The sequence below is a fragment of the Malus domestica genome, chromosome 13 (genome assembly GCF_042453785.1).
Source record: "Malus domestica chromosome 13, GDT2T_hap1".
Classification (NCBI taxonomy): Eukaryota; Viridiplantae; Streptophyta; class Magnoliopsida; order Rosales; family Rosaceae; genus Malus; species Malus domestica.
Window position 1 is genome coordinate 40,828,133 of NC_091673.1, and position 72,089 is coordinate 40,900,221.

At 41.3% G+C, this 72,089-nt stretch overlaps 2 protein-coding genes and 1 pseudogene across 3 annotated transcripts; 2 read left to right on the forward strand and 1 right to left on the reverse strand.

The window, feature by feature from the left end:
• Positions 1 to 13,059: 13,059 nt before the first annotated feature.
• LOC103431570 (galacturonosyltransferase 8-like) lies at positions 13,060 to 14,651 on the reverse strand (annotated as a pseudogene).
• A 25,812-nt stretch (positions 14,652 to 40,463) lies between these two features.
• Positions 40,464 to 45,040, forward strand: LOC103433237 (probable magnesium transporter NIPA2). Of its 2 annotated transcripts, none has more exons than XM_017331984.3 (9): positions 40,464 to 40,916; positions 41,039 to 41,237; positions 41,398 to 41,454; positions 43,080 to 43,170; positions 43,333 to 43,493; positions 43,573 to 43,667; positions 43,788 to 43,925; positions 44,424 to 44,516; positions 44,630 to 45,040. In XM_017331984.3, exons 2-9 carry the CDS (start codon positions 41,111 to 41,113, stop codon positions 44,801 to 44,803), a joined length of 936 nt encoding a protein of 311 aa, XP_017187473.1. In that variant the 5' UTR covers positions 40,464 to 40,916; positions 41,039 to 41,110; the 3' UTR covers positions 44,804 to 45,040. The 2 variants fall into 2 exon arrangements, with proteins under 2 accessions (XP_017187473.1, XP_008369694.1); XM_008371472.4 differs by having other exon boundaries at positions 40,466 to 40,916; positions 43,573 to 43,700.
• A 1,215-nt stretch (positions 45,041 to 46,255) lies between these two features.
• LOC108174059 (U-box domain-containing protein 25-like) lies at positions 46,256 to 46,621 on the forward strand. Its single transcript, XM_017334357.1, has one exon. It carries the CDS (start codon positions 46,256 to 46,258, stop codon positions 46,619 to 46,621), a length of 366 nt encoding a protein of 121 aa, XP_017189846.1.
• Positions 46,622 to 72,089: the final 25,468 nt, after the last annotated feature.

Below are 72,089 nucleotides of genomic sequence, written 5' to 3' on the forward strand. Positions count from 1 at the left end.
TTGACCATATTTCAATTAAACCATTTTGTTGCTTATCCATTTCATTTATATTTCTTCACTTTCATCCTTACCTGGTGTACAATCCATTAGGTTCCAATTAGCGAGGCAGTGGGCGATTGTTACTCTTAAAGATCGATTGTGAATTGAAACTACATTTCAATTCTCCCTTTGATTAACTTTAGTGTTTGCTAATCTTCAGGGCTTCCATAAACTATGAGTGACACTTAGCAGCATGTCATGGCTACCCAAGCTAAATAGAATTGGTTGGAGAACCTATCTAGTTACAATTACAATGCAATACGGTCCTTCTTTAATACAATACTCTTAATCACATTGTTTGAGTGATAGTTTGTATCATGTCTACTATCCAATGTGATACTTCTCTATATGATTCAATTGAATATGATTTGGAACATACTTCCTAAGTCATAATCGTATGCTTTGGCCAAAGACTCCCGAATCATATCTTAGACTATTCTCCTTCCACCATGGAAGGTTAGAGATTCCTTGTTGTGCATTCATATGCCTACATGACTAGATAGCTTGACCCCAACAATGCCGTGGACACTCTCGATGGAATGCCTTTGACATGATCAAAGATCAAGGACCTAACCATTAGACATCTATGATGCCTCAGGTCAAAGGACTACTTTGCATATTGCAACTTATGAGGTCTTACATGACATGTATGTTCGAACTGTCTTTTGATCGTTGTTCAGTGTACTCGATTACTCATGTATGTTCGAACTCTCTTTTGATCGTTGTTCAGTGTACTCGACTACTCTTTCAAGTACGTATGTGTTTGTCTTAGTGTCCAACACTAAATGACTTGAGACTAGTCATACTCACGCTTGAGTTGACATAACACATACTAACCTTAGCGGATTGTCAATGCCCAATTGGCAATCCTATGGCTATGAACGTTTTAGGAATGAACATAAGAGAAAGGTCTCGTTGATCTAACTTATTTAAATCACTTCTCTCTTAGATCAAATACATTCCTTGGATTCCCTTATTGCTTAAACACATGATACAATAAATAGTGATTAACAATAAGCTTTGCCCTTCATTAAGCATATAATAGTTTAATACAATAAGTATTCCAAAAGCTATTACATCAAATGAGTGGCTTTGTGGGCATACTTCCAACACATTCGTCCAGAAGTGTCAGGACATTGGAGTATTTGTCGAAGAGGATGATTGGTAAGCACGATGATGGAGTGTGCTTGGAAGTAAGGGCGAAGTTTTCGAGCAGACATGACCAATGCTAGAGCCAATTTCTCAATGTTGGAGTATCGTGTCTCCGCATCTTGTGAGGCCTTGCTAGCGTAGTAGACAGGCCGTTTGACATTACCATCATTTCGAATAAGAACGGAACTTACTGTTGAAGCCGATACCGATAGATAGATAATGAGAGTATCACCAACCTCAGGTTTGGAGAGTAAAGGGGTTTTACTCATGTAGTCTTTGAGGTTCTTGAATGCCTCAGCACATTCATCAGTCCATGTAATGTACTTATTACTTCCATTAAGTGCTTTGAAGAAATGAGCACATCTGTCTGTGGCCTTAGAGATGAACCTAGTTAAGGCTGCCACCTTGCCAGTAAGGCTCTAAATGTCTTTTGAAGTTACCAGTTCCTTCATGTCGAGGATTGCTTTGATCTTCTCGGGATTAGCCTCAATGCCTCGTTGGCTTATCATGAAGCCTAAGAATTTGCCAGAGCCTACGCCGAAGGCACATTTGTTGGGGTTCAACCTCATTCGATACCTCTTCAGAATGGTGAAAGTTTCAGATAGGTTGGTAATGTGTTGGTCAGCATGTTTGCTCTTGACTAGCATATCATCAATGTAAACTTCTATGCTCTTCCCAATCTGTTCGGCGAACATTGAATTGACCAATCTCTGATAAGTCGCTCCTGCATTCTTTAGGCCGAAAGGCATGACTTTATAGCAATATAGTCCCCTGTCAGTAGTGAAGGTTGTGTGTTCTTGGTTCGGAGGGTTCATGAGCATTTGGTTATATCCTGAGTAAACATCAAGCTTAGGAGTTCACACCCTACCGTAGAGTCTATAAGTCTGTCTATGAGAGGAAGAGGAAAGTTATCCTTCGGGCATCCTTTGTTTAGGTCGGTGTAATCGACACACATTCTCCACAAAACCTTTTGGAGCAGGAGACTTTCCTTGGTCGGATTCTTCTTAACAAGGACAACATTTGCTACCCACGTTGGATAATTGACTTCGCAGACGAAGTCTATGCCTTTGAGTTTTTCAACTTCTACCTTCATTGCCTCGTACTGTTCAGCGTCATAAGATCTTCGCTTCTGTCTCACTGGCTTGGTCTTGGGGTCAATACTTAAGCGATGACAGATTATATCAGGAGAGATGCCTGGCATGTCCTCGTATGACCAGGCGAAGACCTCAGTGTTCTCTTGCAAAAAAGAGATCAATGCCAACCGAATAGGTGGTGACAAGGTGGTGCCAATCTTCACCATGCGATCAGGATAATCTTTGAGATAGAAACCTTATCCAACTCTTCAGCGGGTTGTGCTTGTTGGGTGAAATAATCATCTCGAGGATCATCGGGTTGATTGTTGACACCGTGAAGATCCAAGTTGGCTTCATCTGGGCTAGTCTTTATGACTTGGTCATGTATAGAAAAGGTTTCCTTGGGCACATGCATGTGCTGTTGCTTGACCGAAGTGTTGTAACATGATCGTGCACTAAGTTGATCTCCTCTGATGTAACCATTACCATAAGAGGTTGGAAATTTCATCAACAACATATGTGTGGATACCATGGCCTTGAGATCATTGATACCTGTGCGTCCGAAGATGACATTGTATGCCATTGGGCAATCAACCACCAGGAAGTTATTGGTAATGGCAGCTGTGTAAGGGCTTGTACCAATGGTGAAACGTAAGTGTATGCTCCCCAAAGGTTGCACGATATCACCAGAGAAGCTTATCAGGGGGAAATCAAGCGGTCGAGCAAGTGTTCAGTTACATTAAGTGCCCTGAAAGCTTCAGCAAACATGATATTAACCGAAGCCCCCGTGTCTTCCAGGATTCGTCGTACTTCAAAGTTGGCTATGGGAGCTTCCACGATCAGTGGGTCGTTGTGAAGGTAGATGATACCTCTTTCTTCCTTAAGGTAGAAACATATTGGATCCCAGTTAGGCTTTTGATACTTACCTCCCTGATGTCTTCCACGTGAATCACTTGGTGGCCAGACCTTAAAACTCGTTCACTATTTTTCATGGCCCTATTAGAAGATTTAGATATGGGTGTGCCACCACTTATGGAATATATCACATTTACCTGGCATTGGTTACGGTTACCCCTTGAAGGGTGAAGGAGGAATTGATAAGTTTTTCCTTCACGTGCCAAAGCTTCAATATGATCACGAAGGGTGATACACTTCTCACCGTCATGACCGTTATGCTCGTGGTAGCAGCAAAATGTGCCCGTGTTCTTCGTGGGCTTGTAATCCGGGTGCCTCGGCTTTGGCTTCGGTATCAAGTGTGCTATGCTGGGGTAAATGGCCACACATGTGGCATTCAAAGGTGTGTATGCCTCATACCTCGAGGTAAGGGCTGTCCTGACACGTGCTTAACCCACTGTGTTGACTGCCTGGGGTCGGGGATTATCATGGCGATACCCTAAGTTATCGCGGTAGAGTCTCTTACTCCTTTTACTAAAATGAGATTGGTGAGGATGGAAATCTTTCCTTTTGCCTTGAGGTTGATATGTCTGTTGACTTGGCAAAGTATTAAGTAAGGCAGGGGGAGGCACCGCTGCCGTTTGGAAGGTCGAGGTCTTCTCATTTGGTTGGATCTGGCTTCCATTCCCTACTTGCTGATAAAGGGTGGTTGTGGGGGGTTTCCCTTGATATGTTCTTGCCTCGGCGGAGGCATGGTTGTAAGCATGTGCCATCACCTCAGAGTAAGTCTTCCAAGTGTTGGCATTGATCATGTACTTGAAGAAACAATCACGTAGGCTTGCCGTGAAGACGTTGAGGGCGGTCTTGTCATCTGCCTCAGCGTAGCGGGAATACTCATGGCTGAAACGACCAGCATACTCTCGTAGTGACTCGTCCGGCTTCTGGCGAATAGTGTACAAGTCATCTGCAGAATCGGTCTGTAAGATGTGTTGAGAGACAAACAGTTTCCTCAGTTCCTCAAATGAGTCTACTGTCGCAGGTGGAAGATGGCAATACTAGTTTAGAGCTCTGCCAGAGAGGGTGGAAGGGAAGAGAAGACATCGCTCTTCGTCGGTATGCATCCGATATGCCATGGTGGACTCAAAGAGGTTAAGGTGTTCAATTGGGTCCTCATTTCCAGTATAGAGTTGTAAACCATGTTTTTGTTTTGTCTTCGCTTGAAGGGGGTGTCAAGGATCCTCCTTGTAAGAAGGCCAAGCCTGGGTTGGTTCCAGTCAGGTATCTCGGCCTGACGTTCAGCCTTCAACTTGTTTACCTCCTCAATGAGCTGTAGGACAAGGGGGTCTTGAGTGGAGTCATGTACCACTGGGATTTTCTTTCATAAGTCTCCATCGCCTCTTTGAAGTAGGAAAGTTTGAGCAAGGGCGTGTGATTTTTTCTTAGACTCGCCGTACTGACTTCTAGGGCGAGTCTATCGGAATACCTCAAAGTCCCCTGTACCTTCATGTTTCTTTAGGACATGTTGTTCCTTCCCTAGATTGACAGCTGGCCTGGGTCGTGAGAGGGGACCGAGTCTTTCAGAAACCCTTGGGTCATTGATCTTCGAGCATATGTGGAGGGGATTCTCTCAACATTGCTTTAGGAAGTCTCGGCGGTCACGATAAACAGCTTTCGATCCTTCCAACCCTTCTGCAAGGAGGTGTCTTCCTCCACTTCTCCTGGTTCGGGTCGAAGCAGCTGGGTTGAGAGAAGTCTCATGTTGATCAATGTTTTGATGATTAGCTCGCTCCTCATTAGGGATACCCGTGTCGAAGGAAGGTGACCCTCCGTGCTGGGGGGCACCCAGTTGATGGTTGATATCCACAGGGGCAACAAGTTCGCGTGTTTGAGTACGCATAGTTTCGTGGAGCGTCTCAAAGAGCTTCTCATACTGCTCTTGGAGGACCTCATTCTTCATTGCTATCTTGTTGTTTTGAGCTTCTAGCTCATCGACTTTAGCTTGAAGAGCAACCCTCTTTCCTTCCTTCTTTCGTTGCTTCGCACTAAGTGCAAGATGGGTGTCATTATGTGTGTTATGTCTTCATTCGCTCCCCATGTTGGAGATGGATGCCTGGTCAATAGAAAGTGTACGAATGGTGAAAACCAGCTTGACAAAGCTGAAGAGAGTGGGAATTAGTGTCGTTCCCACAAATGGCGCCAAATGTTTATGCACAAAATCAATGAGGACTTTGGTACAACAGAAAATGTTAAGTTTGTGACCTTCGCTAGTTTGCTCTAGTCACTAGTGTGAATAAGTATGTAAATGGATAGGGACAGGGAAGCAAACACAAGATGTACGTGGTTCACCCAGATTGGCTACGCCCACGGAGTAGAGGAGTTCTCATTAATTGTGAAGGGTTTACACAAGTACATAGGTTTAAGCTCTCCTTTAGTGAGTACTAGTGAATGATTTAGTACAAATGACATTAGGAAATATTGTGAGAGAATGATCTCTATTTATAGATGAGAGTTTCTAGTTTCATTCTGACATTGACACGTGTCGTGTTGTGATTGGCTTCTGATGTTGACACATGTCGCACTGTGATTGGCCTCCTGGTTGGAGGGAAACTCTTCTGGGTCCTTGACAGTATAACGTTGGCCAGTGCTCAGTAGTTTCAGGATTGGTCAAGTATGGTACAAACACCTTTAAAACAAATCAACACGATATCCTGAACCCTTGATTATGATAAACTTTGTTCTTCAATTCGTGTCAATAAATACAAACTAAAATTGACTTGGAAATACTAAATACAAATTCATATATACATCCTCAAAGCTGCAGTAGAGCGCATCAAATTCATCACCTAAAGGATAAACCGTAAAAAAAAACCTAAAAATTGAAAAGGTAAATTTAGATTGAGATTTACCCAAAGTTACTCAAACCTTTGAACTTTGGAGCCTAATAGAATCGTCTTAACCCTATAACAAAAAGGAGAGAGAAAGAATTAAGAAAACTAAAATAAAAAGCACCAAGATTTAACAGAAGATGGATATGAATGGTTGGGAAAAACCTTTTGAGTCAAGAATCTCACCAAATTAATTCAAATAACATCGCATGTCTCTCTCTGTGTTTCCAAATATCAGTTTGAAAACTGAACATGTTTGTGTCAATGGTTGTGGAGAAAACTGCTTGGAAAGTTAGTGGAGATGGTGTTGGTAGGTTGCAGAACGTGGAGACTGTTGAATCCCACGTTCTCGGAGCTTGTTGAACTCTCCGTTTGGATGCTTTTATCTCTATTTCAGTTAAAGTTATTTTTACCGGTTGTCCTAATTTTTTCCTTTTTTGGGATTTCAATTGTGAAGAAAACAAAAGGGCTTTCTTGGTATTTCCGAATGCTTCACCAAACTAGCCTTCTCCCTTTATATACATATATACACTGTTCTAAAAATCCCCGCCTAGCGCCGCCTAGGCGCTAGGCCCCAGCCCACCGCCCCGATTAATGCCTAGGCACCAGCCCACAACCTAGACCACCTAGGCACCCGCCTAGCCCGCCTAGACCCGCCTAGGTTGCAACTCACTTAGACAGAAAATACATAACTTTCATTTTGCATTTTGTTTTTTTCTAATAAATTGTAAGAGACTTGTTGCATACTTGAATGAACAAACATTATATCCTTATTTCACATGTTTTCATTATGTTCCAATACTTCATGATATATATGCATTCTATTTTGTAGTTTATGATGAAATTATATATATTTCAAGTAGAAGTAGACACTTATTTACATGAAATATGATATATTTACTTAAATCCGCCTAGACCGCCTAGGCGCCTGCCTAGGCCCCGCCTAGCCGTCTAGGCGCTAGGCCCCAGCCCGCCGCCCGACTAGCGCCTAGCGACTTTTAGAACCTTGCATATATATATATATATATATATATATATATATATATAGAATATATAGAATATAGATGATAGATATATTATTATGTGAATTAAAAATATTTAAATAATAAAAAGCTTTTTATATTAGTACCCCACAAAATGTTGAATGCACCCCACATTAAAATTTAATATTAATGACTTATTTACTCTACTATGTAATGACAATTTTGACCTTATTAGGTTTAAAAAATAATAACTTTTTTTTATAAATACACTACAAATCTCTTTTAACGTATTATTTATTTATTTCAACTATCAAAATTCCTCTCATTCTCCCTAAGCAATGAAACTATAAACATGTTGATTGAGAAAAATTATTTTTGACGAATGGAACACGAAATCGGTGTTTCGAAAGTTTTGAAATCATTATTATTGTTATTGAAAAATGTTTAAATGAGTCTAAACATTTTTTTTTTAAATCATTCAATTTGAAATCATTCGGCAAACTAAAGTTCATATAGTTTGAAATCATTCGGCAAACTTAAAAATGAGTGTTATAAGATTTGAGAAATATGGGATGTATAAAAAATGTGGGGTGTGTGTAGAAAATGTAAGATGTATATTAAGAATGTAAGGTGTCAGAGTATTATGGGGAATGAAGTTTAGTGTATTAAGATAATTTTTAATTGAAAAAATAAATATGGGGTGTATTAAGTACGTGAGGTTTATTCAACAATTTGTGGGGTGCTAATATAATAAGCCTAATAAAAAATCAAATTTTATTTTTTTTATAATTAAAAACTTTAAAAAGAAAAAAAGAAAAAAAAAAGATGATTGACTGTTCATCATCTTATTTCCCGTGAATTTGGGGCAATGGAGTCCACCATATTAAACACTGTTCATTGCTTTCCCTTTCCTCCTCCCTCACCGTCCCTCCTTTCTCCTCTCTGTTCGACAGCCACCAACTCTCTACTTCTTCTTCACTCTTCGAATTTAACCTCCTGTCAAAACCCAGAAGCCATAAAAGCGTGGCCATTTCTCTCCATTTTCCTTGGCGCCTCCATCCTCACGAAAACGCTGACTTCCGCCGCCGATTTCTCCGCCTTCGGAGATCCAATCCCAAGGCTTATCGCCCTCGCCTTCTTCTTCACCCAAGACTGGACTCCAATTTCGAATTGCGTACCAGGCTTATCGCATTATCAAGACCGGACGCCATAGGCCCATAAGACCGGACTCCGACTTCGAACCCAGCGACCAAACCTAGAAACGCTGTCCTTCTGAACCCAGATCTTCTTTTTCTTTTTCAAAGTTTTTAATTATAAAAACATAAAAAATGTTTTTTATTGTTTAAATTAAATGTGTGGGATCCATTTATATGCCACGTCAGCACATAATAAATTTTTTTATGGAATTGTAACGAAATGATCATATTATTTGCCACATCCATTTTCAGGGATTACTGTGAACACGGAAAATTCCTGAAACGAAAGAGACAAGAACAACGCGCACAAACAAATATTTGTATTTGATGATTTTGGGTTACAATCTCTCTCTATTTTGATCCTCTGATTCGATCTCCGTAAGGTATTGATTTGTGGATGTTTCGTTGATCCAAGGGGCCGTCGAGGCTTGATCTTGGATGAACTGTTGGAAGTTTCTTCAAAGAGCCGTGGGCTTGATCTTTGAAGGTGGATTTGAGCGGATCTTCAAGGGCTTTTGGGCTTGATCTTGAAGAAACAGTGATGAACAGATCTTCAAGGGCTTTTGGGCTTAATCTTGAAGAACGGTTGGATGTGTGGATTTGTCGACGTTCGTTGATCCAAATGGCCGTTGGGGCTTGATCCTGGAAGAACGATGAACGAAGAACACTTTCTTCAAGGGCCGTCGGGGCTTGATCTTGAAGGTGGATGATTGTTGATCCAAAGGGTCGTTGGGGCTTGATCTTGGATGAACGGATGATGAACGATGATGCTTTCTTCAAGGGTCGTCGGGGCTTGATCTTGAAGGTGGATGATTGTTGATCCAAAAGGCCGTTGGGGCTTGATCTTGGATGAACGATGAACGAACGATGGTGCTTTCTTCAAGGGTCGTCGGGGCTTGATCTTGAAGGTGGATGATTGTTGATCCAAAGGGCCGTTGGGGCTTGATCTTGGATGAACGATGAACGAAGAACGAATAGAGCTTTCTTGATTCTTCGGGAGCCTGGATGCTTGAGAGCTTCGGAGTTTCAGAGCTTCAAAGCTTCAAGGTGTAATATGAATTGGTCCCCTTAAAATGAATGAAATAGGCTTGTATTTATAGAATTTTCTAAGGCCTAATTTTGAATATAATATCCCAGATGAAATAAGTCGTTTCTGCCAGGTGTTGACACGTGTCCTATTTGATGACTTTTCCAACTCATTTCAATTTTCGTTGAGTCACACGCTACGTGTAAAATTTATGTAATACATGAGCGTTGACACTTTGATTTACCGGTCAACATTTATTTACGAAATTTCGATGTCTACAAATGCCCCCACTTCAAGGCACGTCGTATACATGTGCTTGTCACGTGTAGGAGATGCGTTTTGAAGTCCCTTACTGTAGATGTCGATCCAAGGGCCATCGAGGCTTGATCTTGAATTGGGCTGGAGATTGTTTCAAGGGCCGTTGAGGCTTGATCTTGAATTGGGCTTGAGATTTCTTCAAGGGCCGTTGAGGCTTGTTCTTGAACTTTTGTTTGAAATTTCTTCAAGGGCCGTCGAGGCTTGATCTTGAAGGTTGAAATTGGACCACAAGGAGCTTCATGTGGTAGATGATCTTTGGCTTTGGTAGTGGGTGAATCGACACGTATTTTGTTGCGCTTTGTTGACTTTCCACAGCTTTGATCTTGAACTGGGTTGAAGGATTTTCTAGATTCCTCCAATTGTTGATTTTCCACAGCTTATTCTTGAACTAGGTTTTGATTCAAGGGTGGTAGACACTTAATCTTGAATCGGACTTGTGATTTCTTCCAGGGCCGTCGAGGCTTGATTTTGAATTTGGCTGGAAGCTTCTTCAAGGGCCGTTGAGGCTTGATTTTTGAAGGCTGACTCGAACACACGGCAAGCAGGCACGAGGTGAAGGTGACGACTTGTTGCTTTGTTCAATCTTTCTAATTCACACCTGAGTAGTTTGGTCAACGGTATGATCTTCGAGATTGATGGGCTCCTCTTCCAATTGGTGACTTGGTCTTTAAGGATTTGATTCAAGGGTGGTGAATCGGCACGTGCAGCCCACAACGCCTAGTAAGTCGACCCAAGAATTTGAGGGTCAAAACAAGTTCACTGTCCTCAGGCAGATGCGACATCTTCTCGAGTTCTTCATCTCGGACTCTTTCTGCTGAGTTGACTGTGCATGCTGCATTCTTCTCTGCTTGTTTCTTCAGGTAGATATGGCAGCTTCTCGAGTTCCTCAGTTCGGACTCCTTCTGCTGAGTTGACCGTGCAGACCGCATTCTTCTCTGCTTGTTCCTTCTGCACCTTGTCTCCACATGCTGCAAGGTATCATTTTCGCTTGCCTTATCTGTTCTCCGGGCAGATGTGGCAGCTTCTTTGAAAGTACAGCAGCAGTGGGGGGCGAGTACTCGAGAGCAGTGCCAGGTAGGCAATCAGGGAAGGGTTCCCAGCAGTCGGTTCCTTACCTGAGTTTAAGTGGAAGTTCCGGCATATTGTTTTCTTTATCCTTGTCTTTGTAGGTAAGAACAAGGACAAAGGAAAGGACAGGGAGAACACATGATATGAGATACTCTTGCTTTTTACCCTGGTGATATGAGATACTTTTGCTTTGGAGTCATTGGCTTGCAGAGGTACCCCAAGGAATAAGGAACACTGAATGACTCGAGAGGCTTCATTGGGAAAGCATCTTTGGAGATGAAGAAAGACTCTGTGTGTCTGCCTTGCTGTGGAAGGTGAAGGTGGACAGTTATAGGAGGTCCCTTAATACCTGTAGAGGTACTATTCTTTCACTCGTGTCGGCAACTAACGCGTGATTGAACAGTAAACTTCACGTGCTTTCTCCTTCACCGAAAATCTTCGACAAATTGTCCGTGATTTGCGCAAAGTTGAGTGTGCATATGACAGGTGATGACGCGGCTGAAAAAGACTGGCGCCTCTTCGATATCTGGGATTGGCGCTTCGACGAATTACCCGTGATTTCCGCAAAGCTGAGTTTGCGTGTGACGGGTGCCGACGCGTCTGGAAAAGCAAGATGCTTCTCCGATTTCTGAGCTTGCCTCTTCGATTTTTGAATGGCCTCTTCGAATTCTGAGCTCGCCTCTTCGATCTCTGAAATCTCGTCGAGTCCTGATTTTTATAGAGGCACGCAGTTCGTTTCAAAGCACACTTGAATTTTCGCTTGCAAAAACTCCCTTCTTGCACTTCTAAGATCTTGATCTGTCCGACCTCTTCTTTCTTCAACACCTTTGAAAATGTCTGGACCCTCCGACCGTCGTTTTGATTTGAACCTTGGTGAAGAGGCAGTCCCGCCTTCCCCCGACAACATATGGCGCCCCTCATTCGTATCCCCTACTGGTCCTCTTACCGTTGGGGATTCGGTGATGAAGAATGATATGACCGCTGCGGTGGTGGCCCGGAACCTTGTCACTCCCAAAGATAGTAGACTGCTTTCCAAACGGTCTGATGAGTTGGCTGTTAAGGAATCTCTAGCCCTTAGTGTGCAGTGTGCGGGTTCTGTGTCCAACATGGCCCAACGCCTATTTGCTCGAACCCGTCAAGTTGAATCGTTGGCGGCTGAAGTGATGAGTCTCAAACAGGAGATCAGAGGGCTCAAGCATGAGAATAAACAGTTGCACAAGCTTGCACACAACTATGCCACAAACATGAAAAGGAAAATTGACCAGATGCAGGAATCTGATGGTCAGATTTTACTTGATCATCAGAGGTTTGTGGGTTTGTTTCAGCAGCATTTACCTTCGTCTTCTGGGGCTGTACCGACTGCTGAGGCTTCAAACAGCCAACCTCCGACGCCTTCTCTTCCTGGAGCTCTGCCGAGTTGTGAGGCGGCACCTGATCGTCCTTGAATATCCCCTCTTGTAAATTTGTAAAATTTCCAGAAAAATAAATAAAATGGACCTTCTATTTCTCTCTATGCATTTGTTTTTTTATTTTTTTTTTATTTTTTATTTTTTATTTTATTTTTTTGTTTTGTTTTGTTTTGTTTTTTTTTTAATTATTATTATTTTTTTTTTTTTATTTTTTGTTTTTTATTATTATTTTTTTTATTTTTTTACAATTTTTTTCTTTCTGCACATGGTGCCCATGCACCACCAGAAACTTTTGATCTGCCATGGGGCTGTACCCCATCTTTGATCCACCGTTCCTTTTTTTCACGTGGTGCCAGATGCACCACCACCTTTTTTTTTTTTTTTTTTTTTTTTTAAATTATATTTTATTATTATTATTTTTTTTCTGTATAAATTTGGACGATGGGTAGATGAATCTGCAGGGAGCGGAGCAAGAGTGCAGAAGGAGCAGCCATGGCGTCGTCGGTGCCCTTTATGACAGTTCTGGCGCAGAGGTTGGTGTCCAGGATCAGCAGCGCAGCCGATGAGGAAGACGGCGATAACTGGGTGGCCATGGATTCATGGAGCACGCAGGAGGAAGGCGAAGACTGAGGCCGTTGCGGCAGAGACGGCGAGGATGGTTGCTGCTGCGATCGGGGGAGGTGTTGACGGGGGAGGTGCAGTTTAAGGAAGAGCTTCTCGGCCGGCTAGTCGTTTGACAGCGGTCTTTGAAGTTGGTGGCAGCTGCGAGGCAAGGATGAAGACGACAGAGATGGAGCATGCACCAGTGAGGTTGTGGCTGTCTACTGCAAAGGAGGCTGCCTTGCTACGCTCCGTTGCACTCTCGCCGTCCGCTGCACTACTGGACCGACATGCAGCATCATTTTTTTTATTTTTTATTTTTATTTTTTTATTGAAATTTGATTTGCAGGGGGAGGGTGAGCAGAAGGAGCAGCCATGGCAGAGGAAGACAGTATCCAACTCCCAAAGTCGCATTTTAAATCGTCAAGTGAAGTTGCAGCTGCAGTGAAGGAGACAGAGCCTTTGGTGGCACCATCACCGTCGGAATCTTCAGAAGTGACGGCGTTTGACGGGGACGAAGGTTTGGAACTGAAATAATGCACGGCGAAGAGCGAGGCTCAAGGTAGTTCAAAGAAACACCTTCCTCCTGTGCTGCTTGCTGCTCCGCTGCTGCGGCTGCAAAGACATCGGAGAAGTAACACTGGCCGTCATCGCTACCGTCATCTTCTTCTGAGTGGACTCTGCTACGATGATGTTCTACATGATCATGTGGCGCCGTGTATTGATGATGATGATGATAAGTGTGATGATCATGAGGGTGGTAATTGTTGACGGCACTGGGCTGGCCCGTGGCATATGGTGAGTTGCAAGTTGAAGGCACGATGAAGGAGAAAACGCCAATTGGGCTTCCTGGGCCTGTAGGAGCTTCGCCGTGAGAAATTCGAAGACGAACCGACCGATTTCTTGCTTACTGATCTTTGCTTACTAAGGATATACGGGTCGGTTTCCAATTTCCGAAACAGAGACTCGCGCTCGAAGAAATTGGATAGATCCAAGCCGCAACAGAAGATCCGATTCTCGCCGACGTAGAAGATGGGGTTCCTGCACTTCATGTTTGTTGCGTCTTTGGTTGCATTCTCGAGCTTATTTTCAAAGTAAAACGATTGCAACTTTGCATTCTCTAATTGCTTTAGCACCGGCACATATGAAGAATTCAAAAACTTGTAATCCTCCACAGCCTTCACTTCAACATGTGACCCATTATAGTCCTTGCTCTTAAACATAACCTGCATTGCTCCGAGGTTCATCTTATCAGTCACGACATGGGACACATGTATGGCTTATTGGCGTTCTTCACGGCCGAATTCACCACCACTGATGCTGTAATCACATTATCCGAAAATATAGCACAATGATATAGATTGGGATCCTCAATTTCCGGTGGGATCGGCTTCCCTTCATCAGTGTACTTATCCGGATGCATAATTCGCTCCTCCATTAGCCGCATTGCCACATAATGCAAGCTCTCGGGGATTGATTTCGCGGCAATCAAGCTCGAGAAAGCCCCTTGCTTCTTAGCCTTCGTCAGCTGCTCATTCACTTGGAAAATGGTGTCCTTCAACTTCTGAATCTTGAGCTGGTTATCGAAAGACTCTTTCGCTTCAGCAATTATTTGTCTAGTTACTTTGATTCGCTCATTTACTTCCTTCTCGAACTGCCGCAACACCGATTCGTCGATGTTGGGAGCGTCGGATTCGAACAGAGCGCAATAGGCAGGCTTGTTCATGAGATCCGAGTAGTTCCGTGAGAGATCGGCGAAGACCCGAACCAGCTTTGATTTCTCGAGCTTCAGCTTCCGCGCACAGCTCGCGTACGCTAGGGCTAGGGTCCGATGATCGTCCGCCTGCTTCCGGATATGGTCCAGTCGGGGCTTCAGTGGATCCGATTTCAGAGCCAGCACGGTCCTTCTCGTCGATCCAAATCCACCAAATGAACCGGAATCGAAACCCGAGTCGCCGAGATCGGAGGAGAATGAGGGTTTTGATAGGCGGGTTAGGGCCGCCATGGACGAGAAGTAGGAAGATTGCCAAGAAGTAGGAAGATCGCCAGGACTACCGGGGATCTACGAGACGCCATGGCCTCCAACTGAGGGGGAGAGAGAGAGCAGATGAGAGGGTGTGTAGATCTGGACATCGGTTGAGAACATGATTTCGATCAGGTAAGGGCGGGTGTATTTTAGCTTCTTCTTGTGGAACTGTTGCCACCAGAACTCGCCCTGCCCATCAATTGTGCCATTGTCACCTGTAACAACGACATCAGTGAGATTTGTTCCCCATATGAGACTGGTGTACCTTCCAGCTGCCGTGTTTTTTCCTCAACCGTAAGATGGGAGTGCTTTGAGCACAGGCCATTTTCATTAATGTCTTGGGAAGCGAGGAGAACAGCACCCTTGTGGAGATAGAGAGTGAAGTGGCTCCGGGGATCTGTACTGGTAGAGGTTGATGGATTTGAGCCTCTGCAGCATAGACGGAGATCTGGCGAGGCCTCCGTCTTGGTGGTGGTTCTGGCGTCGCGGTCCAAGCAATGAAAGGGTTGGAGTGAATTTGGACCGGCTTGGAGTCGAGTGAACTGGAGCTGGGCCCTGATTTGTAGGTGGGCTTGCTAGGGAGAAAGAGCTGCGAGAGATTTCGGCTTTGACAGCCGGGCCTGGGCCTGGAGTTTGGGCTGTTTTTTTTTTTTTTTTTTTGTAATAATGTTTGTAATAAAAATTGACTTTCATCAGTCAAACATTTAATACAACCCTTATTATTATTATTTTTTTTTTATTTTGATGTGACTGTACTTGAAGTTTTGAGGTTTCAAGTTGCCTACGTACTCTTCCAAAAAAAAAGAGATCAAGTCATAACGTAGTTCAAATACATACATAGATATATATATATATATATATATATATTTTTTTTTTTTTTTTTTTGACATTTGCTTTTTTGTGCCGTTTGCAATTTTAACTCGTGCAGACAAAGAGTGTTGGTGTCGTTTGCAGTTTCAACTCGTGCAGACAAAGAGTGTTGGTGTCGCCTTTTATGCTCGTGCAGACCAGGAGCGTTGGTTCGTGCAGTTTAGGCTCGTGCGAACAAGGAGCTTAGTGCCATGCAGTTTAGGCTCGTGCAGGCGATGAGCCTAGTGTCCTACAGTTTAGGCTCGTGCGGATAAGGAGCTTTGTGTCCTACAGTTTAGGCTCGTGCGGACAAGGAGCTTTGGTTCGTCAAGTGATCTGAGAGAGTCGTTCCTCGCAATCTTCATAGCAAGGAGCCTTGACTAAGTAGTTGAAGAAGTCTTCTGGGAAGATGTCACACATCGTGATGGGGATGGATGATCTTCGCGTCAAAGTTTCATTATCTCCAACACTTTCACATTGTTCTAGAGGTGAACATGAGCTGTTTTGCCCCCTTTCCCATTTGTGAGCTTGTGGAGAAGACATATGCTTTTTGTGCAATTTCTTCGGAGTGACATAAGTCCATCCTTCAACTTCACTCGGCTTGACTGGCATGTTTTTGGAGCATGTCCCCAGCGATTGAGGTGAAGATTTTGAGTTGACAGAGCCGGAAGTGACGTCTTCTTCCAAAATTTTGTCTTTTTTGTCTTCTCGGGCCTTCTCTTCAGTGCGGTCCTTTTGGGTTTGTTGCCGTGAAGATTGGCCGGTGTAGATGATGGTGCGCCTCCTTACCTTCAGTGATCCTTTTGTGTCGACTTCCAAAGTTGCTTGGCGCTTCATCCTTGAAGGAATCAAGCTTTGAACATCGTTTTTTCCTGCTAGACTGTCGAGCTTCTCTCCCTTTGGCGTTGTCTTCCTATTTCTAGAAGGCTTCTTAGTTTCTTCAAGTCTGTCCAAAGCCGACCGTTGCGGAGGAGATCTAGCTGTGCCGCTTTGTTTCTTGGGCTTTGATAACCTTTCAAAGACTGATCTTTGCGGTGTTGGCGTCTCAAGCCTTTTGAAGACAGAAGTTTGGTCTCGACCACTGATGCGATCAAGTGCTGCAATTCTAGGTTTTGAATAATTCAGTCTTTCGAAGACTGAAGTTCGAGGGGCGGGTTTAGGCTCTTCTTTTGGCCTTGTGGCTTGTGGTCTTGGCTTCCTCGTTTTTTTGTAGGTCACCGATGTCCGCCATTTCTTTTCACCAGTAGATGCATCTTGGTTGCTTGCCCCCGGTGATGGTTGTGTAGGAGGTGCCATGTGACTTGAACATTGACGGGAATGATCATGCATGCTTCGGAGATGCACAGGATCGAGTGATTCAAACACGATAGTAGTAGTGTGTGCCGCCACCGTGTCTTCGAGGTCAAGCTCGATTTCCCCTTGCTGTGCTAGCTTCAGGATGAGATCTTTCAGTACGAAGCACTTTTCCGTTGGATGACTGATGAAGCGGTGGAATTTACAGTATCTTGGGTTGTCGGTACGATTCATCTCTTCCGGCCGTCTGCACTCAGGCAAACTGATCACCTTCTTGTCCAACAGGTCATCCAGCATGGCAACTACATCAGAGTTGGGGAATGGATAAATCTTCTCCTCAAGCTCCTTCAAAGTGCGTCTACGCATCTCTTGATCACGAAAAGCTTCGGTTTGAATCGCCTTGCCTCGTGTGGAGATTTTGACGGGAGCTGTGTTGACCGTCATCGCTTCCTTGGTGGGTTTCCATGCGGCCTTTTCCACCTTTGTCCCAAGAACTTTGTCATTCTTGTAGTCGGCGATCGGTTCTTTCTTCCCATGATGGGCGATGCTCAACTCCATGTCATGGGCGCGAGTAGCCAATTCCTCGAAGGTCCGCGGTTTAATGCCTTGAAGGATGTATTGCAAACCCCATTGCATGCCTTGGATGCACATCTCGATTGAAGAAATCTCGGAGAGTCTGTCCTTACAGTCGAGGCTTAGATTACGCCATCGGTTGATGTAGTCCATGACTGGTTCTTCCTTCCATTGCTTCGTGCTCGTCAGCTCTAGCATGCTCACAGTGCGGCGGGTGCTATAGAAGCGGTTGAGGAATTCCCGCTCTAATTGCTCCCAGCTGTTGATGGACTCGGGCTCTAGGTCCGTGTACCACTCAAAGGCATTTCCTTTCAGCGAGCGCACAAACTGCTTGGCGAGGTAGTCTCCCTCCGTCCCCGCGTTGTTGCAAGTTTCAACGAAGTGGGCAACGTGCTGTTTCGGGTTTCCCTTTCCATCAAATTGCATGAATTTTGGTGGTTGATAACCCCTCGGCATCCTTAAGGCGTCGATCTTCTTTGAATACGGCTTTGAGTACAACCCGGAGGTATTTGAGCTCCCTTCGTACTGTGCCTTGATGGTGTTGGTGATCATCTCGTGCAGCTGCTGGATAGAAAGAGATCTCATGAGTGCCGCTGCTTGGTCTGGCTCCGGCTTCGCATCGTTTTTCTCCACCTGAGGCTCATCTTCTGGGTTAGGGTTCTCGTTGTCCTGTGGCTCCAGTCGGCTGACGAGTGCAGCGATTTGCAAGTCTTTTTCTTCCACAGTTCGGGTTAGCCTTGCGATTGCTTCATTCATCTGAGCCAGTTGTTCTTCAACGGAGGTAACGCCGATAGTCATGACTTGTGCGACCAATAGACGTGACTTTCCTTTAGACATCCAGGATGCTGATGAAGAACGTCGTTGGCTGCTTTGGGATGTCATCTTATGTGCCTCAGCATCATGCTTCGGTGCCCCCAGCGAGGTCAGGTTGATGACAGACTCACACCTTGGATGCTCCCCTTGCTCTTTTAGCGGCACCAATTTTGAAGTGGCATGTTGAGGAGCGGTCGTGGCGCCAATGGATTGTCCGTTTGCGGCAGAAGTGCTTAGGATCCTTCCTTCAGTGGTTGCAAGAACGGCTTGTCCGTTGCTTGATGCCATTGACTTTGAGGTGTGCTTGGATTCCTTGAACGGAGAAAGAGATGAGAGGTAGAGATTGTCCCACTGGGCGTGCCAATTTGTGAACACGGAAAATTCCTGAAACGAAAGAGACAAGAACAACGCGCACAAACAAATATTTGTATTTGATGATTTTGGGTTACAATCTCTCTCTATTTTGATCCTCTGATTCGATCTCCGTAAGGTATTGATTTGTGGATGTTTCGTTGATCCAAGGGGCCGTCGAGGCTTGATCTTGGATGAACTGTTGGAAGTTTCTTCAAAGAGCCGTGGGCTTGATCTTTGAAGGTGGATTTGAGCGGATCTTCAAGGGCTTTTGGGCTTGATCTTGAAGAAACAGTGATGAACAGATCTTCAAGGGCTTTTGGGCTTAATCTTGAAGAACGGTTGGATGTGTGGATTTGTCGACGTTCGTTGATCCAAAGGGCCGTTGGGGCTTGATCCTGGAAGAACGATGAACGAAGAACACTTTCTTCAAGGGCCGTCGGGGCTTGATCTTGAAGGTGGATGATTGTTGATCCAAAGGGCCGTTGGGGCTTGATCTTGGATGAACGGATGATGAACGATGATGCTTTCTTCAAGGGTCGTCGGGGCTTGATCTTGAAGGTGGATGATTGTTGATCCAAAAGGCCGTTGGGGCTTGATCTTGGATGAACGATGAACGAACGATGGTGCTTTCTTCAAGGGCCGTCGGGGCTTGATCTTGAAGGTGGATGATTGTTGATCCAAAGGGCCGTTGGGGCTTGATCTTGGATGAACGATGAACGAAGAACGAATAGAGCTTTCTTGATTCTTCGGGAGCCTGGATGCTTGAGAGCTTCGGAGTTTCAGAGCTTCAAAGCTTCAAGGTGTAATATGAATTGGTCCCCTTAAAATGAATGAAATAGGCTTGTATTTATAGAATTTTCCAAGGCCTAATTTTGAATATAATATCCCAGATGAAATAAGTCGTTTCTGCCAGGTGTTGACACGTGTCCTATTTGATGACTTTTCCAACTCATTTCAATTTTCGTTGAGTCACACGCTACGTGTAAAATTTATGTAATACATGAGCGTTGACACTTTGATTTACCGGTCAACATTTATTTACGAAATTTCGATGTCTACAATTACATTAATCGATTTTTAATTTCAGATACCATCTTGATAAGATAGGTAAATTTTAAAACCATTTGTGATAAAAATTATTTTGTTTATTTACTATGGATTGGGGAGAAAATTAGAATCGAAAATGTTCAGAAAAAATAGAAAGGAAATGGAAAGTTTTATACTTGTGGAGTGGATATACATTGCAGGAGCGGGGTGAATTGTATATCAGTGTTTAAAATTTCTTGGATACGATTGATAGTTATATGAAAATATTTAAAAAATCAAAGAAAGAAATGAAACTAGGGTGTGAAGTTTAAACTTAATCTCATATCCGAAAACTCTTAAATTTAGGCTAAAATCAACACATATCATCGATATTTCTAACACATGGAGAAACTCTTATATTTCATCCAAAGTAATGTTTGAGAATCCTTATAATTTCATTTTAAATTTCTATAATTTTAATTGAAAGCAACCAATATTCAATATACCTATTTATAATCCACAAATTTACATATTAATAATTCCCCGTATCGATATTTATATTACTATGGGCTTCCGTTCCAATGGGCAATTTGATAATTTTGTTCTTGCGACATGACGTTTCGGTGCTTTAATATCCTTGTCTTTTTTGGTCAATTAATATCCTTTCTTAGAAACACAAGAGATGTTTGACAAAAAAAAATTAAAAAATAAAAAGAAATACAAGAGATGTATACTTTTTCTTAAAATAAGAGAGCTCCTATTTAATTCAAATTCCTACCAAATTAAATTTTTCTTTTTTTGGTAAAGACTACCAGAAATGATGTTACCAACTTGCAAGGAAGCCTCTATTTCCAACTTTCCTACTCGTCCAAAAACAAAATCTTTTCCTCTACTTGTGTATTAGGTTTTGGTCACACTTTTAAAGTGGATGTCACGTAGAAACTTACCTTAAAAGTTGTGTTTGGGCCTAAAATAATATTGTTTGTACCATACTTGACCAATCCCAAAACTACTGAGCACCGGTCAACGTTATATCGTCAAGGACACAGAAGAGTTTCCCTCCAACCAGGAGGCCAATCACAGCCCGATATATGTCGACATCAGAAACCAATCATAGCACGACACGTGTCAACATCAGAAGCCAATCACAACACGACACGTGTAAATGTCAGAATGAAACTAGAAATTCTCTTCTATAAATAGAGATCATTCTCTCACAATATTTCCTAATGTCATTTGTACTAAATCATTCACTTGTACTCACTAAAGGAGAGCTTGAACCTATGTACTTGTGTAAACCCTTCACAATTAATGAGAACTCCTCTACTCCGTAAACGTAGCCAATCTGGGTGAACGACGTACATCTTGTGTTTGCTTCCCTATATCTATCCATTTACATACTTATCCACACTAGTGATTGGAGTAATCTAGCGAAGATCACAAACTTAACAATTTATGTTGTACCAAAGTCCTCACTCATTTTGTGCATCAACATTTGGCGCCGTCTGTGGGAATGGCACTTATTCTCACTCTCTTCAGCTTTGTTAAGCTGGTTTCCACCATTCGTACACTCTCTTTTGACCATGCATCCCTCTCCAACATGGGGAGCGAAGGAAGCCACAGCACACAGAATGACACCCCTCTTGCACTTAGTGCGAAGCAACGAAAGAAGGAAGGAAAAAGGGTTGCTCTTCAAGCTAAAGTCGATGAGCTAGAATCTCAAAACAACAAGATAGCAATGAAGACTGAGGTCCTCCAGAAGTAGTATGAGAAGCTCTTTGAGATGCTCCATGAAACTAGGCGTACTCAAACACGCGAACTCGTTACCCTTGTGGACATCAACAATCATCTGGATGCCTCCCAACAAGGAGGGTCACCTTCCTTCGACATGGGTATCCCTGATGAGGAGCGAGCTAATCATCAAAACATTGATCAACATGAGACTTCTCTCAACCCAGCTGCTTCGACCTGAAGCAGGAGAAGTGGACGAAAACACCTATTTGCAGAAAGGTTGGAAGGATTGAAAGCCGTTTATCGTGACTGCCGAGACTTCCTAAAGCAATGTTGAGAGAATCCCTTTTACATAAGCTCGAAGAGCAATGAACCAAGGGTTTCTGAAAGACTCGGTCCCCTCCCACGTCCCAGGTCAGCTACCAATTTAGGGAAGGGGCAACAAGTCCTAGAGAAACACGAAGGTATAGAGGACTCAGAGATGTTTCGACAGACATACCTTGAAAGTCAGTACAGCGAGTTTAGGGAAAAATCACATGCTCTTAATCAAACCTTCCTACTTCTAAAAGGAGATGGAGATTTATGAAAAAAAGCTCCAGTGGTACATGACTGCACTCATGACCTTCTTCCTACAGCTTCTTAAGGAAGTAAACAAGTTGAAGGCTGAACGACAAGCTAAGATACCTGATTGGAACCAACCTAGGCCTGGCCCTCTTACAAGGAGGATCCTCGACACCCCTCCAAGCAAAGACAAAACAGAAGCTTGGCTTGCAACTCTATACTGGAAAGGAGGACCCGATTGAACACCTTAACCTCTTTGAGTCCACCATGGCATACCGGATGCACACCGACGAAGAGTGATGTCTTCTCTTCCCCTCCACCTGTTGGAAGTATGCCCACAAAGCCACTCATTTGATGTAATAGCTTTTTGGAATACTTAATGTATTAAACTTTTATATGTTTAATGGAGGGCAAATCTTATTGTTAATCACTATTTATTGTATCATGTGTTTAAGCAATAAGAGAATCCAAGGAATGTATTTGTTCTAAGAGATAAGTGATCTAAGTGAGTTAGATTATCGAGACCTTTCTCTTATGTTCATTCCTAAAACGTTCCTAGCCATAGGATTGCCAATTGGGCATTGACAATCCGCTAAGGTTAGTATGTGTTGTGTTGACTCAAGCGTGAGTATGACTAGTCTCAAGTCATTTGGTGTTGGACACTAAGACAAACACATAGGTGCTCGAAAGAGTAATCGAGTACACTGAACTACGATCAAAAGAGAGTTCGAACATACATGTCATGTATGAACTCTAAAGTTGCAATATGCAAAGTAGTCCTTTGACCTGAGGCATCATAGATGTCTAATGGTTAGGTCCTTGATCTTTGATCATGTCAAACGGCATTCCATCGGAATGTCCACAGCATTGTTGGGGTCAAGCTATCTAGTCATGTAGGCATATGAATGCACAACAAGGGATCTCTAACCTTCCAAGGTGGAAGGAGAATACTCTAAGATATGATTCTAAAGTCTTTGGCCAAAGCAAATGAATATGACTTAGGAAGTTTGTTCCAAATCATATTCAAGGGAATCATATAGGAAAGTATCACATTGGATAGTAGACATGAAACAAACTATCACTTAAATAATGTGATTAAGAGTATTGTATTAGAGAAGGACCGTATTGCATTGTAGTTGTAATTGGATAGGTTCTCCAACCAATTCTACTTAGCTTGGGTAACCATGATATTCTGCTAGGCGTTACTCATGGTTTGTGGAAGCCCTAATGATTAGCAAACACTAATCATCAAAGGGAGAATTGAAATGTGGTTTCAATTCACAATCGATCGTTAAGAGTAACATCGCCCACTGCCTCGCTAAATGGAACCTAATGGATCGTACACCGAGTAAGGATGTATGTGAAGAAATTAAACAAAATGGATAAGCAATTAAATGGTTTAATTGAAGAATGGTCAAGATTAATTAATTAGTTAATTAATTTTACGAAAGGTTCGTATTGGGCTTATATGTTGGTTTTGGGTTTCGGGGCCCAAAAGCGTTTTGGTCCAAAAGGCCCATTATGTTTAAGTTGTATGACAACTAAAACAAAATGAGCAACAAGCCCAACAACAATATGATGGCCGGCCATTAGGGTGGATGGTGAAAGCTTGCTTAATTGCAAGTTTGCCACTCACCAAAGAAAAGGTTATAAAAGCAACTTTATAGCTATTTTCTCTTTAAGGGTTTTTCTAGTTGAAATTGGGTGAAACATTTTCTCTCCATTTTCTTCCAAGAGGCCGGCCACTAAGGGAAGGGACATCTAGCAATCTCTTCTTCCCTAAGTCATCAATATCATCTTCACAAGATACATCCTTGGTGAAGAGACTTAGAGACATCAAACTTTTGGTGTTTTGGAGAACTTATCCTCATTTCCTCAAATCTTCAAAGGAGCACTAAAGGGAGGAAAACACAAGGAGGATTCAAGGAGCTTGGAGGTGACTTGAAGGCCCTCCACTTGGGTGAATCCCTTGTGTAAACAAGGATGAGCTTCAAGGGTAAAGAAACTCTAAATCTTTACTTCTCTTTAATGTTGTTAAAGAGTTTATTGGTTCACCATATACTAGGCTTTGAAAGTCATGGGTTTATGAATTGTTTTTTGAATGCATGTCTACTTTAAAGTGTTAATAGCTTGCCTATGTATTCAAATGTTCATACTTGTTCTTAGCTAGGACAAAATTTTTCCTTCACCACCCTCTCTGGCGGAGCTCTAAACTGGTATTACTATCTTCCACCTACGACAGTAGACTCATTTGAGGAATTGAGGAAACTTTTTGTTTCTCAAAACATTTTTCAGACCGATCGCTTGCATTCTGCAGATGACTTGTACACTATTCGCCAGAAGCCGAACGCGTCACTACGAGAGTATGCTAGTCGCTTCAACCATGAGTATTCTCGCTGCGTTGAGGTAGATGACAAGACTGCACTCAAGGCCTTCACAGCAGGCCTGCGTGATTGTTTCTTCAAGTACATGATCAATGCCAACACTTGGAAGACTTACTCTGAGGTGATGACACAGGCTTACAACCATGCCTCTGCCGAGGCAAGGACATATCAAGGGAAAACCCCCACACCCACCCTTTATCAGCAAGTAGGGAGTGGAAGCCAGATCCAACCAAATAAGAAGACCTCGACCTTCCAAACGGCAGCGGTGCCTCCCCCTACCTTACTTAATATTTTGCCAAGTCAACAGACATATCAAACTCAGGGCAAAAGGAAAGATTTCCAGCTTCACTAGTCTCATTTTAGTAAAAGGAGTAAGAAACACTACTGCGATAACCAAAGGTATCGCCACGATAATCCCCGACCCCAGACAGTCAACACAGTGGGTCCAACACGTGTCCGGACAGCCCCTACCCTGAGGTATGAGGCATACACACCTTTGAACGCCACATGCATGGCCATTTACCCCAGCATAGCATACCTGATACCGAAGCCAAAGCCAAGGTACCTGGATTACAAGTCCACGAAGAACATGGGCACGCTATCATGAGTATAACGGCCATGACGACGAGAAGTGTATCACCTTTCGTGAATATATTAAAGCTTTGGCACGTGAAGGAAAAATTGATCAATTCCTCCTTCACCCTCCAAGGGGTAACCGTAACCAACGCCAGGTGAATGTGATATATTCCATAAGTGGTGGCACACCCATATCTAAATCTTCCAACAGGGCCATGAAAAATAGTGAACGAGCTTTAAGGTCTGGCCACCAAGTGTTTCACGTGCAAGACATCAGGGGAGGCAAGTATCAAAAGCCTAATGAGGATCTAATATGTTTCTACCCTGAGAAAGAAAAGGTATCATCTACCTTTACAAGGACCCACTGCTCATGGAAGCTCACATAGCCAACTTTGAAGTACGATGAATCCTGGTAGACACGGGGGTTTCGGTCAATATCATGTTTGCTGAAGCTTTTAGGGCACTTAATGTAGCTGAACACTAGCTCGATCGCTCGATTTCCCCTCTGATAAGCTTCTCTGGTGATATCGTGCAACCTTTGGGGAGCATACACTTACCTTTCACCATTGGTACAGGCCCTTACACAGCTACCATTACCACTAACTTCCTGGTGGTTGATTGCCCAGCGGCATACAATGTCATCTTGGGACGGACATGCATCAATGATCTCAAGGCCATGGTATCCACACATATGTTTTTGACGAAATTTCTAACCCCTTATGGCAATGGTTACATCAGAGGAGATCAACTTAGTGCACGATCATGTTACAACACTTCGGTTCAGTAACAGCACCTGCCTGTGCCCAAGGAAACCCTTTCTTTCTATACATGACCAAGTCATAAAGACCAGCCCAGACGAAGCTAACTTGGATCTTCACGGTGGCAATAGTCAACCCGACGATCCTCGAGATGGCTCTTTCACCCAGCAAGCACAACCCGCTGAAGAGTTTAAGAAGGTCTCTATCTCAAAAGACTATCCGGATCGCATGGTGAAGATTGGCATCACCTTGTCACCACCCATTTGGTTAGCATTGATCTCTTTTTTGCAAGAGAACACTAAGGTCTTCGCCTGGTTATATGAGGACATGCCAGACATCTTTCCTAATATCATCTGTCATCGCTTAAGTATTGACCCCAAGACCAAGCCAGTGAGACAGAAGTGAAGATCCTATGACGCAGAACGGTATGATGCAATGAAGGTAGAAGTTAAAAAACTCAAAGGCATAGGCTTCGTCCACGAAGTCAATTATCTAACGTGGCTAGCAAATGTTATCCTTGTTAAGAAGAATCCGACCAAGGAAAGTCTCTTACTCCAAAAGGTCTTGTGGAGAATGTGTGTCGATTACACCGAATTAAACAAAGGATGCCCGAAGGATAGCTTTCCTCTTCCTCTCATAGACAAACTTATAGACTCTACAGCAGGGTGTGAACTCCTGAGCTTCATGGATGCTTACTTAGGATACAACCAAATCCTCATGAACCCTCCGGACCAATAACACATAGCCTTCACTACTGACAGGGGACTATATTGCTATAAAGTTATGCCCTTCGGCCTAAAGAATGCAAGATTGACTTATCAGAGACTGGTCAATTCAATGTTCGCTGAACAGATTGGGAAGAGCTTGGAAGTTTACGTTAATGATATGCTAGTCAAGAGCAAACATGCTGACCAACACATCACCAACCTATCTCAAACTTTCACCATTCTGAAGAGGTATCGAATGAGGTTGATCCCCGATAAATGTGCCTTCGGCGTAGGCTCTGGCAAATTCTTAGGCTTCATGATAAGCCAACAAGGCATTGAGGCTAATCCCGAGAAGATCAAAACAATCCTGGACATGAAGGAACCGGTAACTTCAAAAGACATCCAAAGCCTTACTGGCAAGGTGGCAGCCTTAACTAGGTTCATCTCTAAGGCCACAGACAAATGTGCTCGTTTCTTCAAAACACTTAAAGGAAGTAAGAAGTACATTACATGGACTGATGAATATGCTGAGGCATTCAAGAACCTCAAAGACTACATGAGTAAAGCTCCTCTGCTCTCCAAACCTGAGGTTGGTGACACTCTTATTATCTATATGTCGGTATCGGCTTCAGCAGTAAGTTTCGTTCTCATTCGAAAGGATGGTAATGTCGAACGGCCTGTCTACTACGCTAGCAAGGCTTTACAAGATGCGAAGACACGATACTCCAACATTGAGAAATTGGCTCTAGCATTGGTCATGTTTGCTCGAAAACTTCGCCCTTACTTCCAAGCACACTCCATCATCGTGCTTACCAATCATCATCTTCGACAGATACTCCAAAGCCCTGACACTTCCGGGCGAATGATCAAATGGGCGATAGCATTGGGTGAGTTTGACATCTCCTACCAACCAAAGCCAGCTGAGAAGGGCCAAGTAGTGGCAGACTTCATCGCCGACTTCACATATCCTGTTGACATTGTTTCTACGCCTAAAGAAATGGCTTCATTACCCTTAGAAGCTCAGAAAACAGAACCAACAGCCCCAGCATGGAGCCTATATGTTGATGGCTTGTCCAACCAACAGGGTTGTGAAGCAGGACTAGTCCTTACGACCCCTGACAAAGTGGCAATGGAGTATGCTCTTAATTTCAAATTCAATGCGTCAAACAATGAGGCCAAATATGAAGCCCTCCTAGCAGGCTTATGTTTTGCCAAACACCTTAGGGTTAAACGAATTGATATCTTCAGTGACTCGCAATTGGTGGTTAACCAGGTCACCAATAACTTTGACGCTACGGATAGCTCTATGGCAGCATATTTGGCACAAACACAATTGTTGCTTAAGCACTTCCACTATCAGATCACCAAATTCCTTGAGCGGCAAACTGTCATGCAGATGCTTTGGCTCGCCTTGCCTCAACAGTGGAAGACACAATTGGGAGAAAAATTCAGGTTGAATTGTTGCCTCAACAGTGCAACTTACAACAGGGGGATAGTTGGATTACCCCAATTTATAGATTCTTTACTCATGGCACCCTTCCAAATGACAAAGTCCAAACTAAGCAAATTCGATACTAGGCTACCCGTTACTTGATCATTAATGACCAACTCTATAAGCAGGGTTTTAACCTACCATACCTAAGATACCTTACGCCCGCAGAGGCGGAAACTGTCCTTCGGGAAATACATGAAGGAGCCTGCGAAGATCATGCTGGATCTCGATCCCTAGCACACAAGGCTTTTCGCCAAGGATATTACTGGACAACACTCCACCAAGATGCCATCAGAATATCCCGCTCATATTATCGGCCCAATGCCTGCAGGGAAGGGCAAGGTTCGCTATGCAATCGATGCAGTTGACTACTTCACAAAGTGAGCAAAAGTAGAACCATTGGCAGCCATTATTGAGGCAAAAATAGAAGACTTCGTATGGAAGAACATCCTTTGTAGATTCGGCATTCCCAGCTCATGTTCTGCTCTAAGTTCAACATCAACTTATGTTTTGCCTCCCCAGCTCATCCCTAGTCGAATGGACAAGTTGAAGCCATCAACAAAATAATCAACCGAAGTTTGAAAACCAGCTTGGACAAGGCTAAAGGTTTTTGGCCAGAATTTGTACCCCAAGTTCTTTGGTCATACCGCACTTCATATCGGACATCAACAAGAGAAACCCCATTCTCACTTGCCTTTGGTATAGAGGTAGTTGTCCCAGTTGAGGTTGAGCAAGCAACATTCTGAGTCCAGAACTACGTGCAAAGCAAAAATGACAAACAACTTACCCTCAAGTTAGATCTAGTCAAGGAACACAGAAACCAGGCTTACTTGAGGAAAGTCGCCTACAAGCAGTGCATCTCCAACTACTATGACTCAAGGGTCAAACCTCGTTCTTTCAAAATGGGGGATTGGGTATTGAAGAAAAGATTACTCTGCGACAGAGTCCCAAGTGAAGGAACACTTACTCCAAACTGGGATGGACCGTTTGAAGTTGTTGGCATCAATCGCCCTGGCTCCTACAAGCTTAGAAGCTCCGATGGCAAGACCCTTGGCCATCCATAGAACGTTGATCACTTGAAGTACTATTACAAGTAAACTTACATTGTACAAGTGTTAAACTTCAGCTGTTCAGCATCCTATGTAACGAAGACTATTTGGCATGAATTCAATAAAGAAGTGATTTAGACAACTCGGTCATAATCCTCTGACATTCCTGGCAATGAAACACTCGGGTTCAAAGCTTCATCAGGAATGCTTCCAACATGAAACAAAGTCAAAGTATATGTCAACAAGACTATACAAATAAACAAACAGCTTCACAGTATATTCATTCAATCATACATTCCAACACATTCATACATAAGCCAACTGTGCTTTGAAAGGGTTCAATATACTTTGTGTCATTCAACACTTGCTACAATGTGCCTAGACACCTTGCCCTTATTCTCACCAACTAGGTGATGAAATGTGAAGAAGTAACTCATCTTCATGCCACCAACCAGGTGATGAAATGTACAACCCGTACTCTCCTTCATGCCACCAACCAGGTGATGAAATGTACAACCCGTACTCTAATATCATTTAGAAACTTACCACTCGTGCCACCAACCAGGTGAAGAAAGAACTCATCTTCATGCCACCAACCAGGTGATGAAATATACAACTCGTACTCTCCTTCATGCTACCAACCAGGTGATGAAATGTACAACCCGTACTCTAATATCATTTGGCAACTAGCCTTTCATGCCACCAACCAGGTGATGAAATGTACAACTCGTACTCTAATATCATTTGGCAACTTGCCACTCATGCCACCAACCAGGTGAAGAAGGAACTCATCCTCGTGCCACCAACCAGGTAAAGAAATGTGATGAAAGGTGATGAATGAACTCACCTTCGTACCACCAACTAAGTGATTATAGCAACTCACCATTCATTCCACCTACCAGAAGACGAGTGGTACAACTTGTACATGTGAACTCCTAGCATTCACAAATAATCGAAAACCCTCAAGCTTGACAACTCAACTAGGGGAGCACTTATGCCCAACAAGAGTTATAGTCACCAATAAAGTCTTATTGCAAGCCAATAACAACTTCAGTGCATGACATACGAAGATCAAGCTATTCAGCCCTCTTGACATTTGCTTCAGACATTTTTCCTTTGTAACAATGCAAACACTACAACTCGTAGAAAGCTTCACACACTCTTGATCAAGACAATGTGAAGGAAAACCAATTCATGGTGCCAACAAGAGCTTCATTAATGGAAGGCAACCACAATTCTCAAAAGCTTCACACACACTTGATCAAGACAGTGTGAAGCAAAACCAATTCATGGTGCTAACAAGAGCTTTATCAATGGAGGGTAACCACAATTCTCAAAAGCTTCACACACTCTTGATCAAGACAATGTGAAGCAAAACCAATTTATGGTGCCAAGAAGAGCTTCATCAATGGAGGTCAACCACAATTCTCTAAAGCTTCACACACTCTTGATCAAGACAGTGTGAAGCAAAACCAATTCATGGTGCCAACAAGAGCTTCATCAATGGAGGGCAACCACAATTCTCAAAAGCTTAACACACTCTTGATCAAGACAGTATGAAGCAAAACCAATTTATGATGCCAACAAGAGCTTCATCAATGGAGGGCAACCACAATTCTCAAAAGCTTCACACACTCTTGATCAAGACAGTTTGAAGCAAAACCAATTTATGGTGCAAACAAGAGCTTCATCAAAGGAATTCAACCACAATTCTCAAAAGCGTCACACACTCTTGATCAAGACAGTGTGAAGCAAAACCAATTTATGGTGCCAACAAGAGCTTCATCAATGGAGGGCAACCACAATACTCAAAACCTTCACACACTCTTGATCAAGACAGTGTGAAGCAAAACCAATTTATGGTGCCAACAAAAGATTCATCAAAGCAATTCAACCACAATTCTCAAAAGCTTCACACACTCTTGATCAAGACAGTGTGAAGCAAAACCAATTTATAGCGCCAACAAAAGCTTCATCAATGGAGGGCAATTACAATTCTCAAACCTTCGAAACAAATTCAAGACTATTCAAAACAAATTCAATTTATATGGTTCGTCCAAACCTTCGACTACTACAAGGTGTGTCTTGCATCAGTATCTCTTGCTCAACAGTGTGGAAGCAAATTTTGTATATGTTGTCTCTTCCACATATTCAAATTTCTAGTTTCCCAAAAAAAAAAAAAAAAAAAAAAAGGGAAATTCAACAAAGCTTCATCAATGGAGGACAACTACAAATTCTCAAAAGCTTCACACTATCTTGATCAAGATAGTTTGAAGCAAAATCAATTCGTGGTACCCAACAAAAGCTTCACCAACAAAAGTTTCATCAATCGAGAACAACTACAAATTCTCAAAAGCTTCACACTATCTTGATCAAGATAGTGTGAAGCAAAATCAATTCATGGTACCCAACAAAAGCTTTAACTCCAAAGCTTCACCTACAAAGCTTCAACTCTAAAGCTTCACCTACAAAAGCTTCACCTACAAAGCTTCAACTCCAAAGCTGCACCTACAAAGCTTCAACTCCAAAGCGTCACCTAGCAAAGCTTCACCTACAAAGCTTCAACTCCAAAGCTTCACCTACAAAAGCTTCACACAAAAGCTTCACCGACAAAAGCTTCACCCACAACAGCTTCAACACAAAAGCTTCACCCACAAAAGCTTAAACACAAAAGCTTCACCCACAAAAGCTTCAACACAAAAGGTTGACCCACAAAAGCTTCACTTACAAAAGCTTGACCCACAAAAGCTTCACTTACAAAAGCTTGACCCACAAAAGCTTGACCCACAAAAGCTTCACCTACAAAAGCTTGACCCACAAAAGCTTCACCTATAAAAGCTTCACCCACAGAAGCTTGACCCTTAAAAGCTTGACCCGCAAAAGCTTCACCTACAAAAGCTTGACCCACAAAAGTTTGACCCACAAAAGCTTCACCTACAAAAGCTTGACCCACAAAAGCTTCACCTACAAAAGCTTCACCCACAAAAGCTTCACCCACAAAAGCTTCACACTATCTTGATCAAGATAGTGTGAAGCAAAATCAATTCATGGTGCCCAACAAAGCTTCCACCTCAAAGCTTCACCTACAAAGCTTCAACACCAAAGCTTCACCTACAAAGCTTAATGTGTGTATATATATTTTTCGGAAATTCGACAATTTAAAAATTCGAAGAAAAAAAAATTGAAAAATTCGAAAAAAAAAATGCCTAGGCCTTCTCTTATCTGGGCCTAACAACTTTCATAACAAATATATATGAAGGAGGAGTTTTGGGCTACCACTGAGAAAGGAAATGCCTCATTCATCAACTCCCTCGATCGGAGACTTGGGGGACTCGTACCATATGCTATTGCACCTTGATACTCATAAGTCTCACGACCACTCAGTGACTTGGATTTTTCAAGCCTCCAACCGAGAAGTTTTTCACACTCGGGAAATTAAGGGAGCACTACCTCAACATATATGCTTCACTCTCAAAGCTTCAACATACAAGCTTCAACGAAAGAAAAAATTCAAATAACTTAGTGAAGAAGGCCTTGGTGTATTTAACACAATACGTTGAAATGAAGCAAAGCTTGTTTATTGATATCTTCAATAAGTTAAAAATATGTATATATACATGAATCAAAATAAACAAACAAGAGGGAGCCTTCACAAAGGTTGCTCATGAGAATTCTCAGCAGTCGGCAGAGCCCCAGAAAGAGTAGGCACCGGAGGGTGATCATTCGGAGCCTCAATACTGGGCAGAACCCCAGAAGGAGGAGGTACCGAAGGCTGATCATTTAGAGCTTCATTACACGGTACAGCCCCAGCAGACGAAGGCAATAAATGCCTTTGGAACAAACCCACAAACCTCATATAATTAAGTAAAATCTGACCATCAGATTCCTGCAACTGGTTAAGCTTCCTCTTCATGTTTGTAGCATAGTCATGTGTGGGCCTGTGCAATTGTTTATTCTCATGCTTGAGCCCTTTGATCTCCTGTTTGAGACTTATCACTTCAGCCGCCAATGATTCAACTTGGCGGGTTCGAGCAAATAGGCGTTGGGCCATATTAGACATAGAACCTGCATACTGAACATTGAGAGCTAGAGAATCCTTAACAGGCAACTCATCAGACCGTTTGGAAAATAGTCTGTTATCTTTAGGAGTGAGAAGGTTCCTAGCCACCATCACAGCGGTCATATCATTCTTCATCATAGAGTCCCCAATGGTAAGAAGACCAGTAGGGGATAAGAAGGATGGGTGCCATATGTTATCTTGAGAAGGCATGGCTGCCTCTTCACCAAAGTTCAAGTCAAAACGACGATCGGATGGGCCAGACATTCTCAGAAATGATGAAGGACAAATAAGGTGCAATAAATCTCTTAAGCTAAAAAATAAGGGGAAAATTCCTAAGGAATAACTCCCTGAATGTACTTCTTGCACACAATTGGTGCCTTTATAAAAGAAAGGGTAACATGGCCGTTGGTTTAAAAATTGAAAAGGCACTACTCTTCGGATTTCGAAGAGGCACCACTCTCTACACGCAACATTAGCTCCTCGGGTACCACAAATAAATTTGCCAAAGATGTCTGACAAAGTTTAGACACATAAATTTTGAAGGTCCAGCTACCCTACTATTACCCACAAGGGTAAAAGAACAACATCACTGCTTGATAACGAGAAAGTCCCAATGTGTGTCAACCTCCGTGCTTCGTGGCAAGGCAGACTGGCAAAAATGCCCAACCTTTACTCATATTCGAGAAAACACTCCTAACAAGATTGTTTGCTCAAAAATCGAAGAGGCACAGCTCTCCGAATCTTGAGAGCCAGACTCCCAACAAGATTACGTGCTCAAAAATAAAAAAGGCACCGCCCTCTGAATCTCGAGAGCCAGACTCCCAACAAGATTACGTGCTCAAAAATCGAAGAGGCACCGCCCTCTGAATCTTGAGAGCCAGACTCCTAACAGGATTACTTTCTCAAAAATCGAAGAGGCACTGGTCTCCGAATCTCAAGAGTCAGACTCCCTAACAGGATTGCTTTCTCAAAAATCGAAGAGGCACCGTTTTCTGAATCTCGAGAGCCAGACTCCCAACAGGATTACGTGCTAAAAGATCGAAGAGGCACCACCCTCCGAATCTCAAGAGCCAGACTCCCAACAGGATTATTTTCTCAAAAATCGAAGAGACACTGCTCTCCAAATCTCAAGAGTCAGACTCCCAATAGGATTGCTTTCTCAAAAATCGAAGAGGCACCGTTCTCTGAATCTCGAAAGCCAGATCCCCGACATGATTGCTTGTTCAAAAACCGAAAAGGCATATCTCTTCGAACTTCGAGAGCCAGATTTCCTTGGATAAAGCTTGTCTGCAATCTTCACTTGCAACATCAGCTTTCCAAATACCACAGAAAACTTTTTCAAAGTGCTATGACAAAGTTAAAATACGTGAAACTTGTAGCTCCCACTACATTGCTATGATCAAGAAGGTTAAATGAATAGCAATACTACTTGTTGTTAGGGAGACTCCTATATATGTTGACCTCCATCCTCCACAACCAGACAGACCTGCAAATAAAAAAAATGCTCAACTTTGTTTCACATCCGAGAAGGCATTCTCAGCAGAGTCTCTCGAAATACTTAGCTTCTTTTCCTTTCGATAATACCTCTACAACCAAGCCACACCAGAGCAAGAGTATCTCATATCATCAGGGTTAAAAGAAAGAGTATCCCATATCATGCGTTTTCCCTATCTTTTCCTTTGGCCTTTTTCTTACCAGCAAGACAAGGAGAAAGAGAGCAATCTGTCAGCACTTGGAATCAAGCTTCCAGTCAGGAACTGACTGCCTGGAATCCCTTGCCTGATTACTTACCCGGTATTGCTCTCGAGTACTCATCTTCAACATCTTATGCTTCCAGAGAAGATACCACATCTGCTGAGGAATAGATAGCGCAAGTAAGAAGGATACAAGGAAGTATATGGAGACAAGCGTAACAGAACACGTGCCGATACATCCACTACTTTGTCAACAACAAAAGTATCCCATATCATCAGGGTCGAACGTACTCTAGATTTGATGGACTTGTTTTGACCCTTAAATTCTTGAGTCGGCCTTATACTCTGGAGAAAACCAGAAAACCCTCCAGCCTAGTTCAAGAATAAGCCTGTGGAAAGTTACTTCTTCAAAAGCAAAAGTATCTCACATCATCTCTTCTCCATTTGCTTCTATTTATCCTTGTTGTTGTTTACGACATAAGGAGAAGGAGAACAATCAACCGGAAGCCGAAGTCGAACCTCTAATCCAGGTTGCTTGCTTGGAAGTCTAATTGCTTACCTTGTCTATTACCTCATTCGGCAAATCTCCTAGCTCGGCGATTTGGGGGACTCCTACTATAGGGTTTGTATCACACTTGACCAAGCCCGAAACTACAAGTAAGCTTTAAGTGAAATTGATACATTACCTTGTGCATCTTCATCGGTTAAAGATACCACCCCTGGATGGAGGAAAAGTACTTCCAGAGAAGATGTCACAACTACATATGAGGCAGATAAGGCAAGTGAAAATGATACCACACTTCGGTACTTAGAAGTTTCGTGATTACTCAATGGCTTGGATCTTGCAAGTCCCCAACCGAGGAGCTTCCCTCACTCGGGAACTTAAGGGAGCAATGTTTGTACCATGCTTGACCAATCCTGAAACTACTGAGCACCGATTAACGTTATGCCTTCAAGGACCCAGAAGAGTTTTCCTCCAACCAGGAGGCCAATCACAATGCGACATGTGTCAACATTAGAAGTCAATCACAACACGACACGTGTCAATGTCAGAATGAAACTAGAAACTCTCTTCTATAAATAGAGATCATTCTCTCACAATATTTCCTAATGTCATTTGTACTAAATCATTCACTTGTACTCACTAAAAGAGAGCTTGAACCTATGTACTTGTGTAAACCCTTCACAATTAATGAGAACTCCTCTACTCTGTGGACATAGCCAATCTGGGTGAACGACGTACATCTTGTGTTTGCTTCCCTATCTCTATCCATTTACATACTTATCCATACTAGTGACCGGAGTAATTTAGCGTAGGTCACAAACTTAACAATTTCTGTTGTACCAAAGTCCTCATTGATTTTGTGCATCAACAAATATTATTGGGCCGAGCGTAGGTTTATGTTCGGTCCAAAGCTTTTCCAAGAATACTATGGGTCATCCTGTGGTCATAAGCCGCCCAGTCAGGTCGGTCGAGTCCCATTGCAAGAAGGATTGACCTGGATAAGAGGAAATGGGCTGAGTCTTAGCATGATAAGGAGTCTTAATGGAATGAGGATGCCAGGATTTGAGAAGTGAAAGTGGCTAGATAAAGAGCTTGGTTCAAGGTTCTAGTGGAGGTAGGATTGGTCGAGACTTGGTTAGATTAGGATAGAGAATCATAATATGAGTATAGTCCTGGTTCAGCCATGATGAGATTGTTGGAAATGTGCTCTAAAACCAATCATATGATGATACATTACGGACATTTCACATGTTAAACTAATCTAGTTTAACTATAAAGGGCAAAGATTATTGTTTAAGCCGTCTCATATAAATGTTATATGCTTAAACGATAAGTCCAAGGAATATGTGATTGGAAGAATACGATCTAAAGAAGTTAGATTCATGAGACCATTCTTTCGTAGACACATCCTAAACGTTCCTGATCATAGGATTGCCAATTGGGCATTGACGGTCCGTTAAGATCAATACGTCCTGTGTCTTCTCTCAGGGAGAGTGACTAGTCTCGAGTCATTGGTGTGTGTGACATCAAGACAAGTACATAAGTGCTCAATAGAGAATGAGTTCCCTGAACACGATCAACGAAGAGTTCTCATATTCATGTCACATGAGAACTCATGGTTGGGATAATGCAAAGTAGTCCTTTGACCTGAGGCATCACAGTTGTCTTGTGGTTAAGTCCTTGATCTTTGATTATGTCAAAGTCACCCCATCGGAGTGTCCACGGCATCGTTGGGGTTAAGTCACTTAGCCATGGAGACAAGTGAATGCGCAACAAGGGATCTCTAACCTTCAAACTGTTTGAAGGAGAATACTCTATGATATGATTTAGAATCTCTGGCGCCAGAGTATGAATGAGATTTAGGAAGTCGTTCCAAATCACATTCAAGGTAATCATATAAGCACACGAATCACATTGGATAGTAGACATGAATAAATAAACTATCAAACCAAACAATGTGGTCAAGAGTATTGTATTAGAGAAAGACCGTATTGCATTTGTAGTCCTAAACTGAATAGGTTCTCCACCTCTTCTGATTAGCTTGGGTAACCATGATATGCTGCTAGGTGTCACTCATGGTTTGTGGAAGCCCTAAACGTGTATAATCACTAAAGGGAGAATTGAAAGTAAGTTTCAATTCACAATCGATTTGAAATGGTTTTAATCGCCCACTGCCTCGCTAAAAGGAACCTAATGGATCGTACACCGTGTAAGGTGGAGATTGAAGAAACAATGGAGATGAGTAAGAATAATTAAATGGTTTAATTATTTATGGTAAGGATTAATTAATATGTTAATTAATCAAACGAATAAGTTCGTTAAAGACCTCGGGATAGTTTTGGACCTTAAGGCCCAATGGGCTTCGAACGTCAAACCCATTAACTTAAGCTGTATGACAACTTAATGAATAATGATTCACAAAGGCCCAATTAGTCCAAAAATATCCCAATGGCCGGCCATATTAGAGATGGAGTGGGTTTTGGACTTATTTACAAGTTTGCCACTCCAATGAATTAAGGTATAAATATGACTTTATAGCCAAAATTCATTTAAGGGTTTCTTTTGGAGAAAATTGGTGAGAACTTGTCTCTCCTTTTCTCTCTAAAGAGGCCGGCCCCTTGGAGGGTGTATCTAGCCATACTAACTACTCCAAGGTCACTCATTTCTTCTCCAATCTAACCTTGGTGAAGATACTTAGAGGTTCTCAATTTTGGGAACTTGGAGAAACCTTTTCATCCATCCAAATCCATAGATTTTAGATGCAAGGAATGAAGGCCCTCTCTTTTGGTGATTAGCCTTTGCTTATGCAAAGAGGAATCTACAAAGGTATGATTTCAACTCACTTTGTTTTGAGTTGAGTTTTGGTTCACCAATCTACTAGGCTTTGAATTTCATGGGTAATGTTTTGTTTTTGAGTGCATGCAAGCATGATTCCACCTTTAATTGTTAATTGCATGCTATATGATGTTGCTCAAATGAACATGTTTTCACAAAATCTTCCTTCAGAGATTGGTTGCTATAAATAAGAAGGGGGTGCATCATTCTAAGCCCCTCAAATTCAACACACAAACTGTCATGCGCAAGCCCTCGCTCTACGCGAAACCTCTCAAACATCTTGAGATTTTTATTTTCTTTTTTGTTAACACATCTTCAGTTTGGATAAACAGCATTGTGAAGGCAGCTGGTGAACACCTTCAATTTGGATAAACAACACTTTTGCCGTAGAATTAGCCGACCGCAAAGCACATTCAATTTGGATAAACAACATTGCGTCGAGGTTGACTAGTTACTTATCCAAGTCTTGGCCAAGAAGGATTTTCGAGTTCTTGTTAGCAGAGGTCATCTCATTAGCCTTGTCGGCGAAGTGAGGTGTTACAAGTTACCGGGCTAGGCACATTGAACGTCGAGTTGTTTTATAATTGGATACTCATAAGTGGGATTTAGAGTTCGGCATTCTGATGGCTGAACTACATTTATGATTAAGAAGTACATTTGCTTTTAGTACTTGTGCCCATATAGTTTGGTGTCGATTCAGCGTGCTTATACTCTTACGAATATAATCACTGTGATCGAATCTGGCACTGTCGATTTTCGAACTTCGCCGAACTAGCAGCCTTGTCTTCAGGCTCTAGAACCTGAAGGCCGAGACGTGTTCCTTCCTCGGCTGCAATCGCAAGATTAAGAAGTTAGCAGTGCGCCCAACGCCACGCAACACATTCTACTCCCTGGCCGAGCTCGGTCGACGAGTTGGCACACCCCACACATAATTGAATGACGTAGTTAGCTCATTAGTTACTCGGCCTGTGCGCCACGTAGGCTTGGTAGTTTTTAGGGTCAACATTTTGGCACGCCCGATGGGACTCAGTTCTAAAACTACAAAGTTTATGCCCGTCGAAACATGATCGGTTAAAAAGAAAACAATCATGGGAAAGTCAATGACTGACCTACCAGTTCAGAGCCCCGGACAAAATTTGTCATATGCGCAAAATCCTCTTGTTGCTGTGACATCGGAGGCTGCAAGTGTAACACACCGAGAAAAGGAAGTTTATCTCGGTACCCAACCTCGCAACATAGAAATTCCCAACAAAACCGCATGTGTTTTGATTGAAGGGATAGTGGAGGACTGCGATGAAGATGGTGGGGATGGCTCTAGTCCCCTAAATAGGTCATTTCTTTGAAGACGACTTGATGAGCAATCTCGACAGGTTGAACAGACAGTTAACCAAAAAATGAACAATTTGCTCGAGGTGATACGAAATAATGGTGATACACACACCAGATTGCTCGAAATGTTGGTGAGTAAAGCCTTCGAAGGTGGGCTCATTGATCAGTCCTGACAACTTCCACTTAAGAGTAATCCGCTACAGGCCGAAACATGGTCTACTTGGCTCAAAGCAATTAACTTGGAAAAAAAGAAGAGGATCAAGCAACAGGACAGACGGATCCAACCAAAAAGTGGAAACAACATCTATCGATATGATTGAGGTCCAGAGGAGGATCGATTCAGCCTTGAAAAAGGGGCCAAAGTTCCCGAAATTCATCCATCCATACCCAGCTTATGTGGAAAAGTTCGAGTATGCCAAAGGCTTTAAGATCCCTGACTTCAGCCTTTTTGCTGGAGAGTCGTCCCTGTCCTCGTTAGAGCAGGTGGCCCGGTTCACTGCGCAATGTGGAGATGTGAAAAGTGACTTCTATAAACTGCGACTATTCAACTTCTCATTGACAGGCTCAGCATTCGCGTGGTACATCAACCTCCCGCCTAATTCCATCCAGAGTTGGGAGGAACTGGCTAAAAAGTTCCATGAACAATTCTATCGGCCGGGGATGGAAATGCCAATCTCATCACTGGCTAGGATGGCTCAAGCATCTGACGAATTGCCAATGGAATACTTAAAGAGGTTCAAATCGGCCAAAAACTGGTGCTGAGTACCTCTCCCTGAAGTTGAATTTGTCAAAATCACTCTGAACGGCTTGGATGTGGAATATAAAAAGAAATTCTTGGGGGCAAACTTCCAAGATATGTACGAACTGGCCCAGCACGTCGAGCAATATGATTATTTTCTCCGAGAGGAAAAAATCTCGAAGTCCCCATCCCAGGGAACGATTTACAAAAATCCCACGGTTAGCTACGCATCGGCCGAAAGTAAGGATTCCCAATACGTAAGTGTGGACGTAGTCGAGATAGTGATAGATAAACCGTACGTTTGCAAAGCATTGGCTCAAATTAATTCAAAGGATGCCAAAATCCGCTCGGCCTCTGAAGAGGCAATTAAAACATCAAAAGTTTACACTTTTGATATCACCAAGGCCGATGCAATTTTTGACCAGTTGTTGCTGTCAAAGATTATCAAACTTCGGCCAGGACACAACATTCCTAAGGCGGAAGAGTTGAAAGGAAAAACGTATTCCAAGTACCATAACTCGAATAAGCATACCACAAAGAACTGCATCGTGTTCCGTGATGCTATTCAAAGCTGGATTGATAAAGGCAAGCTAAAATCTAACCTTCCATTTGAAATAACGGCACAAGGCGAAAAAAAAAAACACAGCATAAAGGCATTGCATTTAAAGAAGAACGCGGGATGCGGAGGGCATTCGTTTCTCAGACGCCAACGTAACGGACATACCGTTGCCTCAGCCTCACAATAATCCACCAAATCTCTCTCACTCTCTTCTCTCTCTCTCTTCCCAGAAACCCCATTCCCATCTTCATCAATTCAATCACTTTCTTTACGTCGCATGTAAAAAAAAAAAAATTACAGACATCATGGTGGTGGTGGGTTTTAACTCCCATTGCCTTCTTTTGCAGCGTGCCAAGAAGGTATGCTTTTTACATTTATGATTTATATATTTATTTTAATGTGTTTTTGTAAATGCATGTATTTATTACGGGATTGCTTGTGTTATTTGTGTGATCTGTTTGGCCTTATTTTTTGGATTCAGGAAATTAGTTTGGAATTTTGGATATAATATTCCTTGGCCCTGCAAAGTCTTTCTCCATATTTTGTGTGATCAATGGGATTATCGCCTGACAATATTCATGGACTCACTCTCGCGGTTTCTTCAAGCATTTTTATTGGCACTAGTTTTATCATCAAGAAGAAAGGTCTTAAAAAAGCCGGCACTACTAGAACCAGAGCAGGTTTCATTCCCTTTTCCATTGCATCTTCATCGTTATCTAGAGTCTTGAATCCCAAATATCTTGGAAATTGGCCTACAATTTTGTGTTTATGTAACTTTTACTGAATTGTATTGTTTTCGTCGATATTTTGCTAACCGAGTTTGTGGATTTTCGGAATCAGGATTAGGAGGATATACGTACTTGTATGAACCCTTGTGGTGGGCTGGGATGATAGCAAGTAAGTTTAATCATCTCTTCTTCTAATTGCTTTGTTAGCATTGTTGCATTCTTTAAGTTATATTTTGGTTCTTTTTCTGGATTCTTGTTGGATGTGTTTCTAAATGCAGCCCTTCTTTTGTCTCTTTCCACCAATTAACTAGTTAAAAAACTACTCTCAACCAAAAATTCTTATGCTGCCTGCCAATTTTTTTGTGTGCGATGAGTTTGTTTCTCTCCTTGCAATGAAAGGCTGCATCTGCCATCGTCATTTAGTTATTTGCAATTTTTTATGTTGTTTGTTGCTGTGCTTTGCTACACAATATAGCAGTGTGGCTGTGCAACCTGTAATATGTCGGCTGCATGGCCAAGGTAGAGTATCCAGACGACATATTTATAGCGGAATAAGCCAAGTCAACATTCAATCTCTGCGGTGGGTTTCCACTAAGAACGAACTAGAGTTCATATCCAAAGCGAACAATGCCCAAGCTTCTACAGTTTGCTGCTTTTCCAAGGCTGGAGAAGGGCTTATACTGCTCGGCTTTGTTTGATAAGTTCATTCAGTACCAAATTTGAATATGGATTTGGATAGTGATGAGTCTCCTAGCCTCCTTAAACGCTATCGGCATCAGCTCTTCAAATATCAAAGTCAGCCAGATCGATAGTAGGCATTCTTTTGTCAGGACACAACTTTGGAGGAGTTTTGGCCAACTGTCGATATCAAACTTCAAAAATTTGAGATTATGGGGCTTTATTAGACCACACTAAAGGCACAAATCAAAATCTTTACATGGATAGAAATAGCTGATGTCATATTGGGAAGCCTTCCTTGTAGTAGTTATATTAATTTATATGCCCAAACATTAAAATAGAGGCAGACCAAAAGAACGAGATATTTCTTCACTTTCTGTGGTTATACTCGAGAAATTCATTTGTGAGCTTTGCTCCGAGGGTCGGAAATGCAGATAGTAATGATGCTGATGGACAGAAAGTTGTGCACGAAATGGTTAAACAATTACATTCACCTTGATCCGATCAGGAAGCATTTGCTTCTTGATTCTTTCTGTAGAAAAGGTGGCTTTGGGTCAAGGGTTAGGAGTGCTTTTGATCACGCCATTTTACATGATATTCAACTGACATTGTCTGGATCTTTTACATTATATTTAGATATAACTTTTAGTCTAGGCCGAAGGGCTATATGTGGGAGAAAACGGAACAGCGACAACATTGACTTTGTTTCTCAGTGGGAAGTATGCAAATATTATTTGGAACGATGGGCTGATATTGCGGTTTCATTTACTGCCTCAAATTTTCAGTCCATAAATTACATTTTTGCTTGGAAAATCTATGTAAAATCGAAGGGATTATCCAATTGGTGTTTTCATCCAATGTTATAGATGTCCTTTTAAGAGGGAATTTTGTTTTTTTTCAAATTATTGCAAACAATGTCAGAATTGCATTTGGATTTCTCCAACTATTTGAATAAGTAGGGAAATATTCTTTAGGCTCTGAATATTAAAGGCACTAGTTTATCTTGCAAATCCAAATCAGAAATTCCTTAGCCTTTTCATTATTCCTGTTATTTTTATCAGAGAATTACTGTGGTTAATGCTCATTTACTAATTCTGAGGTTAATCTCTTTCTCAGTGATTGTTGGGGAGATTGCTAACTTTGCTGCTTATGCGTTTGCTCCAGCAATTCTCGTAACTCCCTTGGGATCTTTAAGTATTATTGTCAGGTATGAAACATCTGGACACTGCCCTCGTTGTCTATTCTTGTTAAGTCATTTGTCTACCAGTTCATGTATTAAACATATGGGCGTGTGCATGTGGATGCACCTGCTGTTGTGGTAGCAGTGCTTGCGTGTGAGTGTTTTTATAAGGACGATATTTTTATTCAGTGCAGTGCTTGCTCATTTTGTTTTGGAGGAAAAATTGCATATCTTTGGTGTGCTTGGTTGCGTTCTTTGCGTGGTGGGTTCTACAAGTATTGTATTGCATGCTCCACAAGAGACACCGATACATTCTGTTAAGCAAGTGTGGCAGCATGCTACGCAGCCAGGTATTTGCAGATTTACTTTAGCCTCTTAGTTTATGAACATCCAAGACGGAGTTAGTACAACTAATTTTGTTATTCACAGGTTTCATCATCTACACATGTATAGTATTGATTCTGGTTGCTGTCCTCATTTTCTGGTATGTGCCATGCTACGGGCATACCCACATGATCGTATATGTTGGTATTTGTTCACTCATGGGATCTCTTACGGTCTGTTTCTAAATTTTGAAGCTTGATAATGTTATTAATTTAGGTGTACCTAAAGCAATCCTTCGACTATATCTGATTCATCTGTAGGTTATGAGTGTGAAAGCAGTGGGAATAGCTCTGAAGCTGACATTTTCCGGAACAAATCAATTTAAATACTTCGAGACTTGGTTTTTTGTGTTGGTACTGGCGGTATTCTGTCTTTTTCAGGTCAACTACTTAAACAAGGTATATGGTTCCCAAGACATTACATTCATTCGGTTCTATGCCTGATTATGTTAAAGTCCTTTTTTCCTGGTCACCATTATAGTTTCCGTTATCTACAAAGTTAGAGAATCCGTGCATCAAGGAAACTGGAGCAACGACTCCATCTTCTTCCTCTCACTCTCATTCATTGTTCTGCAACTCGTTTTTCAATTTCTTGTTGATTCTGGCTTGCAGTACAAAAATCATACACCAATAGCTATAGAATCTAACAGACTCTTAAGTTGTGATATTTTCCGAATACTCTGCTCATTCAACGGAGTTTAGTTTAACTTTTCATTCTTATGACAGGAATGCACATTTTGTCACCTTTAACTCAAACCTATGCTGTATAGAAACACAGAGAGTTGGGGTTCTGAAGAATCAGTTATTTAGTGTTAGATACCGTGCACTTAACTGACTCTAAATCTTGTAGTTATCCGGCGAATGCTTAATCCATATTGTCTTATGCAATTTTTGCAGGCTCTTGACACGTTTAACACTGCCGTTATATCTCCAGTCTACTACGTTATGTTTACAACATTCACCATTCTTGCCAGTGTGATCTTGTTTAAGGTACATTTACTTGCAAAATGTTTGTAATGTTTTGAGTTGTCTCGTTCTTTTGGTATCAATGAGAATCATTTCTACGGATACTAAACCAATTTTTACCCTCCCTTCGGTTGCAGGACGGGGTGTCACAAAATGGATCCCAGATAGTGACTGAACTGTGTGGTTTCATCACTATATTATCCGGTACATTTCTCCTTCACAAAACAAAGGACATGGGAGATGACTCGCCCAAGGAACCCCTCGTCGTGCAAAGTCCGAGCCATGTGGATTCCCCCACGAATTCCCGATAGCTGCAGATAGTGAAGTTTATGCACTGGTACAGCATCATCCTTCAGGTTTTGGAACTCTATCTTAGCAAAAAGATACATTTTTATGGATGGCGAGGTCTACAGGCAACCAGGATGCAGTTTGTTGTTTGTAGGGTATGGTTGATTAAATAAGATTTACAACATATTGGGGGAATCTATTACTAATGAGGTTAAATTACAGGAAATAATAAAATTTATAAATTCTTTTGATGAAGACAATATGTTGTGTGCTTTTTCAAAATGCACTTGCATTTAAAAAAAAAAATTTAATGTACTTCAAATAAAAGTGTTTTCAGATCAAAGAGCTTCTGAGCAACCATGAGCTGGTGGCCCAGTAATAAATGACGGATTACGAGGCTTCCTTAAAACTAAAACTTGGAGGTCTCGGGTTTGAAACCCATTGCTGGTGTGGAAGCCAGACTTGTGGCTAGGAGGTGGCTGAAATGCCTATGTGAGTCTTCTAGCCCCCGAAAGGGGTGGATAACCGTGGCTTGCCACCAGTTGTCCCTTTTTTTTTCTTTTTAAAAAACAAAAGTGCTTCTGAGCAAAAATAATTTAAAGAAACATTTTCAAACGAACCTTTAATTTCATAAAAAAAAAAATCCAACCAATGCAAAAACCCAAACATGCCCTAAACCAATGATTTAAGTGTCACATCCTGGCTCGGGATGTTGTGTGGGCCCAAGCAATACAGGTTTTACGACGAGGGGTTATAACTTCTGATAAATGAAATGATTTTGAAAAGCTTTATTTTTGCCCACTCACATTTTCTATTATGCCCTAGAGTTGTCGGCCATCACTACTCGATTCGGGGTCCTAGTGGACATTTTGGGTCGGAGTGTGTCATTAAGGCCATCTCCAACCGAATGGGCTATGTTTAACCCTAGTACAGCGATGCAAGAATTATTGTTTAATGAACAGTGTTAGACCATATTTATAAACCATCTCCAACTGAAAGGGGCTATAAAATAACCCCTCAATAATTTAGGGTAAATTACATAATACCTTCTTAGGTTTGAGGTCTATTACAACCTCATATAATATCTTTAAAACATTTCACTTCCATACCTCACCTACTATTTTATTTCAATATAGTATCTCCGTTACATTTTCCATCCATTAATCCGTTAAGAGTTGACATGGCTGCCACATTTGTACCATGTGGCTGCCACCTGTGTGCCACATGACAAAAAAAATAATTTTTTAATTAAAAAAAAAACTGAATCTTCTCAACAAAAAAATAAAATAAAATAAAATTGAAAAACGCATAACCCACCCCCACCTTCCCCCGTAACCCCTCCCCTCCCATCTTCTCCTTCCCAGAATCCATCTTCCCCCCCAACTCACCTCCCTTTCCTGCACCCCACCCTCACTCTCTCCCTCGCTCTCTTCTCTATCCACAACCGATGCCCAGAAGAACTCACACCCATAAAAATGGCGCCTTCCTCCTCAGATCCCACAGAGCCGTCGACTGCCTCACCTTCATTGGCTCTCACCCTTCCCCATCTCCCATCACCCCTTAGCAACGTGGATGAAATCCACCACGACGTCATTTTAATTCTCCCAAATCCGATCGCCTACTCGTGTGCCCTCAAAATCAACGTATTGGCAGATTTTGAGAAATGCTACTCGGAGCGTGCACTCGCAACGATCGAGTTGCTATGCAGAGTCCTTGAGGGTTACGTGGCGTTTGCGGCACACGAGCTAACTGTGCTGCTACTGGTGAAGATGATTATGAAGATCTCGGACCGAGTGACGGAGTACGCGGCGGGAGAGTTGATGTCGATGTGCTTGGCGTAGGAGAAAAGTCAAAACGAGGCCATATCGGCTTGGCGGGGGTTCTGAGAGAGACGAGGGTGAGAAGAGAGAAGGGGTTGGAGATGAGGGAGGTGGTTTGGAGGCTCGGGAGGGAGGGAGAAGAGGGGTGGGGAGGGGTTACGGGGAAAGTGGGGTGGGTTTTGCATTTTTTTTTTTTTTTTGAGAAGATTCAGGTTTTTAAAAAAAAAAATTAAAAATTATTTTTTTTGCCATGTGGTACAAATGTGGCAATCACATCAACTCTTAACGGATCAATGGATGAAAAATGTAACAGAAGTACTATATTGAAATAAAATAGTAGGTGAGGTATGAAAGTGAAATGTTTTAAAGATGTTGTATGAGATTGTAATAGACCTCAAACCTGAAGGGGTATTACGTAATTTATCCAATAATTTATTATTTTAATTTTGTTCTTTAATTTTATTGGTTAATTACATTAAACTACCATATTAAAATCAGGTTTCTAGACATATTTTGAATGCCACTTCTCCCTAAATGGTTAAGCCTTCGGATTTTTTTATCTTTATATAATCTCAATAATTTTTCGGAGAGGATTTCGAGTGACACGTGTCTCTAAAGCGAGTAACTCTCCATATTCCTTATCTTTATCAAGGCTTGATTCCGTTTGTTCAACCTTCGATGAAGTTGTTTTTTCCATTTTGAAGAACAACTCTCGTGATTTATGGGGTTCAGTGGAGTGGTGCCTTCGTAGAACTCATAGTATGTAAGAGGTAAGATAGTATGGAATGGTGAAAATGATGTGAGAAACGGTGTAGAAAAGGCTTAGGTATTTATAGAAAAAAAAATTAGAATTTTTTATTTTTTTTAAATTTTCGTCCTTAGAAAAAAAATCCAACGGCTAAATGACGTCATGTGACTATTGGTTACAGCAAGATGGGCTCTCAAAATGAGCTGCCTGCCTAGCTGGATTTGCCCAGCCCAATGGCTATTAGGCTTCTCCTTGGCCCGGTGGGTCCTTTTCTCCTTTGGCCCAGCCTTTCATTGGAGATGATTTTTTTTTTCTCATTTCAGGCTATAGCATAGAGATGGCCTAAGACCATCTCCAACTGAAGAGGTTAAACATAGCCCCCACAATAATTTATTAGTTTTAAGTTCATACTTTAAATTTATTAGTTAATTTAATTAAACTACCTTTAGATGTTTTCAAATCAAGTCATTAAATTTGAATTAATTATTGCAGTTGAGGAGCTATGCCCAAAAAAAGGGCTAAGAGGGGGCTATGTTTGGTTAACCTGATGGCCTTTTGTTCAAATAATGGCCTGGTGGACTCTACAAAATTATAGCCTAGTCATCGGTTGGAGATGAGTTTTTAGGCAAATTAGGCAATTTTTTGGCTTTGTACCTTTAACCCTCTCTGTTGGAGATGGCCTAATGGTTGTTCATACGCAACACATGACTAGTCATAAGCACTGAATATATTGTGATTAAAAAACAAAATATGTTTAGATGAAGGATTTGCAAGTACAAGAATTTAGCCTAAGTTAAAAAGGTACTAAGAAATATTTCATATAGGGATAAGAAATTTATTAGATACAATTAGGGATGGCAATTTAACCCGTCAAATCCGATCCCCGCAAGTAACCAATCTGAATGGTTCGGTTTCAGGCATAAAATTTCGGGTATTTTACAGTTATGGGTAACTGTTGGGTAAATTTTTTGATTTTGGGTTCAGTTATGGTTATTGGGGTATCTGCCCCAAACCCATACCCGAAACCGAACTATTTCATCTATGAATAAAAAATATAAATATTTATTATATGAAAAAGGGGTTGTTAATAATCATGCATTATTAAATATGAAATTAATTATTTACTTTTATATCATTAATAATAGGAATTATATGCTTATAATTTTCAAGAGTGTAAATGTTTTCTTAGTAATATAAATTTTTAATATTACTTATTAGATGCATTGTATCAATTCTATTAATAATAGCAATTTATTTAATATCGATTTTTAATATTCTTCATTTAGTTAATAATATAAATAAATATATAAATATCATAATGGGGAAAACCGTTCTCTGATAAAAAATCCTTCACCCGACGGGTTCGGAAATCCCGTTCGGGGATTCTACGGGTTTGGGTTCGGAGAAAATAAACGGGTTTGGGTATGTGGATGGCACATCCGAACCCAATCTGCCCTGTTGCCATCCCTAGATACAATGCATTGAGAGACGTTTGCAAATGATTCTGCCTACTAAGCGGTTGGGTTTTCCTCTTCACTTGTAAGTGAAAGGTCTTGGGTTTAATTCTTGCCAAAGATGAATTTGAACCACATTATTGCTAGCCTATTGTGAGACTTAGTCCACTTTCTCACCCCTTATTGTAGATAATATCGTTTTATTAAAAAAAAAAAAAAAAGTTTCATAAACCCTTTGATACTAGCAAATCCTTCACCCCAAGACTACCCTAAAATGATATGATATGAGGTGTATGGTATGATAACTCCCATACACCACTTTGGCAAGATCTTCGGATAGACAAGTGAGTCTTTGTCCCACCAATGTAGTGTGAGCTTAAAGTTTTCAAGTATCTAAGTTAGATTTAAAAAATGAATGAGAATTCATGATTATGGTTCCTCGGTTTAGAAATAATTACCTTAGCCTAAGATTTTTGGATGGCCAAGTTAGATTAAGAAAATGAATGAGAATTCATAATTATGATTTCTTTGCATAGCAACAATTACCTTTTAAAGGTTGAAGGTGAAGATCTATTATACTTTTTTTGGTGAGTATGATTGGTGCTTATGGAGGTACACATGGGGCATGTGTTGTAACGACACGTTTCAAATTTTTACAAAATGGAAGGGCAATTTTGTAATTTCACTTTGGTTGGGAGAGATTTTGTAAATGGTTGCTTTTGGTCTTATTTGATGTGCCAGTGGGGCCCACCTTTGCTTTTTAGTCCTCGGCACTCTCTCTCTTTTCCCAATCTTTTTTCTTTCTGTGTAACCCTCACTCTCAAAACTCTCCCAACTTGCTCTCGTCTCTCCATCTTTGCAAATGTAGAGATACCAACCCAACCACCCTCCTCTTTGGCAAGCACCACAAACCACCACCATGTGGGTCTTCTCTTCCCCCCATTCCTTTTGGACTCCATCAATCTCTCTCACCCCTCTTAACCCTGCAACTCACCATCGCGGCAGAGCCGCCACCTCCGGCGAGTTCTTGACTTCCCAACTTGGGGTAACCCTCAGGACCATTTAAATGTTTTCATTTTAGGCGATTTAGTCCTGTCTTTGACCCTGGTAATTGGTTTTGAGGAAGATGGGTGCAGAAAGCACCCAAAGAGCGTAACCCCATTCTTCGACGATGGGCTCGCAACTTTACATGGATTTTTTGGCAACTTCTTGGCGACGGTCGGACCAAAAATTGGTATAACTCAATTCCTTTCCTTCGTAGCTTCAATATCATTTATGGCATGCTTGTGGTTGCTGTGAAATAGAGCTAGTCCGACTCCATATTGTTTCTTGGCCAATTTCCTAGATTTTGGTCTACCCACAACCTGAAATCGGGTTGACCTGACCCAAAACCAAAATCAAATCCAAAATCAGATCCGAACCCAGCCTAAAACCCAACTCTGGGCCTAAACCCAGAAACAAGGCCCAACCCTTTAACCTAGGCCTAACCTAACAAACTGAGCCCAACCCTTTAGTCAAGCCCAAACCCAATTTGGACTCGACCCAGATCGGAACCGGATCTGACCCGAATCTGACCTAACGTGGATGGAATATTCTGTGTTGACTTTTACGAAATTTGCCCAGGACCCTTCTTAGGGTAATTAGATGCCCTGATTCTAAATCCGCACTCTGTTTTCCCAAATTCAATCAGTTTAGTAGTGTTTTATTAATTGATCCCTTTATGTGCTTAGGTGCGTTTGTTAGTGGCATTTCCGTCTTCTCTAGATTGCACGGCTCTTCAATGACAGAGTATCTGTGAGTGGACCCCTTCCAAAATACATGTTTTTACTATTAGAAATGCATACATGAAAATCATGATTTTATGACTACATTTTATGAAACATTTATGATTTATCGGATTTACTGACACACCCCGATCCTAGAATCAAGGCGTGCTGGCCGTCACGTGGGCGTGACGTAACCAAAAGTGCGACGTGGAAGCAATAGATAAGAGCATTCAAATAAAAAAAACCAAATGCTAGCCGTAACAACCAAGTAACGTGCTAGAATAAGTTTAAGTGTGAAACACACATATTCAGGGCCTAAGAACTAGGTGCAGTCAAGTAGGACCATAACTAGATTACAACACTCGCAGGTGAGTCCTACATTTATGTAGTCTGTCAGTACGCCGTGGGGATCCTCGTGGGCCACCAACGCTGCTAACTAGAACCTGAAGGGGCGCAAAACAAAATAGAGTGGGTCAGTAAAACCAAAGCTTTCTAAAACAATTCAATTAAAACATTTCTAACCCCTCGCTGTAAAACCTGTATACTTTCCCAGAAAATAGTATATAATATACATATAATCTTCAAATATTTCAAATCCCAATTCTTATCAAAACTCAGAAAATATGCCATGCCATAAATGTCAATAACAGATTTAGAATGCATCAATATAACATGTGACATAATGAATCAACTGGAGACCCTGCAGTTGGTCTTGTACGGTTAATTCCATAGCTCGATATCCAAACTAACCGGAGTCACCACGGTGACCTGTACGGCACTACTCTGCACATAAGTCGGAACTACCTGAAGTAGTCTGTACGACAAGAATGGTATAATAAGACGCTCTAGTGCTTCTTTCATCAATCATCTGTGCACATAATCTAAGGTCACCTACCAGTCGGAACCACCTCTAGTGATATGTACGACTAGCATGTCGGAACCCTCTCATGGTCTATACGACATGCACCTACTTGGATCCAAGGTGAGCGTGCGGTGCGGTGAATATTATAAGCACTAATACCAAGGGTGCAGGTTATGAGCTCTCAACGCAATTCACATCATCAATGATTCACATGAATAACATAAACTCACCTGTGCGTCCACAACAACAATTCACATATATATATATATATATATATATATATGCATCAATTATCAATTCATATATCTCATAATATGCATGCATGGCATTTTAAAATGTACTTTCATTTAAACTCAATTTCTGGGAAAAATATCAATAGTATATAGGTGTAAACAGAAATACTGCCCACTCACTGGTAAGTCGATGGGTCGTAACCCCCGTGACGTCCCTGGATGCGCTCGTCCTCGGGGTAGGTGTCACCTATATGCGAAACAACTATAAAAACGTTAATTAAAGCATATAATCGACAATTCGAAATAACTTCTCATACGGTGCTCAATTTGGGTATATGAATATACCACAGTGACCTACTCGACGTCACGAACGTCGGCATATTTTTAGAAAAAATTTTGGGCTTGTCATGCGCCCCCATGCGCCTGGACAGGCACGGGTCCACGCGTCCCCACGCGCGTCTCCTAACTTGGGCTCGTCGGACTGGTTTTTCCGGTGGCCGGAAAACTGGAGATTTTTCAATCTTCTTGTTCTCCGTCATTTCTCAACCATTTTCTTCGTATTTTATATCAAAATGAAGCCCTAAGCATGTAGTTTCATGTTACACTACCTTAAGGCTCTAAAAACTATGAAATCTCACCAGAGAAATTCCAAGAAAACCGGCCAACTTCGAACTCAACGATCCCGACGTCCAAAACCTTCAAACTAAGCACTCCGAGCTTCCTTAGGATCTCACTAAGCTCACTATAAGCTTAGAATTCCCTGAAAATCAACACATCACGAATGCATGAATAGTACTCAAATCAGACCTCGGGTTTTCAACGTGATTTCTAAGGTTTCTCGTTTTAAAACTAGTACCAAACGACTCAGGAGGTTGAAAGGATGAAGAATCTTACCTTTTTAACGTCGATCCATGAAAGTTCGAGGGTTTGGCCCTTGTCCGTACAATTTTGAAAGGGAGAGAGAGACTGAAACAGAGAGGAGAGAGAGAGAGCATGAGGGAAAGGAAAGGGGGTCCTGTGCATGTGTGTGGTCAAACCAAAACCATACATTCCAATTATTTAATCCCTAACCACACAAAACATATATAACAAACTTTTAATCCAACTCCAATTATTTTCCAAGACTTTAGGAGAGTAGGTATTTATTCAAATAACGCCACACGTACCTTAGTAACTGACAAGGGTAATTTCGTCAATTTCACAACCTCGATAATAAAATCTCGGGACTGGCTGTGACATTTATGCTTTATGAATTATCATGCTTTATCGAATTTACGTTACTGAGATATTATGTGCCTACGGGTGAATGATACTTATATATGGCTTTGGCCAGGGGATGTAGTGCCTACAGGTGGAAGATACTTATTTTTGGCTTCGGTTGGGAGATGTAGTGCCTACGAGCGGAAGATACTTATATATGGCTTCGGTCGAGAGATGTAGTGCCCTCGGGTGATTCCACTACTAAGAATACTATATGATATATGTTCTACGAAGGTTTTATGGCATGCTAGGGATTTCGGAAAACCTATTACTTATTATGCTATATGAGTTTTCTAAACTCGGGGTTAGTACGTTGATGCATAGCTGTTTTAGTATTACTATATATATAAACTTGGTCTACTCATGTTTTGTTTTGTGCCCCTTCAGGACTTAGAATCGAGGCATACAATCCCCGCGTCAGTATCTTTGAGTCCTTTTGGTGTAGGACCCACTCCTTTGTTCGTATAGTTTCATAATATTCCCTTTACAATGTTCTGGATTAGTTGTATGCTTTGAACACGTTCCATAATTGCATATTCATTATAGTTAAATTTATGATTTTTATATATGTTTGTTCTCTCTTCATAGCTCTCATGCATGTTAGAATGTCTTCGTCACCTTTGGGTGTCGGCCAGCATGTGCCTACCCTAGTGTTTGGAAGATATTGGGATCGGGCATGTCAATTTGGTATCAGAGCATGGTTGTTCAGAGCATACTTAGGATCTTCTGTTACTGTAGTAGTTTGTCGACCTTGACATCATTTGGATGTGAGGACTTTCAGATTTGTTGTCATTCGGCATAGTTGTGCAAACCTTTTTCTATTTGAATTGCCACATTCTTCTTGGAGTGTAAGAATTTGTTTCAGGATTGTGCCTCATCGGTGATGAAATGGAATGATGGGCGTCTTCGAACAATGGACCAATACTCTACGACATGCGTTTCCTAGGAATGGCAGGTAGAGTCGGATTTACATTGAAATGGTGTGAAATAGAAAATCTCAGTAAGAGGAAGTTTGGTTAAGACCAACTGAAGATTTGAATCAATGATGTTAATATGCGTCCTTAGGAATGGCGGGAAGAGCTGAATCTACATTGGTGTGTTGTGAAACAGAAAAATCTTAGTGGGTTAAAGTTTGGACCATACCAGCTGGAGTGTTCTAAAACGGTGATGTTACTCTGTGACATATGTTCCCTAGAAATGGCGGGCAAAGTCATATCTTTATGGAAATTGCTTGAAACATTCAAAGTGCGTGTTGGAAAAAGCGAGTAAGTGCTAGTTGTTGCATAGTTTAGCAACTGTTAGTTTGGTTAGACCAAATTAATGTCCTTAAGCTTGTTGTTTATGCTGGGGGAATTCATGTGGACGAATGCTCCAGCGACGTTTATGAACCTAACTGACCGGTTGTTCCCACATTTTTTTGACGATTTCGTGATTATCTTTTTGATAACCTTTTTGCTTACTCCAACAACGAGGTCAAGTTCACTAAACATCAACAATCAGCTTTACACCAAATTCTTCAAATGTTGGTTTTGTTTAGATTATATATATATATATTTTTTTTTTTTGAGAGACTTTTTTGTAGCAGACGCTATTCTTATCAATTTCCAAAAGGGTTGCGATCTTTGGAATTTGAAATCCGCACAAGGTGTTGTGAAATAGAAATATCTTTAGTCTTGTCAATTTCTATCGATAGTTCTTAACGATTCTTTGTGCTTCTCCTTATTCTTTATTGTGACAGCCCGTCCCGAAATTTTGGAATATTAATTGGTCTCGAGCGTCGAAGTTACTAAAATACCCTTGGACGTTATAGTGTGTTGTGTGTGTTGTGTACTTAGATTTTTGGATCCATCCATTATTTTCCTAAGTTTAGAACTAAGGCAAACTAAAAAGGATTTAGTTTTGTGGTTTTTGGTGGGTGACCCATGTGGACACACACACACACACACTCCATCACTCCCGTGCTTTCTCTCTCTCTTCCCTCTCAGACTTCTTTCTATTTTCCGTACAAACCGTACGGACAAACTTTGAACTCAAGCTTTCACGCACGGATCGATGTTAAAAAGGTAATGCTCTTGTTCCCTACAAGCTTCTAAGTCCATTCGTACCATTTTTAGGACTTGAAAGCTTGTAAAACCCGAGAAACCATCACCCCCGATTTGAGTATTGTTCACATGGTCGTAATTATGGTTGTTTCAGGGGATTTTAAGCTTGTAGGAAGCTTTAGGACATTCTTACGAAGCTCGGAGGACAAAAACCAAGCAAATTGGACGTCGGGAAGTCGAGTTTGGCGAGTTTGAAAGTTGGCCAAAACTATCATGTCTTCTTTGGCGAAATTCTGTGATTTTTGGAGCTTGAAATTGGTGAGACTTATCCCGAGGATGAGCCCAGTCAAGGACGACTCCGGGGCTACGACCCTTCGACATACCAGTGAGTGGGCTTTTGGTTTTCAGTAAATATTTATATACTCAATATTTTCCCATAAAATGTGTTTAAATGAAAGTATGCTTTGAAATGCAATGCATATAAATTTATATTCAGAATATGAAATGGTATATGATGCATAATATATAATTGTGGTGTTGTGGACACTCAGGTAAGCCAAGTGAGTTTATGAATTGTGAATGTGAATAACGGTTGTGATTATTTGAGAAGCATAGAGCTCATAAACCTGCACCCCAGTGATTGTGATTTAGCCAGAGATAAGGTACATGCCTGTTTATGATTTAGCATAGAGCTCATAAACATGCAACCCAGTGATTGTGATTTAGCCAGAGTTTAATTAATTGGTCCCTTTATTGTGCTTAGGTGCGTTTGTTAGTGGTGTTTCCGTCTACTTTAGATTGCACGGCTCTTTGATGACCGACTATCTGTGAGTGGACCCCTTTCAAAATGCATGTTTTTACTATTAGAAATGCATACATGAAAATCATGATTTTATGACTACATTTTATGAAACGTGTATGAGTTATCGGATTTACGCTTTATGAATTATCATGCTTTATCGAATTTACGTTACTGAGATATTTACGAATATGATTTATGAGATATATTTTGGAAATATTATGTTCATGATTGTTGTGCTTACTTAATGGTTATTCATACTATGTGCCTACGGATGAATGATACTTATATATGGCTTTGGCCAGGGGATGTAGTGCCTACAGGTGGAAGATACTTATTTTTGGCTTCGGCTAGGAGATGTAGTGCCTACGAGCGGAAGATACTTATATATGGCTTCAGTCGGGAGATGTAGTGCCCTCGGGTGATTGTGATACCACTACTAAGAATACTATATGATATATGTTCTACGAAGGTTTTATGGCATGCTAGGATTTTCGGAAAACCTATTACTTATTATGCTATATGAGTTTTATAAACTGGGGGTTAGTACGTTGATGTATAATTGTTTTAGTATTACTATATATATAAACTTGGTCCACTCATGTTTTGTTTTGCGCCTCATCAGGACTTAGAATCGAGGTGTAAAATCCCGACGTCAGGGCATTCCCGCATCAATATCTTAGAGTCCTCTTGGTGTAGGACCCACTCCTTTGTTCATACAGTTTCATAATATTCCTTTTACAATGTTCTGGATTAGTTTTATACTCTGAATACGTTCCACAATTGCATATTCATTATAGTTAAATTTACGATTTTTATTTATGTTCGTTCTGTCTTCATAGCTCTTATGCATGTTAGTATGTCTTTGTCACCTTTGGATGTCGGCCAGCACGTGTCTACCTTGGTGTTTGGAGGATATTGGGGTCGGACGTGCCATGTGTTCTCATTGGTCGTTGCATGAACACTTATCTTGCAAGTGATGCTGGGTAGACCAAATCTTTAGTCTAAATTTACAAATCATATGATTTGTCACAAATGGAAAATAAACATACTAATCAACACTTAAGTAATAATTCAATCAACAACAACCACATTATATACAAATTTTGGTTTTAAAACTTAATCAATTAGTCGTTAGACCCACTTTCTGCAATTGAACCATATTCATTGTTTTTCAAACACATTTGCGCCTATAGAGCCAAAAAGAATCCAAAAAATTATGGAGGTGAGACGTGGACTTTTGGATGAAAATGAAAAAAATTACCCTCAAGGCATACCGGGATTCTCACATGCATGCAACAGACAATAACAACTCAATCAAGGAAGAGTCAAAGGTGATCAATATGGTATTTATTCAAATCCCTCTTATCACTCCTCATCAATCACTTATTGATTTTATTCAAAAGGTAACTCTCAAAACTTCCTATATAATTTAGGAATAATTGTCATATCAATTGCAAGATATTATTTCACATAACATCTTGCAATTATTCACCCAATTACACCATATATGGCCGACCATTCTCCACGAATAGGCCTGGCTACTCTCCTATATATACCTTTATTATCTCATCAAAATGCTAAGCCATTTGTTACCCATAATGACACACCTCGATCCTAGAATCAAGGTGTGCTAGCCATCATGTGGGCGTGACGTAACCAAAAGTGCGATGCGGAAGCAAAAGATAAAAGAAATACGAAGGAATAAAAACCAACCACTAGCAATAATATCCAACTAGCATGCTAGAGTGAGTTTAAGTGTGAAACACATATATTCAGAGCATAAGTACTAAGTGCAGTCAAGTAGGACCATAACTAAATTACAACACCCGAAGGTGAGTCCTACATTTAAGTAGTCTGTCAGTACGCCGTGGGAATCTTCGTGGGCCACCAACGCTGCTAACTAGAACCTGGAGGGGCGCAAAACAAGATTGAGTGGGTCAGTTTTCAAAAATATTTCATTAAACAACACTTCTAACCCCTCACTGTAAAACCTGTATACTTTCCCAGAAAAATAGTATATACATAATCATATATCACAGCAAAACTCAAATCACAAGTTTTTAACACTTTTCAAGAATATGACATGCTATGATTCAAAACATGATAAGGATGCATCAATATAACAGATGAAATAATGAATTAACCAGAGACCCTGCAGCTGTCCTGTATGGTTAATTCTATAGCTTAATATCCAACCCAACCAGAGTCACCACTGTGACCTATACAGCACTACTCTGCAGATAAATCGGAACTACCTGAAGTAGTATGTACGGTAAGAATGGTGTAAGAATACGTTCTAGTGCTTCTCTCATCAACAACTGTATAATAATCTAAAGTCACCTACAAGTCGGAACCACCTCTAATGGTCTGTACGACATGTCGGAACCACCTCTAATGGTCTGTTCGACATGCACCTACTTGGATCCAAGGTGAGCATGTGGTGTGGGGTGAATAATATAAGCACTAACACCAGGGGTGCAGGTTATGAGCTCTCAACAAAAATCACATCATCAATAAACTATATGAACATAAAACTCACCTGATACTCACATGTGTGTCCACAGCACCATTTCACATATATGCATCAAATACTAACTCATATATTTCATATAATATGCATGCACGGAATTTTAAAATATACTTTCATTTATATTCAATTTCTGGGAAAAATCAGTAGTATATAGGTATATACAGAAAATAACTGCCCACTCACTGTTAAGTCGAAAGGTCATAACCCCCGTGACGCCCTTGAACGCGCTCGTCCTTGGGATAGGTATCACCTATATGTGAAACAACTATAAAAACGTTATTTAAAGCACATAACCAACAATACGTAATAACTTCTCATACGATGCTCAATTTGGGTATATGAATATACCACAGTGACCTACTCGACGTCACGGACGTCAAGGTATTTTTAGAAAATAATTTCAATGCCGCACGCGCCCCCACACGCGTCATCTCCTTCCTCCAGTCACCGGACTGGTTTCGCCGACGCCAGAAAACTGGGGGGTTGCAAGGATGAAGGAACTGACCTTTTTGATGTCGATCCGTGAAGATTTGAGGGTTTTTTATTCTTGTCCGTACGAGTTCGAGAGGGAGAGTGAGGAAGAGTGAACTGAGAGGGAAGAGAGAGAGGGCACGGGAGAGGAGAGAGAGAGTGTGAGGTTTGTTTTGAGTGTGTGTGTCCTTCCCCTAACCACCCAAAATGCAAACCAATTTTTAATCCAACTCAATTTTTCCAAAAACTTAGGAATGTATGAATTATTCAAATTAAACAAGTCACACATTCCTTAGTAACCTTTAAGGGTAATTCCGTCAAATCACATCCACGATAACTGAATTTTCGGTACGGGCTATGACACATAAACTCCTAAACACATTCTTTTTAGAATTCTAACTTTGGCATCGGAGATTCTTCGGCTAAAGCCCCCTCCATTCATCGTGGGCATGTGAGGCTTTTGACCTAAATCTCAAGTGTTATTATTTTGCAGCTGCATTTTCATAAAAATAAGAGACGGCGGATATTTGCATCCAAATCGCCATTTTTATTCACGTTAAATTTAGGAAGCTTTTATTTAAACCCAATATCTCTTCCCACCCAAAATATTTTTGGAATTTCCCTTTACCCCTTAAAACAAACAAACAAAAATTGTAAAGTAATTTTCAAGGAACAGAAGCCACTAGATTTGACGGCCGTTCCTCTTAACACTCAGAATTATGAGACTTTTAGTTGAGTTGTGAAATTAAGTATTTAAGGGTATGAGGTTGTAAATTTAAGTTCAAGGTTGATAGTTTAAAGATGAATTTTTTTTATAAAAAATATGTTTACAAATATTTTTCTAATATTTATTTCAACACTGTAAACATGGGAATTCCTGCGTTGAATGAGACAAGAACACGTGTATAAAATAATATTTGTATTAATGATTTAAGGGTTACAATCTCTTCTACCAATTTAGCCTTTGATTCGATCTTCGTAATGTGTAAATTTGTGGATTGTGTTGTTGATCCAAGGGCCGTCGGGGCTTGATCCTAGATGAACAATTGATGAATGATGAACACTTTCTTCAAGGGCCATCGGGGCTTGATCTTGAATTGGTGGAAGTTCTTCAAGGGTCATTGGGGCTTGATTTTGAAGGAGGATTTCACGAAGAACGAAGAGGGCTTTCTTGATTCGTCGGGATTTGCTTGAGAGTAGAGAAAGTGTATGTAAATTTTCTCCCTTGATCCTTTGATGGAGAGGTCTATTTATAGGCTTTGAGAATGAATTACCACCATCCTTTTGCTTTGGTGAATGTTGTAGGTGGATTGGGTGGATTGTTGTAGGTGAATTGGGTGGAGGTTGTAGGTGAATTGGGTGGATTGTTGTAGGTGAATTAAGTGTATGATGTAGGTGAAATGAGTGGATGTTGTAATTTTGATGCAATGGTCAACATTTATTTTACCGAAATTTCAATGTCTACAAATGTAATTTTAATGCAATGGCCAACATTTATTTCATCAAAATTTCAATGTCTACAAATGCCCCTACTTCAAGGCGCATTGTATACATGTGATTGTCATGTGTAGAAGATGCATTTTGAAGTCCCTTAATGTAGATGTCGATCCAAGGGCTGTTGAGGATTAATCTTGAATTGGGCTGGGAGTTTCTTCAAGTGTCGTTGAGGGTTGTTCTTGAATTTTGTTTGAAATTTCTTCAAGGGCCGTTGAGGCTTGATCTTGGATGAAATTTGGACTACAAGGAACTTCATGTGGTAGATGATCTTTGGCTTTGGTAATGGATGAATCGACACGTATTTTGTTGCGCTTGTTGACTTTCCACAGTTTTGATATTGAACTAGGTTGGAGTGTTTTTTGGTTTCCTCCAATTGTTGATTTTCCATAAGCTTAATCTTGAACTGGGATGGAGGGTGTTCTGGCTTCCTCCAGAGGTTCGAACTTACGCCTTTTATCTGGAGTTGATTATGATTCAAGGGTGGTGGACACTTGATTTTGAATTGGACTTGTGATTTCTTCAAGGGCCGTTGGGCTTGATCTTGAATTTAAATAGAACTACAAGCGGCTTCAGGGTTCAGACATATGGCAGGCAGGCACGAGGCAGAGGTGATGCCCTGTTTCTTTGTTCAATCTTTTCAATTCATATTGAAGAGGGTTAAGGGATGAATCAGCATTTGCAGTTGTCGCGTTTGCTGATGATCCATAAGATTGATGTTTCATTGTCACTCGTCTTATCTGTTCTTCAGGCAGATGTGGCATCTTCTCTGGAAGTGTATCGACCATTGAAGACGACTACTTGAGAGCAATGTTAGGTAAGTGATAGGGATTTTTATTACTCATGTGAATGCGATAAAAACCTCCTATTTTACTTGCAAGAATCACAAGGTTATTGTAGTATAAACGGATCTCGCAAGGTCATTCTCCACAGGGATTATTAAATAATTCGAAACAAATCAGATTTCAATTAATGATTGTAAAGTAGAAATTTGGATGATTGATTTTATAACCTACTTAAAGTAAAAACGAATTTAATGAATTAAAATAGATAATCTGCAATATTAAAGCTAGAGAAAAGAAAACAGTTATGAGAAAATCAAATTAAGAAGGCACTAGGGTTCCACCATCACCTAGCAATCCTATGAATTTTTACCAATTACTTATGATCTACACATGCCACTTTGAAGGTTAGATTTTCCTAATTCATATTCTACTTGGAACCTCCAACATAGAACGTATATCTAACATGCAACCCGTCCGGACGTTCGGATCAAATCTAAACATGAAAGACTCATTATGCTTTATGAAAATCTCTTGAAAAACCATGCAATCCTTAAGACGTGATATTCATCTTAAGAGAAATTACAATTATTAATCACAAGAAGCCAGCGTCAATTTCAGGGAACCTTCCGACCAAAATTGCATCAAATTACTTTTCTAAAGATCCTAATGGTGATCAGGCATTACGACAATTAGATAGTTTTTATCCCGGTGATTAACAATTCAAAGTCCGCATGCAATCAATCATAAGAAATTAAATAAAAATCACATATTCATGCTAAGGCTCAAGGCTTCGCCCTAGCAAAAGAAATTAGTTCCGCATATTCATAATTGAAATCATAGAAAATATTCTTAAGAAAAGGATTGAAAACACCTTCAAGTAGAAAATCTTCAAAACCCTAGCACTTCTCTCTGTCTCCAATATTGCATAAAATAAAGCGTAATAAAAAACTGTAGACGGCTAAGCAATATATTTGCTAAGCCACCACACAAACCCTAGCCAACTAAAATTAATAAAAACCCTAAATAAAAATAGTAAAATTCGTCTAAAATCTGAACAGCCACGTTTTGGCCCATAAGCTGCTCCAAAACTGGCCCAATATAGCTGGATTTGATGTTTGGAATATTCTGAACACTTTTCCAGAAGGCCACGAACCCATCCGAGGTCATCTTGGGCTCCAAAAACGTCATTTAAGCCCAAAAACGTCATTTTCCAGCACTGCGCACTGCTTCTTTATTTCATCGCCAGAAAATAACCGCTTGGTGGAAAAATCCCAAATTTTGATACGATCAAGCTAAGTGACTCACGAACGTCCTCCAACTGGAATTACTCCAAAATTCGTCCATTTAGTCCTGTTTTACTCCAGAGGAAGTCGAAAGTCCTATATTGAAAATACAATTCAAAGTATCAAAATTCTTCCAATATATTAACCAAAATATACTAAGATTAGGGTAAAATATATAATATAAAATCTACTCATCAGTAAGCAATCAGGGAAGAGGTTCCAGGCAGTCGGTTCCAGATCGGAAGGCTGACTCCAAGTACCAACTGATTACTCTCATTCTTATTGTCCTGCAAGTAAGAACAAGGACAAACAAAAGGACATGGAGAAAGCATGATATGAGACATTCTCGCTTTCGACCTTGATGATATGAGATACTTTTTCTTTTGAAAAAGTCTTGGCAATTTGACAACATTGCGTGGTGAGGCTTTGCTCTTCGGTGACGGTGCCAACAAAAGGTTGTTGAAGCTTTTCGAGCTCTTTGATTAGAGCAACGGCACCGGGCTCGAATTTGACTTAAACTCCTCCACCTGGATTATGCGGTTCTGCAGGGAAGGGCGTCATGCTACAGTGATTTGTTCCCGCCCATCATTCCGCGTTCTTCTCTGCTTGTTTCTTTTGCATAGTAGAAGTGGTGCGCAAACTTTTGCCTTTAAATGGTCCTTCAGAGCATCACTTCTCAGCGACTTATCCATGCTTGGCAGCTTCAGTGTAAAGAGCCAACATCATATCAATTGTCCTGAAGTATTTGCTGAGGAAGTTCGAGACCCGTCGACTGTTGGAGATGAGCACTCGAGAGTAGTGCTAGGTAAGCAACCAGGCAAAGGTTCCGGGCAATCAGTTCCCGATCGGAAGTTTAATTTCAGGTTCCGACTGATTGCTTCCTTTCTCCTTCTTCTACAGGCAAGAGCAAGGGCAAAGGAAATGATAGGGGAAAGGCATGATATGAGATACCTTTGCTTTCAACCCTGATGATATGAGATACTTTTGCTTTTGAAGAAGTAGCGGATGATCAGCACATGTATTTGTTGTGCTTGTCTCCACATGCTTCGATGCATCATTTTCACTTGCCTCATCTGTTCTCCAGGCATCTGGTATCTTCTTCGGCATCACATCAACAGTTGAAGATGAGTACTTAAGAGCAGTACTAGGCGAGCAATCAGGGAAGGGATTCCAGGCAGTCGGCTCCAAATCAGAAGGCTGATTCCAAGCGCTGGCTGATTGCTCTCTTTCTCCTTGCCCTGGAGAGAAGAACGAGGACAAAGAAAAGGATAGGAAGAAAACATGCTATGAGATAGTCTTGCTTTCAACCTTAGTGATAAGAGATACTTTTGCTCTGGTGTGACTTGGTTGTAGAGGTGTTTCCAGGGAGGAAGAAAACTGAGTATGTTGAAGGGTTTGGTTACAGATGCATTTGGCAAGGAAGAAAAGTCATGCATTTTGGATATGTGCCTTGCCATATAGGATGAAGGTCGAACTATATAGTGATTTCCCAATAGCAAGTGGTAGTGCGGATGTGGCCTTGTCATCCACGCTTGTCGACCAAAAGTGTGGTAGTTGGAATAATGACCTTTACGCGTTTTCAACTATGTTAGAGATCTTTGACAAAGTTGCACGTGATAGCTGAAAAGCTAAGATTGCGTCTGAAAAGTGTTGACGGACTTTACGCAGGAAAATCCGACTTTTGAAATTCGAAGAGTGGTGTCTCTTCGATTTTTTGAACAAGTGGTTGTGTTGCCTCTCCTTTTAAAGAGGTGTCAATTGTATTCAACATGCACACTTTGAAGATTGCCTGCTCGTGAAAATCATCTCCGGTGTATTTCTGAGCTTTTACTCTATCCAACCCTTTTCTTTTAACATTTTTGAATATGGCTTACCCATCTAACATTTTCTTAGATTTGAGTCTCAGCGGTAACACAGGTGTGCCGCATCAGGGTAATATATGGTGCCCATCCTTCTTATCTTCTGATGGCCCTTTTACAGTTGAAGACTCTGTGATGAGCGACAATGACTATGGTTATAGCTAGGAACCTCCTCACTCCTAGAGATAATAGGTTGCTTTCAAGGCGGACCGATAAGTTGGCTGTCCAAGACTCCCTGGCTCTTAGTGTTTAGTGTGTGGGCTATGTGTCCAACATGGGCCAGCGCCTACTTGCTCGAACTCACCAAGTTGAATCATTGACGATCGGGGTGGAAAGTCTTGGAAGAAAGATCAAACATCTCAAGCATGAGAATCGAGAGTTGCGTATGCTTACAAATGATTATTCGACGAGCATGAAGAGAAAGCTTGATCATCTGTAGGAATCTGAAGGTTGAATTCAAAGCGACCATCAGAAGTTTGTGGCTGTCTTCCAGAGGCACCTTTTGGCTTCGCTTTCTGGCGTTCGACCAAGTATTGAGGCACCACCTGATCAATCTTTAGTGCCTTCTTCTTCTAGGGTTCTGCCGAGTGCTGAGGCTTCACGTGAGCAATCGTTGTGAAGTTTCCTTTTTTTTTTTGTACTTGTAATTTCTCGGAGATATCAATAAACAGACTTTATTTTATCCAGCGTATTGTGTTGAAACACATATCTCACTAAGATGTGTTACTTGGTGCGAAATATATAAGCACACAAATTAAACCCTCTTTTTATCAAATGTAGTAAAGTATGTAAGTAGGGATCGTTCTAAACCGGGGATTAGGAGGGCTTGCTAAAACCTCTAAACTAACTCAAAAACATAAAAACAAAGTTAAAAACGTTTGAATAGACTTAAAGAACTCAAAACAGGTTCACAAGACTCAAAATAACTTAAAGACACTCAAAACTGCCTAAAAACACAAACTAGGCAGTTTCTGACTCTAGCACAACTTTGGACGAAATTTGGGTTTTGACTTGACTCAAAACACTCTAAAACACAAACAAACAAATTTTAAACACTTTGAAACAAGAAAGTAAAAGGGGATTTTAGTTTTGATGAATTTGAAACAAACAAACAAGTTATAAAACTAGGAAGATTGTAAAACAAATTTAAGAAATAAGATGATGGATGGATTAGTTAGAGGTCCGTTCTTCACACATGACACACTTGTATATGAATTGATTTCCAATTGCTTTTCAATAAACTATGATGCTCAACACCCCAGATTAATTAGGTACGCTTAAATTAATCCTCAGATTTTCCTAATTTCATTGAATTGGATGATTGCATACAACAACCCAAAGCATTCCCCACAAGTTCCCTACATGAATTGCATAATAGAGATACAAGCAAGAATCATTAAGTTCTATAAAAATCATAAGCATTGACGAAACACTTGTAACTATGAATTGCATGAAACTTATGCCAAGAATTCAATTAACGCGATTGTGATAAACAACCTTCACTACTTATGAATATAAATTTGTAACGATTAGGTGAAACTCATTTATATTCTAGCATATAATTCATGCATGAAAACTAAGTATGCATCCTTAATAAACATACAAGAATTAGTTATGAATAAAATAGATAATTGAATTGCAATCACAACTTATCAAATCACAATTGGAAGAAATCAATTTAAATCTCAAGCATGTTCATGGCTTCAAACTTCCCCCTAACTAAATAGGGGTTTAGCCACTCATACTTACAAAGCAAAGATAAACAAATTTAAACATTGAAAACAAAAGAAAGAAAACACCTAAAAACGCTCCAACAATCCAATTTGAATGGCAAGCACGTCCAAGATCCTTCTTCTTCTCTTTGTAGCGGCACAAGGTGTGGTTTGATGGATGAGTGGTAAATTATGGTGGTGGATGGATATAGGTGGGTTATGGTGAAGGGTGGATGGGTGGATTGTGTTCTCTTTGGTTTTCTTCCCCCTTGTTATGGTGAAGGGTGGATGTATTTATAGGCTAGGGAGAGGACCACTCCATTTCCTTTGCATGTGAGCTTGTGTGGGTGTGTGTTGGCATGTTTCCTCTTTACATTTACACACACATGCTTCATCATTTCAACCACAAAACACACACATTTTCTGCCATGTTTTTCCCTTTACATTTACGCACACATGACCTCCATCATTTCAACCACAAATCAACCCATTTTATGCCCATGTGTGTGTGTTTCCTTTGCCCATGTGTGTGTGTTTCCTTTGCCCATGTGTGTGTGTTTTTCCTTTGCATTTGTACACACATGTTCTTCATTATTTCAGCCAACAATCCACCCATTTTCTGCCCATGTCAAACTATCCATGCCTTGCCTTTCTCTTTGTGTATGTGCTGTCCACGTTTCTGAACCTTTCATTGTTACAATGCCCATAACTTCTTCTAGAAAAATGATATTAACAATCCGTAAATTGCTCCAGAAAGTAGACATCCGTAGCTTTCCACGAATATAAGGCTCATTTTCTAATTCATTCTGAGCTGTTTGTAACATGCTTTCAAAGTCAGCTAATCTGCACAGGCAGTTTTGACGAATTTGTTACTTAATAATTCACTTGTGCTACTTTTCTTTTCTTTGCTTGATAAATCACACAAAATACAAAAACATAGTAAATAGCTCAAAAATGTAAGGAACTAACTAAGAAAAGACGAGTGAATTCGAAGTAAAAATATATATAAATATGATCCGATCATTACTTCCCTCTTTTTTTTTTTTTTTTTTTTTTTTGACTTGCTGACAGTAGTAGCAACATTTTCTCTTTTTTTTTTTTTGCATGGTGCCTGATGCACCAAGATTCCACCTTTTTTTTTTTTTTTTTTTTCAGAATAGTACCATGCACCAAGATTTCACTATATATATATATGTGTGTGTGTGTGTTTTGATGGATGTTACCTGACGCACCAAACACCTTTCATAATTTTTTTTTTGCACAGTCACCGGACCATTCTTCTTTGCGTTTTTCTCTGCATGCGGATCACTGTTTGCACAGCTACTGTACTGCATTCTTCCCCGCATGCGGACTATTTTCACTTGGTTCTCTGGAGACTATCATTTACACAGTCACTGCACTATTGTTGCATATGCAGATCAGTTTCACTTGGGAGATCATTATGCATATATAGGGCTGCATAGTCACTGCACCATATGCGGATCAATTTCTTTTGCAACTGTTGAGATCGTTGTATATATATATAGGCATACGCACACACATACACACATAGGGCACTGCATATTCACTAGATAGCTGCTGTCTGGCTGCAATCACGACTGCATGCACCGCTTCCTGTGTTCCTCGCGTCTGCCGCTTGGTAAGTCTCCTGTATTTGCTACCGCTTTCAACTTTACATCTTCGTCGACTGGACTTTCATACGTAGCATCCTCCATTGCTCCTGCTACTAACAGTGCGCCTATTGTATCAAGAGGATCCTCAACTACTGATGCTACTACTAACAACGTGCCTTCTGTATTTGGAGAATCCTCGTCTGCTGCCTGTTGAACTCGGTGCTGGAAAAAAAGTGGCTACAGGTGCATGTTTGAAGGCTGCGGTGAAGGAAGACACGAAGGCTACAAGTGCAGGTTTGAAGCCGAGGACGACTTTGACATGCACATACGTAGGTTGTCCCATCACCATGTGTGTGTGTGTCGTGTGTATATATATATATATATATATATATATAATGTGTTTATTTGTATATGATATATGTGTACCCCACTGATGGATTTCTTTGCTGCAGTACTAGAATTCTTTAATTTTGAGAAGGTAGAGCAGGATGCTAGGATCCTCACGAAGCTTTTCAAAGACGTGGGTGTACTTGCTACCTAGTGCTTGTGCAAGAGACTGCAACGAGGTTTCGCTGTGTAGTGCCTTTTGATAACAGTTTCCCTTGGTGGTGCGCTGCCGTGTGGTGCTGTGCAAGAGACTGCAGCGGGGTTTCGCTGTGTAATGTCTTTTGGTCTCAATTTTTTCTTGGTGGTGACATCGACATGCGGTGCAAGAAACTTCTTGCGTAGTCGCTGCAGGTTTGCGTAGTGCGATTGTGTAGCATTTTGGTTTCCTCTACCCCTGTAGCGTGCTTTGAAGGACCGTCTTGTAGCTGCCCTATTTGCCGTGCTGCTTGGAGCTTGTTCCAGCGTGTCACTTTTACCGTGTGGGGTTGTGCAAAAGACTGCAGTGAGTTTATGCTGTGTAGTGCCTTTTAGTCACAACTTTCCTCAGTGGTGACGTTGCCGTGCACATTGACCTTGCTGCTTGCCGTGGGCTCTTTGTCGTTGCTGCTTGGAGCTTGTTCCAATGCGTCACCTTTACCGTGTGGGGTTATGCAAAAGATTGCAGCAAGTTTATGCTGTGTAGTGCTTTTTGGTCATAACTTTCCTCGGTGGTGATGTTGGTGTGATGTTCTCCCTTTGTAATACGGCTTTGTAACCAAATCATTCCTTTAAAGAAATAAAGTATTCATATTTTGAATTTGCTTTTTTTTTTTTATTCTTCAAAGTGTTTGTGTTTTTTGTTGATGATGTGACTGTACTTGAAGTTTTGAAGTTTTGAAGTTTCAAGTTGCCTACGTACCCTCGGTTGAGGAGGGATCAAGTCATGACATAGTTCAAATGAGCGATGATTTTTTTTTATGGTTTTAATGGTGATTTTGATGATGATTTTGCCATACACAGTTGTGCTCTTGTGGGCAAGGAGCTTTGGTGTTTGTCAAGCAATCCGGGAGAGTCGTTCCTTGTAATCTTCATAGCAAGGAGCCTTGACTGAGTAGCTGAATAATTTTTTGAGGAAGAAGAGATCGTGCATGGTCGATCTTTGTGTCGAAATTTCCTCATCTTCAACACTTTCATGTCACTTTGGAGGTTGGCAAAAACTGCTTTGCCCCCTTTCCGATTGGGGTACTTATGGAGAAGACATATGCTTCTTGTGCAGTTTCTTCGGAGTGACATGAGTCCATCCTTCAATTTTACTCGGCTTGATTGGCATGGTTTTGGAGCATGCCCCCAGCGATTGAGGTGAAGATTTTGAGTTGATAGAGCCAGAAGTGACGTCTTCTTCTGGGATTTCGTCTTCTTTATCTTCTTGGGCCTCCTCTTCAATGTCGTCTTCTTGGGTTTGTTAGCGTGAAGATTGGCCGGTGTTGATGATGGTGCGCCTCCTTACCTTTAATGGTCCTTTTGTGTCAACCTCCAAAGTTGCTTAGCGCTTCATCCTTGAAGGAATCAAGCTTCGAATATCGCCTTTTTCTACTAGCCCGTCGAGCTTTTCTTCCTTTGACATTGTCTCCCTATTTCTAGAAAGCTTCTTGTTGTCTTCAAGTCTTTCCAAAGCTGACCGACGAGAAGGAGAGCTAGCCGTGTTGCTTTGCCTCTTAGGTTTTGACAATCTTTCAAAAACAAAGCTTTAGGATGTTGGCATGTTAAGCTTCTTGAAGATGGAGGTTCAGTTTTGACCACCAATGCGATTAAGTGCTGAGATTCTGGGTCTTGAACGATTCATCCTATCGAAGACTGACGTCCGAGGGGCGGATTTAGGCTCCTCTTGATCTTGTTCAATGCTCACGCTAATGTGTTGAGTGCTACTATTTTTCGCTTTGCTTGAAATCTTCACGAGTGCATTTGGTGTGAAGCCAAGTCCAGCTTTGTTGTTGTCAACTCCGTAACCATTCTTCTTTAACTTCTTTTGAGTCTCGGTGAGGTCACGTTTTTTATTTTTGACGGTGTTTGAAACCTTCTTTCCACGATTCGAAGACAAAGCGAAGTCGTACCCAACTTTCGACATGAGTTTGTTCGACATGAGTTTGTAGGCATTTAGATCAAAACCTTTTTCGGTCCTCTTGGTTGGGAGAAAGCTTGGTTCCACCCCCTTTGGTAGAGCTTTTATGAAGCCTTGTGGTAGTCTTGCAACCTTAGCGTCGCTTAGCTATGTCAGAGGCAAAACTGCATTCGTCTTGAGCAACTTTACATTATGCCTGTGCTGCTGTGCATCGGCTTTGCTTGCTCCTGTTTCGAACGGAGATTGACCATTCTTTCTTCTCGACATCGGGATGTATCGGAAGACGGGTGTATTTGGTCCATTTAAGGGCATCTTACTCCCTTTGGTTGTTGTAGGTTTAGCAAGCTCATCATCGTTCTTGCTTGAAGACGGCATAGCTTCTTCTTCTTGCTTCTTGGGCAAGGGTTGCCACTCCCGCTTTTTAGGTGTTGCTTTGCTCATGGATTTGATCTCTTTTGGAAGAGTTTTGGGCACCATGTCTTCGTCCATGTAGAACTTGGCGTTTGCGAAATGTGATTCGGCTTTGGTGAATGGTTTGGTGTCGCCATAGATCACCTTCACTCATTTTCGGTAGAATTTTAAACATTGGTGAAGGGTGGACGGTACTACTCCATTCGCATGGATCCAAGGCCTTCCTAAGAGCAAGCCGTAGAAAGTTCTTGCATCAATCACGTGGAATATCATGCTTGACTTGAGTTCACCAATAGTCATCTCCACTCAGATCATGCCTATCGCTCTTTGTCCTCCTTGATTAAAACCTTGGATTAGTAGACGACTTAGGGACAGTTCCTCAGCCTTGATGCTGATTGTAGTCATTGTTGACTTTGGCATGATGTTTATGGCTGATCCACCATCCACAAGCATGTGGTTGACTTTGTGCTCCCTTACGTACCCAGAGACAAAGAGAGGACAGTTGTGAAGCTTGGATCCTAGCAGCAAGTCTTCGTCGGTGAAGCAGATTGCGTCCTCGACGGCACAGCATGTGGCACATTCATGTGGCCGAAGCTTCAAGCCTTCGTTCCTGCTTTCTTGCACTTTGTGGTCGTCGGAACTTACCAAGACCACTGGCAGTGCTCTTCGCATCTTCTTTGGCAATCGTAGCGCTGTCTCAATGCTAAAGTGTGTTGGCAGACCTTCTTCGAGCGTGAGAGTTTTTCCCCCCTCAGTGGCGATAACTTTGCCTTTTAAGGGCTCTTCCATCTCTACTTCAACCATGTGACAGGCGACGGTAGCGCACTGTTGGAAAAAGTCCTTCGGGAAGTACTCGTGCAAGGAGACAGGAATGCGTGGCTCTTTCTCCATAGGTTCCCCAACATACGTTCGCTTAGCAGTTTTTCCGTTTCTTTTAGGCTTCCTACTGTTGCGGCGACGGTGTTTTCTCCCTTGTTCCACCTTTAGCCTTGTGGCTTGTGGTTTTGGTTTCCTTGTTTTTTTTGTAGGTCACCAATGTCCATGCTTCTTCATCATCGATATGTGCATCTTGGTCGCTTGCCCCTAGTGATGGTTATGCAGAAGGTGCCATGCAGCTTGAGCATTGACGGAAATGGTCAGGTGTCACGTGGAGAGGCACGAGATTGAAAAATCCAAATGCAATTGTAGTAGTATGTGTTGCTGCCGTGTCTTCAAGGTCGAGCTCGATTTAACCTTGTTGCGCTAACTTTATGATGAGTTATTTAAGGATGAAACACTTGCCAACAGGATGGCTCACGATACAATGGTACTTTACGCGATTCATCTTTTCAGGGAGTTTGCATTCCGGTAACTTGAGCACCTTCTTTTTCAGCAAGTCGTCTAACATTGCATCCATGTCTGAGTCAAGAAAAGGGTACACCTTCTGCTTCAATTCCTTAAGGTGTTTTTGTACTTGTCTTGGGTGTGAGGAGGCTCACCTCTCTTTATCTCATTTGCTTTAGTCTTGGAGGAGATCTTGATAGGCGCGGATGAGGTCTTGATGGGCGCGAAGGAGGTCTTGATGAGCGTAGTGTTGACGGTGAACTCTTCCTTGGGGGGCTTCTTCCTAGTCTTGTCTACATTTGGGGAAAACAGCTTATCCTTCTTGAAGTCGGTGATTGGCTCCCTCTTCCCGTGGT

Bases quoted from the DNA above. Each gene is read 5' to 3' on its own strand.
- LOC103433237 (XM_008371472.4), top strand. From the start codon at position 41,111: ATGGGATTATCGCCTGACAATATTCATGGACTCACTCTCGCGGTTTCT. The intron at 43,494-43,572 runs GTATTTGCAGAT...TGTTATTCACAG, and splicing joins GCAGCATGCTACGCAGCCAG to GTTTCATCATCTACACATGT. The intron at 44,517-44,629 runs GTACATTTACTT...CTTCGGTTGCAG, and splicing joins CCAGTGTGATCTTGTTTAAG to GACGGGGTGTCACAAAATGG.
- LOC108174059 (XM_017334357.1), top strand. From the start codon at position 46,256: ATGGCGCCTTCCTCCTCAGATCCCACAGAGCCGTCGACTGCCTCACCT.